The sequence below is a fragment of the Emys orbicularis genome, chromosome 1 (assembly GCF_028017835.1).
Source record: "Emys orbicularis isolate rEmyOrb1 chromosome 1, rEmyOrb1.hap1, whole genome shotgun sequence".
NCBI classification, from domain to species: Eukaryota; Metazoa; Chordata; order Testudines; family Emydidae; genus Emys; species Emys orbicularis.
This window is the reverse complement of record NC_088683.1, coordinates 159,539,968-159,605,537: the sequence shown is the minus strand read 5'-3', so window position 1 is coordinate 159,605,537 and position 65,570 is coordinate 159,539,968. Positions and strand designations below refer to the sequence as shown.

At 46.3% G+C, this 65,570-nt stretch overlaps 1 protein-coding gene across 1 annotated transcript; it reads left to right on the top strand.

The window, feature by feature from the left end:
* The first annotated feature begins 23,218 nt into the window (after window positions 1-23,218).
* On the top strand, window positions 23,219-63,419 carry VANGL1 (VANGL planar cell polarity protein 1). The gene is made up of 7 exons (XM_065422520.1): window positions 23,219-23,297; window positions 24,788-24,921; window positions 28,926-29,533; window positions 55,094-55,227; window positions 59,159-59,291; window positions 61,371-61,605; window positions 63,159-63,419. The coding sequence occupies exons 1-7, from the start codon at window positions 23,228-23,230 to the stop codon at window positions 63,417-63,419; spliced, it is 1,575 nt and encodes a 524-aa protein (XP_065278592.1). The 5' UTR covers window positions 23,219-23,227.
* The last annotated feature ends 2,151 nt before the right edge of the window (window positions 63,420-65,570 follow it).

Sequence of the window (65,570 nt, the reverse complement as noted above, 5' to 3'; positions counted from 1 at the left end):
AGGAGCACAGACCGCCGCTGCAGTCCCTGTGTAACCAACCACCCTCCTCGCCCAAGTTCCGTAGCCTCCTCACCCAGACGCCCAAGAACGGGGGGGGGGGGGGGGAGCTCTGGGCACCCAACCATTCCACCCCAGAGGACTGCCCAAGCAACAGAAGGCTGGCATTCAATAAGTTTTGAAGTGCAGTGTGGCCTTGTACTTCCCTCCTCCCCTCCTCCATCACCCCACCCGGTGCTTCCCTCCTCCACCACCCCTCCTGGGCTACCTTAGTTATCCCCCTATTTCTGTGACTAATTAATAAAGAATGCATGAATTTGAAACAACAATGACTTTATTGCCAGAACTTTCACACTGTAGCCTGGCCAGTCATGAAACTGGTTTTCAAAGCTTCTCTGATGTGCAGCGCACCCTGCTGTGCTCTTGTAACCGCCCTGGTGTCAGGCTGCGTGTAATCAGCGGCCAGGCGATTTGCCTCAACCTCCCACCCCACCATAAACGTCTCCCCCTTACTCTCACAGATACTGTGGCGCACACAGCAAGCAGTAATAACAATGGGAATATTGGTTTTGCTGAGGTCTAACCGAGTCAGTAAACTGCGCCAGCGCACTTTTAAATGTCCAAATGCATATTCTACCACCATTCTGCACTTGCTCAGCCTATAGTTGAACAATTCCTGACTACTGTCCAGGGTGCCTGTGTATGGCTTCATGAGCCATGGCATTAAGGTGTAGGCTGGGTCCCCAAGGATAACTATAGGCATTTCTGAAAAGTAAGTCCCTTGCTGCAGCCGTTCAGACAGACCAGAGTTTCTGAAGATGCGAGCGTTGTGTACCTTTCCTGGCCATCCCACACTGATGTTGGTGAAATGTCCCTTGTGATCCACCAGTGCTTGCAGCACCATTGAAAAGTACCCCTTGCAGTTTATGTACTGGCTGCCTTGGTGCTCTGGTCCCACGATAGGGATATGGTCTATTGCCCCACCACAGTTAGGGAATCCCATTGCAGCAAAGCCATCCACTATGACCTGCACATTTCCCAGAATCACTGCCCTTGATAGCAGCAGCTCAGTGATTGTGCTGGCTATTTGGATCACAGCAGCCCCCACAGTAGATTTGCCCACTCCAAATTGATTCCCAACTGACCGGTAGCTGTCTGGCGTTGCAAGCTTCCAGAGGGCTATTGCCACTCACTTGTAAACTGAGGGCTGCTCTCATCTTGGTATTCTTGTGCTTCAGGGCAGGGGAAAGCAAGTCACGAGGTTCCATGAAAGTGCCCTTACGCATGCGAAAGTTTCGCAGCCACTGGGAATCATCCCAGACCTGCAACACTATGCGGTCCCACCAGTCTCTGCTTGTTTCCCGGGCCCAGAATCGGCGTTCCATGGCATGAACCTGCCCCGTTACCACCATGATGTCCGAATTGCCTGGGCCCGTGCTTTGAGAGAAGTCTGTGTCCATGTCCTCATCACTCTCATCACCACACTGCCATCGCCTCCTCGCCTGCTTTTGCAGGTTCTGGTGCTGCATATACTGCAGGATAATGTGCGAGGTGTTTACAGTGCTCATAACTGCCGCGGTGATCTGAGCGGGCTCCATTCTTGCCGTGGTATGGTGTCTGCAGGAGAGCAGAGTGGCAGCGGAAGCGGGGGGCTCCAGGGGCTATTTAAAGGCCCAGGGCTCCAGCTGCCTCTGCCGCCCCAGTCCTTTAAATAGCCGCTGGAGCCCCGCCACTTCCCCACGGCTCCGACGGCTATTTAAAGGACCGGGGCAGTAGAAGCAGGGGAGCCCCGGGCCCTTTAAATAGCCACCAGAGCCCTGGGGTAGCGGGGGGTTCCAGCTGCCTCTGCTACCCCGGTCCTTTAAATAGCTGCTGGAGCCCCGCCGTTTCCCCCAGGGCTCCGGCGGCTCTGCGAGGATGGGGGAGAAGCAGGGGAGGGGCCGGGGGGGCCTTGGCCTCCCCAGCTGGGAGCTCAGGCGGGCCAGACAGGACGGTCCCCGCGGACCAGAGTTTGCCCATCCACCCGCCCCTTTAGGAACCGGTTCTATACCGGCTTCTAAATTTAGCAACCGGTTTTTGCGAACCGGTGCGAACCGGCTCCAGCTCACCACTGATTTCACGGGACCAGGCCCCTTTATTTTGTTCCTTTCTGTTCTATCTCAGGAGAAGCACTACATACCCTGCTAATTTTGGCCCAGCCACCTCTGACTCTTAAGCATAATCCACCCAAAGCAATCAAGTGTTAGTCCATGTAAATGTATGACTAATAAGAAAGTTATTCATTGTCATGCAGTCGTCTTCTTTTGTATGGCATTTGAGAAGCAACAGGCTGGGATTATAATTGAATCTTAAGCTTCAAAAGCCATTCTAATGCTTCTGGGGTAGGTAGGTGGATCCCCCTTGTGCCACCACTGTAAGTGTGAGTGCGCAGTTGCCCATCATATGTCACATGGTTTGTACCTCACCATGGTCACAATTTGGTGATTATTTGATTTTTCCATTTGTGGAGCAGATATCCACACCTTCCATGTGTTGTCTGAACACAGTTGAGTGCAGTCCACTGCTTATGGGGAAGGCAGAATCCCCGAGACTTCTTTCATTGGATCTTCAATCAGGTCTTTGTTTGGGACATCACAAGCGGCCCACAATTCAAGTCAGCCAGTGCTGGCATTCTTTCTGTTGGCCTGTCACATTGACACATGGATCCAGAAAGGCTTCCTGGATTTGAGTTGGGAGCGTGGCAGTGAATGAGATCTTGGTGTATCGGCAGGTCCAGAGCGGCCAGGCTCTTATTGTACTCTCGGACCACAGCAGCATCTCACCTGATGTTGGCTGATGCTGTGCCTGCCAAAACTGGGAGCCCCAGTATTGGTGTTGATTTGAGAGCGTCTCTAACAGTCCTGAGTGCGGCATTGATTTCAGTGTCAATGAGATTGGTGTGGGAGCTGTTGCACCAAACTAGCGCGCAATACTTCGCTGGTGACAAAACCAGGGCTCATTCTGACGTTCAAAGTGTGCATGCGTCACATCCCCAGGATGTGCCAGCGAGCTTCTGAATGATGTTGACTCTTGTTTTAATCTTCTTTTTGCGGTTGTCAAGATATTGGCGATAGCTCATGTCCAATCATGGGTAACTCCAATGTACTGTGGATTGTGATCATGGGATAAAGGCAGACCACAAAATTCCACTTTCAGAGGCACTTTGGCATTGTGGTTGTTCAAGCTGATGGCATCGAAAAGTGTTTTCAGTCTTCAAGCTTTGAAATATGCCTCAAGCATCCAGAGATTTTTGTTCATGACCTTTTCTGTGGCCTTCAGAGAGGATGCTTGCACTGTTCGTGCAGTAATCATCTGCATAGATGAATTTCCAGGATGATGTGAGTGACCGGAATGTCGCTGGTATAGAGACTGAACAGTGCTGATGCTAAAATGGATCCCTGTGGGAGGCCATTGTTCAGTCTCCATGATTTGCTAGCAGATTCACCAAGGTGTAGGGTAAATCTTCTATTACTCAACATCTCAGTGATGAGTCTGATAGCTGATTGGCATGGGAAAGCTAATGATAATTTCAACAGGGGACCATTGTGCCATAGAGTATCATATGCGGAAGAAATGTCAATTAACACTGACACTGTTTTTAATTTTTGCTGGTAGCCGGATTCTGTGTAGTTGGTGAACGCCAGCACCTGGTCACAGCAGTTGCGACTGGTCCCAAATCCAGCCTGCTCTTTGGGAACCAGTTGCTCTAGTATCATTTGTAAACTTTGAAGTAGGAGCCACTCCAACAGTTTATAGCAATAGCTCAGGAGGCAGATGGGCCGGTAGCTTTTTGGGTCAGTGGTCTCTTTTCTGGGTTTCAAAATGCTATGATCTTAACTACCTTCCACTCTTGGTGTTATTCCAGACAAGGGGATATTATATTGATAAAGATGTCTGCCAGTCACCTTCTTTTCTTCGGGCCAAGGTTCTTCAGGAATTCTGGATATATTCTGTCCATTCCTGCCACTTTCCTGGACTTAGTGTTGGAGAGATCCTTGTCCACTTTACGTACTGTGTAGAGGGCAGAAAGGCGTGAAGACAACTGGTACTGGTTAGTGTGTAGTAAAGTTGATTGTGGACTTACTGCCTTATGTTTTATCCACCGGCACATGGGAGTTGGCAATTAACTGTCACAGAGATGGCATCTGCACTTACTTGAAGTGTTTGTAGGCTGCTGGAGTCACACTATCTAAAAGACAGAGGAGAACTGAGGCTTTGTGGCTTGACCTTGGGAAGTCAAGAGCCATGAGAGTTTCATACCACCTTTTTCATCTTGCTGAGTTCAGAGGCTCAGCCAATACTGTTGTGGTTTTGGGGCGTTTGTTGGCTTGATATTGCTGGAAGGAGTGCCTCAATCTCTTCCGTCCAGCAAGGAGTGAAGAATGCTTTGCTGAGGCCCCTCGCAGGGCTCAATTTGGTGGCCAATAGTAGGCCTACAATGCAGTGGTAATGAGCTGGTTATGGTGGGATCTGGCTTATTGTGTTCTCTATGTTCGCCACATAGCAGGGCCAGTCAGCAGACTGTAAATTCCAGCACAGTTTCAGAAGGGATCAAATGGGTGGAACTTCTAGGCCTACACAAATTGCGACCGGGCAGAGATGGCTGTTGGGAATGTCATTAAGAACTGACCTTGTAGATGGTATTGGATGGCTGCTAATATTGCACAACACCAAGCAAAGGTCAAGAGTGTAGCATTTCCTCCATTGGGCCAACCTGAATGTGCCAGGCTATTTGGCATTGTAAAGCAGGTGCTGGTCTTTGGTGAAAGACCAGGATGTCAGATGTTCTATAGCATGGTCATTCTTGTTATAGCCCCATAGGCTATGGTGGCTATTGAAATCGCCAATGTGGATGGTAGGATGGCATGGCGTTGGTAACACTGGACACGGCCATTCTGTTGATGGTGGCTTATACATGTTTATGACTGTTAGATTGCTGATCTTGATGGCAATTTAGTAAAGGCTGAGGATCGGCATGACCTGAACGGAATCCTTAAGGTCATGTTTTACATATGTCATGAGTCCATATTTTGGGTGATGGCTTGCAGATACGAGGACACATCCATTGATCTTTGATCAGTAGCCTTCACTCTCCAGGTGTGTTTCTTGTAGCACAGAGACATTGATGTTTTGAGTCCCCAGAATCATTGTGATATAATTGCACTTTGCATTGCATAGGCCCTCAATGTTGAGCTGCTTAATCGGAACGATGGGCTTATTGGAAGGAAGGTTTGGCCCTGACATTGCTTTTCTGATCGGGAGGTCTTTTAAGGTTATTTGGCACTCTGCGACCAATTGTCCTGCAGTATAATAAGCAAAAGGAAAATGGGAAATCAATCTTGCTTACAGGCCCAGAAAGACCTTTGATTTAGTCAGCTGGGAATGCTCTTCCATGGTGCTGGGAGAGATGGAGCCTGGGGTCAACTTTATTAACTGAATGAAAATCCCAGAAAGATTTTTGGGAGAGGGAAAGCAGGACCAACATACACCAGCTCCCAACTCAGTATCTGACAAAAGTGACCCAGGGATTCCCACAAATGTCTCTTACTTTACCAGGATGGCAGAGAATCCAAAATCTGACATGAAAATATAACAGAAAAAAAAATAAACAGAAAAAGTTGGGCTTCTTTAAAACAAATTAATAGCTTAGATGCTGCTGGGAAAATGAGAGCAAACTTCAAAGCAAAGAGACTACTTAGAAGGAAGTTTAAATCTCTAGAGTTCATGAGAAATCTTAGCCACCACTAAACAATCAATGTCCTAGAGGAGAACATTTAAAAAGTCGACTTAGCAAGCTTAATAAGCTGGCAAGTGTGTCACCTGCCATGAGCAGCTGATCAAAGTGCTGGCACAATGACTGAAAACACGAGTTCAGTACAGGAAGAAGAAATGTGCATGCTTCTCACATGCCCCTCATTCTAGGTCCAGATTATCTAAATTCCACACGCATTTTTCACATTGCAAAATATTTACAACAGAAATGCAGAATCATTTTAGACAGTTGTTTACACCAAAGGTATGTATCCCCACAGCATTTCCAGTTGCCTGCATGAATCATTCTTGGTGTCCCTCATTCTGGGACTTTGTCACATATTATGTCCCATATTTGGGCCTTGGCACATTGCGAGGCATGGGGATGTGTACAAACACTGATCTACTGAACCTGTGGAAAGACACCTAGAGCAACCCTCACAAAAGTTGGGTGCAACTCCATTGCCCTTCACATTGATAACCCCTTGATCTCCCTTTCTTGCAGGCATCAGTGGGGCTTTTTTTTTTTTTTTTTTTTTGGCTGACCCTTCTGCTTGAAATGCCCTCCCTGAATAAAGTCTCCCAAGCCAGCTACTTCACCACAATCAATCCCTGCTTAAAACTCACTTCTGCCATCTTGTTTATGAGAAGTGAAAGGGAAGATAGGTTAAAACGGAAAGGAACTGGCCTATTGAGATGTTTTCTCATGTGCCATTGAGCATGCACACTCCTTGGGGCACAGACTGCCCTCACTAGTTTGGGGAAGCACAATTAGGGGGTCAAATTAAGAAATAATGATTTTATCTCATTATTCAGTGCTATAAATATGCACAGCACTTTACAAACATCCAAGCCATGCTCCTAACCAAAGAGCTCAACTAGTGCCAAACATTTCATCATGCCCCTGTGCAGGACCAGATTAACGCAGGGGCTTTAGGGGCTGCAGCCCAGGGTCCCGGGCTAAGGGGTCCCTGGTGCAACAGGGCTTAGGCAGGCTGCCTGCATGCCGTGGCCCCACGCCACTCCCGGAAGTGACCGGCTGCTGGCACGCCTCCGCGGCCCTGGGGGGGGGGGGGGAGAGGAGGAGATGGCTCCATGCGCTGCCCCTGCCCCCAGCACAATCCCTGCAGCTCCCATTGGCCGGAAACCGGCCAAAGGGAGCTGCGGTGGCGGTGCTTGCAGGGGCAGGCAGCGCACAGAGACATGCTGTCCCCCTCCCCCCAGGGGCGCGCAGAGACGTGTCAGCAGCTGGCTGCTTCTGGGAGCAGTGTGGGGCCACAGCATGCAGGCAGGCAGCTTGCCTGAGCCCTGCTGCGCCACCAGCCGAGAGCCACCTATGGTAAGTGCCTCCCAGACGGAGCCTGCACCTCACACTCCCTCCTGCATCCCTGCCCCAGGTCAGAATCCCCTTCTGCACCCAAACTCCCTCCCAGACCCCACACTCCCTCCTGCACTCCAACCCCCTACCCAGGTCAGAATCTCCTCCTGCACCAAACTCCCTCCCAGAACTCGCACCCGTCACTGTCTCCTGCACCCCACAACACTCTGCCCCAGCCTGGAGCCCCCTCCTGCACCCAAACTCCCTCCCAGAAAGAAACTAATATATCAGCTGTTCTAAGGTAAGAAGAAGGCTATTTTAATTTAACTTAACTATATTCTACATGTTTTAAGACTAAAATGTAATAACAGAACAGCTTTATGTTAATTAAAAGGCAAGTTTAGTATAGCGTTAATAGCCTCGATTCCATAATTGTGATCATTTTGTTTTAAATTAGGAAAAAGACTTGTATACGGGGACCCCAGGGCAGCCCTCTCTAATAGCCCCAGGCCCACAGGAGAGTGAATCAGGCCCTGCCCCTGTGCTTTAAACAGACAGTGAATGGTAAGTATATAACCAATCCTAGGTCAGCATGTAACTATGAACACATCACACATTCCATCTACTAGAGTCTGCCTGGGAAGAGTGGACTCAAATTACCATTGCCCTGTGTTACAAGTCACCAATCTGTTGTGAGTCCACCCAGTTGCTGGGTCCCACAGGCTGCCAAGTCAACTGAATCTGGGTAGAGCCTGGTCACTGTTTCTAGTTCTGGGACTTTAGGACACAGTCCCAGGTTCAGAGCTCATAAGCCATCCTTCCTTGATGGGACACTGCCATCCAGCTGTCCTAGACCCCCAACCAGTGTCAGACCTCCCAAGACCCCCACTTGCTTACTTACACTCCCCCAGAGTTCCACCTGGGCTATGGGTACTCTGGGCTTCTCGTTTAACCCCTCTGGGGGAACGTGGCAGGAAAGCAAGGAACATGGGCTTAACAAAGGAATTAGCCACAGATACCTTGCTGTTAGAGCACTGAGAGTTACAGGTCTTTGAAAGCAATAATAAATAAAAATAAATAGATGTAGCTATCTTATCTCTTAGAACGGACCTTGAAAGGTCATTGAGTCTAGCCCCCTGCCTTCACTAGCAGGATCAAGTACTGATTTTGCCCCAGATCCCTAAGTGGCCCCCTCAAAGATTCAACTCACAACCCTGGATTTAGCAGGCCAATGCTCAAACCACTGAGCTATCCTGAAGTCCTAAGACCTATTGTCAAAAGTTCTGTGTACAGACTTGTTTGGGTGGGCCACTTCTGCCAAACTGGCTTTCCTCTATTTAATTCAGATTAGGCCAGTCTATCAACCTGACATAAAATAAATCAAGCAGCCCTTAAACTCTCAGGCTTGCAGTCTATCGGTCCCCTGAAGGCAGTTTGGTGTAAGGCTGTTGTCCCTTTGCCTTCCCTTTCTCTGTCTGCTCTCCTTCCTTTATAGCTCGGCTTGTTTTCCTTATTGGTCCCAGCTGTGGGTGCTTGTCTCCATGGTTGGCAGTTCTGGTAGCTGTGCTGGGGTAGGGTCAACTTGGTTCTGTGAGCGGGGGAAGGCTCTCTTCTGTCTATGTTATGTATGGGGTTTGTAAACCTTTTTACATCTTCCCTACCCTAGTCTGAGCTCACTCCTTCTGTAAGGCCATGGCTCATCAGCATTTCAGGCTGGGCGGAGTCCTCCCGGTCCTCTCTTTCCTGTAAGTCCTTTGAGAGATTCCAAGGCCAGAAGGGATCGTTGTGATCATCTAGTCTGACCCCCTGTATAACACAGGCCATAGAATGTCCCCCAAATAATTCCTAGAGCAGATCTTTTAGAAAAACATCCAATCTTGATTTAAAAGTAGTCAGTGATAGAGAATCCAACAGGACCCTTGGTAAATTGTTCCAACCATTAATTACCCTCATTGTCATAAATTTACACCTTATTTCCAGTTTGAATTTGTCTAGCTTCAGCTTCCTTTCCCTGTTAGACTGAAGAGCCCATTATTAAATATTTGTTCCCTATGTAGCCACAGACTAGTCAGTCACCTCTTAACTTTCTCATTGTTAAGCTAAATAGATTGAGCCCTTTGAGTCTGTGACATTACCCAGGGTACAATCTGGGCTTTCCCCCTCAATTCTCCAGCCTGAGGTGCCTTTTACATTGCTTCACTGTGAGAGTTACCATTCCTGGTCTGCTCTCACACAACCTACAGCATGTAAGTTACTACCAGTTATATGAGTGCTATAGCTAGCCACTCCTGAACTACACTGCAGAGCAACTCAGCAAATTCCCAGTCCCAGACTTTCCCCCAAAAATGTGTATCTTGTACTGCCCTGCTTTCTCCTGGACAACACAAGCTCATATAAAGTCTTTAATTTATTAATAGAAAATGATACGCACAAATCCTGTTATCCCAAATGGAGTTCCCCCAAACACTTCAATCTAAACACGCTGGTTTAGATAAAAAATAAAAGAAATGTATTCGCTACAGAAGATAGATTTTTTGCGTGATTACAAGTAATGAGGAATAAAAGTCAGAATTGGTTACAAGAAAATAAAAGTAAAATGCAACTAATGCCTAACTGAACAAGCTAAATGAATTCAAAGCAAAGTCTCTCTCACCACATATTTCAGTAGTTTTACTGGCTGAATGCCTTTCAGTCAGGATTTCTCCCCAGTCCAATGCTGCTTCCTTTGTTATTCAGGTATTGTTTATGCTGTGGGAGATTTGGGGTGTCTGCTGTCACCTCTTATAATTTTTCCTCTTTTTTGAGAATCATCTCCAGCTGAGGTTCAGGAAACAAAGTCTGAGTGGATGGAAATCACAAGCTGTTTCTTTGTCAAGATGTAGCTTTTTGCCAAAGAACAATCATTTAACTAAGTGATGGTTCCTTTGATTGTGTTGACACCTGGCAGAAGCATTGGCGGCTTCTCTATTGTCTCTGAGGAACTGATTTGTGCTTGTTCCCCAAACTTTGAACATGTTGTCGTAATATCATACAGTAGACTCTTATAACTTTACATACAATGTTGCCACATACATTTTACCAGGACAATGATGATCAGCAAATTATGGATTTTCAAATGATACCTCACAAGGCATACTTTGTATGAAATTTATCATAGTCCTATAAAAGGGATGAACATAAGAATACAGACTGTCATAGAGTCTATCATTATAAGATGTTTTCTAATCATTTAATAATTCTTGTGGCTCTTCTCTGAACCCTCTCCAATTTATCAACATCCTTCTTAAATTGTGGGTACCAGAACTGGACACAGTATTTCAGCTGCTATCACACTAGTGCCAAATACAGAGGTATAATAACCTCTCTACTCCTACTCAAGATTTCACTGTTCATGAATTCCAGGATCGCATTAGCTCTTTTGGCCACAGCATTGCACTGAGGCTCATGTTCAGCTGATAATCCACCATGACCCACAAATCTTTTTCAGACTCACTGCTTCCCAGGATGGAGTGCCCCATCCTGTGAGTATGGCCTACATTTTTGGTTCCTAGACGAGTACATTTACATTTAGCGGTATTAGAAACACATATTGTTTGCTTGTGCCCAGTTTACCAGGCAATCCAGATTGGTCAATCAGTGACCTCTCCTCTTCATTGTTACCACCCCCCTCAATTTCTGTGTCATCTGCAGATTTTAACAGTGATGATTTTATGTTTTCTTCCAGGTCATTAATAAAAATATTAAATAGCGTAGGGACAAGAACCAATTCCTGGGGGACCCCACTGGAAACAGACCCACCCTATGATGATTCTTCATTTATAATTATATTAAGACCTATCAGTTAGCCAGTTTTTAATCTATTTAATGTGTGCTATGTTAATCTGATATTGTTCTAACTTTTTAATCAAAACTTATGGTACCAAGACAAACATTTTACAGAAGTCTAAGTATATTACATCAACACTATTAACTTTATCAGCCAAACTTGTAATCTCATCAAAAAATGATTCAAGTTAGGTTGACAGGATCTATTTTCCATAAGCCCATGTTGATTTGGATTAATTGCGTTACCCTCCTTTAATTCTTTATTAAACAAGTCCTGAATCAGACACTCAATTACAGGGGTAGGCAACCTTTCTTCATTTATACACTTTAATTTAAGGTTTTGTGTGCCAGTAATACATTTTAACGTTTTTTAAAAGGTCTCTCTCTATAAGTCTATATTATATAACTAAACTATTGTTGTATGTAAAGTAAACAAGGTTTTCAAAATGTTTAAGAAGCTTCATTTAAAATTAAATTAAAATGCTGATCTTACGCCGCCAGCCTGCTCAGCCCGCTGCCAGCCTGGGGTTCTGTTCACCTAGGCCGGCAGCGGGCTGAGCGGGGCCTGCGGCCGGGACGCCGGCTTGCAAGGGGCCGGCAGCCGGGACCCCAGACCTGGGGGGGGGGTTCAGGGGTCAGGGCAGAGGGCTTGGTGTGTGGGGGGGTTGAGGGGTCAGGGCAGAGGGCTGGGGTTGTGTGTGGGGGGTGCAGGGCAGAAGGCTGGGTGTGTGGGGAGGATTCAGGGGTCAGGGCAGAGGGCTGGGGTGCTCAGCTCGTGGGGGTGCTCCCAGCCCCCTGCCCTGAGCGGCTCATGGCAGGGGGCTGGAAGGGATATGCCCCATCCCACCCCCTTCCCCAAGGCCCCGTCCCCACCTCTTCTCTGCCTCCTCTACGGAGCAGCGAGCACGCTGCCACTCCTCCCCCTCCCCCTCCCCCTCGCAAGGGCCATCAGCTGATCGGCGCAGGGAAGGAGAGGAGGAGGGGCAGGAAAGCACCATGCTGGGGGAAGAAGCGGGGGAGGGGGGAAGCTTGGCTGCTGCAGGACCAAGCTTCTGCCTCCTGCCCCCACAGGGGAGAGCGGTGGGCGGGGAGGCGGAGTGGGGCTGGGGGCCGGGACTGTGGCAGGCAGCAGCGTGCCACTCAAAATCAGCTTGCGTGCCATGTTTGGCACACATGATGTAGGTTGCCGACCCCTGCTCTATTATCTTGCCCAGAATCAATGTCAGGCTGACAGACGTATAATTGCCTAGGTCATCCTGTTTTAAATATTGGTACAACATTAGCTTTCTTCCAGTGCTCCAAAACTTATTAAAAATCAACATTAACAGTCCAGTGAGCCCCCTCAGCCAGTTCTGTTAAAACTCTTGGAAGCAAGCTATCTGGATTTGCTGATTTAAAAATGTCTAACTATTAGTAGCTTCTGTTTAAAATCCTCCAGAGATACTAGTGACTGGAAAGAGTGTTATCATCACCATCTTTTTTCCTCCAGATATAGAACAAATATTTATTGAACACTTCTGTCTTTTCTGCATTACTATTAATAATTCTACTACACCTCTACCCCGATATAACGCGACCCGAAATAACACGAATTTGGATATAATGTGGTAAAGCAGTGCTCGGGGGGGGGGGGGGGGGGGCTGCGCACTCCAGCTGATCAAAGCAAGTTTGATATAACGTGGTTTCACCTATAACACGGTAAGATTTTTTGGCTCCCGAGGACAGTGTTATATCGGGGTAGAGGTGTATTTCCATCTAGTAATGGACCAATATCATTCTCAGGATTGTTTTTGTTCCTAGTATATTTTAAAAAAACCCTGTTTATTATCCTTAACTCTGCTAACCATAGATTTCTCCTTGTGTCCCTTTGCTTCCCTTATCAATTTTCTATAATTCCTAACTTATGATTTATATCAATTACTATCAACTTCCCCATTCTTCCATGTGTTATATCTGCCTTCACTTCCCCTCTAAACCATGTCAGTTTTTTTAACCAGCACAACTTTCTTCCTTCTTACAAGTGTTGGTGGTCAGGCATACACAGAGCAGAACCCTGCTCTTAAGCAGGGTCTCTCCTCTGTGCCATGTGCTCAAACTGGGAAGCTCCAACCCCCTCACCACTTTGTTAAGCTTGCCCCATGCCCCAAGCAAACCCTGGCATAGAAAAATCATTGTTCCATGGGAGTGGGCCAGTACTTGAGTTCTTCACTCAATATTGCTGTGTCTTGGTCCTTCAGCAAAGTGTTATTCCAGGGCAGAGCAACTGTCTGGAATGCAATTCAATATGCTGCCCTCAGGCAAGTTTAGATGTGTGTACACATGATATAAAATGGAGTTAATAAATTGATACTCCATTCATGTTATACCCTGCATACACCACTGCAAAGTAGGTATAACAAGCTACCCAATCCGAGTGAAATGAAAGTTTCATCTAATTTGTAATCAGCTTTGTGCTTTTGTTCTATTATAACCCAGCATATGATATAGATCAAATATCATTAATCAAATATACAGATATTGCAAATACAATTGTGACAGTGCTCAGGGAAGGGAGGGGAAGAGGGTGCAGGAAAAAACACATAACCCAAAATCCCTCAACTAACACTACAATAACCTAGTACCCTGTATTAACATATAACATGAACAAACATCTTAACTATCTGCTTCCTTTAAAGGACAGAACATTTTCTAGTAGTTAAAGGACAGGACAGGGAGCCAGGAGATCTAGATTCTATAGCTTGCTCTGCCACTGAAAACTTTACAGTCTAAATAGGACAAGACAAACAAAAGGTGTGTGTGTGTGTGGGGGGGGGGGGAAACTGAGGCACAGAGAGGTGAAGTGACTTGCCTAAGGTCACACAGGATGTCAGTGGCAAAACCAAGGACCCTACTCAAGCCTCCTGACTCTGTCTAGTGTCATATCAACTAGCCCACAATGGGTATCCAGTCACTAGCATCTCTGGAGGATTTTAAACAGAAGCTTAATGGGGCAAGCAGGGGTCATGCTCTGCAATGGCAGGGCCTATTTTTGGTCCTTTGGCTCTTCCTGCACCCAGGCAGAGTTCCTCTGGGTGTCATCTACTGGTTCCTTGGATTCCTTTGAAGAGCAGTGGGCGCTGTCCGGGGTTCTCTCTGCAGCCTCTTGCGTTGGAGCATACTGCCTCATACTGTAGAGTGAGGGTTCCAGTACATGGTGATATTTAGTGACCCCAGAGTGTAGGCACGTGTGTACCTAGTGATTAATTGAGCCCTGGGTGGAGATGGCTGGTCCTGCAGGAGTGAAGGTTGCAAGAATCCTGGAGGTGGATGCAGCACTGTGGGGGTTCAAGGGGCTGGGCTCGGCTCAGGGGGGAGGTTACAGTGTTGGAAGGGCTGATCCTAAAGAGGGTTGCAGTGGGAGTGAGGGGCAGAGGCTGCTCTTATGTGTGGGTGTCTGTAAGAGTTTGGTCCTGGGGGGGGGGTATAGTTAGGGATGCTGGGGGTCCTGAGGGAAGCTTGCAGTAGGGCAGGTCACGGGTGCTTGAACTAGGGGTGCTGTCGCACCTCCTGGCTTCAAGTGGTTTCCATTAAATTCAGAGTTTACAGTTGGATTCAATGGCTCTCACCACCCCCACTATACAAATTGTTCCAGCACTCCTGGGGCAGGTCCCAGTGGGAACTGGGGAGCAGCAAGGGGTGATCCCACCAGGCGGGGGGCGGGGGCTGGCGGAGGTTGGGGGGCAGGGGGTGGTCCCAGCAGGCGGTGGGTCCCGGAGGGGCTATGGGGCAGGCGGGGGGCGGTCCCGGCAGGCGGACTGTCGGGCGGCTAGTCCTGGGGGGCTGGTCCCTGCGTTGGGGCGGGGCGGCGCCGCGCCGGGCACAGGAAGCGGAAAGCGGCGGCGCTAGCAACTGCAGCAGCGGGGCTGGTACCGGGAGCAGCATGGAGCGGCCGCGAGAGGTGGGTGCGGGCGGCCCGGCTCCCCCTGTCTGGGGCTCCCCTTGCCCGCCGCGGGGCGCGGGCTCCTGCTCTGCAGCGCTGCCCGCCGCGGGACTGGGGCTTTCCCGGGGCTCTCCTTGCTCGCGCCCAGCACCCCCGGGGCTGCTCCTGCCTCCCCGGGCTGGCCCCAGATCCCCTCTCCCGGGGGGCTGGGGTCCTGCTGCGGCTTGCGCCCCTCTGCCCTTCTCCGCGGGGCAGGCAGCCCCAGGGGGTTGAGGCCGTGCCACCCCTTCCCCGTCCCCCCTCCAGCAGTCCCCGCACCACCCTGCCGGGCCTGTTCAGCCCTCGGCCCCAGCAGGGGACTAACCCGGGATGGGGTTTGCGCCTGGCGTGCTCTGTGCCTGGGGACTGGCTGCCCAGAGCCCCTCTCCCGTCGGGTGCCGCCCTTAGCTGCTGGGCTGCATCTGTGCTCAAGGCTGGGTGGCCCCTCGGCTCACGCTGGCAGGCATCTCGCTACCTCTGTTAAACAAGGGAGTGGGGAGCAGTAACCGGGCTTCTGTAAGTCTCAGCTACAAGCGAGCGTGTACTTCAGTTGCAGCTCCTGGCTAGGAGGTGCCTGATCCATTTGGGCACGCCACGCTCCTGGTGGAAGGGAGAAAGAGCTTTTTGTCACTTCTCCTGCCCACACCTTAAGCCTCCTGGCTGCTGCATGGGTTGCCGGAGCCTCTGTTTTCTAGGTCTTCTGCCTTTGCTGCTCAGAGCTTTCCCGTTCAGCAGCATGAACTGGACCAGAGTCTTGTCATTTAGCATTGCTGCTCACAGAGCCCTGAATAACAGCAGTGCACATAACTGGAATCTTGCTAATTTCAGGCAGAGCTATGAGCAGCAGCTTAGGCACACTGAGGCTTGCCTGCAGACCTGGGAAGGAAATGCTGCCCTGTGCAGGGTTGCCAGGGAAAGCTTCCCACTCACCAATGGCAAGTGAATTTTTAAAGCCCTGTGTTTGGAGCAAATTAGTAATTGATTAGTAAACCAATAAGTGAATTAAAACTGAGTTCAGTGCTCTGTAAATATATCTAATTCCCTGGATGATGTAAATCAAGTTGTTTAAATTCCAAGTCTGTTTGGGCAACTGGGGGTAGGTGTATAAGACAAAAAAGCTAGCAAAGCATAATGTGATCTAGTTATACAGAAGTTAGTTTGATCAGTTGGACTAATATGACAATTCATGGCTACACAGGTCTGCATGGCTGTCTGTTAAGTTTAGACCATGGCAATTTACAACCTTTCGGTGATGGAGATAAACCTGAGATCCTTCTGCTCCAAAAGCACAGGCCTGCACTTGGCCTGCAGGGGCCACTCCTTTTAGTTTTTAGCAATATAGGTGGTGATCGTGTCCCCACAGAAGACCAAGTTATTACTTTTGCCAGTTTGTTATAACAATTGCAAACTTTGAATGGCCACTTAAAAAAAAAAAAAAAAAAAAAAAAAGACTTAATTGCCTTGTTTAGAATGTTACTTAATGGTTCAAAATAACATTCCTGCATCAAAAGCTGGGCTCTTTAGCTACATGTTACCGGAAGGTGCAAGTGACAGGGCATCAGTTTTCTTAGTCTAGGGAGGCAGAACTAACAATTGTACATAGCGTTAGAATATCCGTTGGGGAAATAATTTTGATTAGTGGGAGAAGAATTGTATTCTGCTGTTCGGGTTAGTAATTCTTGCCTCATAGTTGCCGAGTATTTAACCTCCTAAGAATTTGATTTTAAACAGGCTTGGCTTTTTACTCCTTTTGGGGTTTGAATATATAATTGGCTGCAAAGCTCAGACCAATATTGGTCCTATAGTAATTTAACTTGTTAATGTTAAAAATAAATGGTGAATAGAGTTACAGAAAACCTCCCATTTAAAAAAAACTCCTTGCAAGTCAAAATTCTGGAAGGATTTCCAGCCCACGTTCAGCCACACAGAGAGGTAGCTAACGGCTGATGGCTATCGGCCAGGAGCATGAAAGCTAAGCAGATATACAGACTGTGTCTCAGTTAGGATACTGCTTTTAAATTCCCATGTTTGCTACTGTCCTTTCAACTCCAACACTGGAGGGAAGGGTAGTGCAGTTAGGGCTCCAGATAGCCACTGGCAATCTAAGCACCATAACATCTGACCCTCATCAGAGCAGTGTTTGCATGAAAGAGTGGTTAAAATGTTAGTGGCTGCTGGTACCATGGGTATCTAGTGCTCCCAGCAGAAAAGGAAAGATCCGACAGGGTGCTACCGTCAAGGTGGTAATGTTTTGGAAATAAATTGCTTACCATCACTTCAGGTTTACTGTCCTATTGAGATAAATAGAGGGAGTTCACTCTTCTCTTTGGAGCAAATCCTGCCCCTTCCCCCGTGGTTATTGAGGGCGTTGCAAAGCCAGTGCAATTCTTCCCAAAGGATGTGGAGCCCCTGCAAGAGATGCATGTTGTGAAGCCCAACTGGATTGCCCAGTCGGGATTTGGGTTTGGGACTGTAGATCCACTGGCCATTCCACCCCCCTGTAGTTGAAATGCAAGTGGCACAAAGGGTCCTGAAGGGAGGGGCAGCCCCTCTGGGGGGTACAAACAGACCTCTGTTGTTCTCCAGAGTCTCCACTTTCATTTAGAAGAACCCACAAAAGTCTAGCTGTTATGGTTTCAGAGAGAACCTTGAAAATGTGACCTTAGTATAACCAATGCAGATTAGTATGCCTGAGTTTGCCGAGGGCCTGAAACAATGGCTCCAAGGTTGAGCTGCCATGTTCATTTCAACAAATGCTAACTCAGGCCAAGACACTTTAAATGTCAACGATGTTCACTATGTCACTGCTCATGAAAGCATATATCATATAATGAAGACCAATGTTTTCTAATGTGTCAGTTGTGCCCCCCCCCCATGGGTCCCACAAAAGATTAGGTTCGTGGGAGGTATAGAAGGTGTACAAACTAAGAGGTACAGACTTGGCTTCCAGAAATTTGGGGAAGGCTGCTGTAGCCTTGGGGCTGGAGAAGGAGTCACAATGAAGCTCTGCTGCTGCTGAGTAGCTTGTGGGGGCCCTAAAGAAAGCCCTGTAGGAGGGTTTCAGGACGCAGACTAGCGGCTGCACATGGTGTGGGCTGTAACTCAAATTTTTTGCTTGACAAACACTTCTGTTTGTTACAAAGCAAACAGCCCTGCTGCGTTTTTGGACCTGTAATACATGTTCAAATGATTCACCCGTATGTTTGTATTACCTATTTAAAACAAATTAAAACAATCCTCCTGTAGAAATATCCATGCCATATAATGTGAAGACCTTAACTTATATATTTAAAATAAAAAAGTAACTGCCAGAGTGAAAACTGAAACGTGCCACAAACTCAAGTGCAAAAAAAGGATGTAATGTAGGTTGTGCACTTAAAATGAAAGTCCCCAGTCCTACAATTGGATTCATGTAGACAGATCATTCTGCCCTCGTGGATCTGATTTCTGGATTGGGGCTTGAGTCAGGAAATGCTGAAGTTAATGTTCTTGCAACATGAATTTGGTGACGTTGCTCATACGTGGCTCTTTCTATTTGTTCTTAGGTGTGTAATTTAATATATTAAACTACAATGGCTTTTACACTTTAGGAAAATACCACAGATATATTGTGCAGCCAAGTTAATGCTGCTGTAGGAACTTTTAACTTGTAAATTTCCTGACTCTCGGTCTTTGACTGTGCAATCCTAACATTGCCTTAACACAGCTTTTAGGTTTTTGTATTTAATTTCCAAGTCTTTACTAAATTAAATTGGGAGAAATTTCCCTTGTTTGCCAGCTTGTGGGCCTCCATTGGCCAATAGACAGTTGGTGCCATTTAAATATCGAGGCCAACTGCACACTTAACTGAACATGTGTGTACTTGTGGATGCTTTCTGCTGCTTATGCTCCAAATGGCATTTTCAAATGCACGTAACTTCACAAACTAACTGCCAAATTCTAATTCAGTAGAAGTTCTAAACCTGCATAAAGATTAATTCCTTACTAAATTTGAAACTTCAAGACTGAGCTGATCTAGAGTTATCTTCCCAAGCACTGCATAAGCAAACCTTGAAACTGTGAGGAAACTGATGGGGTAGCACAGAAGGCTGGGTATTTTTGTTCACATTTGTAAATCAAAGGGCTGAATGCAACCAACTCAACTCAACTCAACCTTTTTTTTTTTTTTTTTTTTTTTTTTTTGTAATTGCCTTGAGCCGGGGCCTTGCTCTCTTGAAATCAATGACCAGACTGACTTCACTGGCAGCAGGCTTGGGCTGTAAGCAAGGAAAATGGCCATTCCAAAGAAGAAATTTTTATATGAGGTTTACGAGCATTTGAGACTAGGGAGTTACAATAAGTTACTTAGCAACCTTAATTACAGAGAGTCTCCACAGAGTACAGCAGAAATATCTTATTTGATATGCAGTGATTTATCTTGTTGTGAAGGGCTAGTGCTCTTCTTGCCAGCATAGCCACTTTCCCTTTGGGAGCATAGCAGGGCTCTGTATCCCCACGTACTCAGCAGCTGGATGAAGTTTGCAACTCCCTTATGGGCTGCGAAAAGGACTAACACAGTCCAAGTCCTACCCAAGCCCTGCCCCACCACACACTGGTGCCCAAAAGGACTTCCTTCAGTGCCAGTCCAAAGTGTCCAAATCAGGGCATCCTTGAGTAGTCACACAAGATGATGGCCTTATCTAAACAAAGTTGAACCAGTTTAACTTAAATTGGGGTTTAAACTGGTGCAAGCTTGTGACTAGATAAGGCTTCTGTACAGTACAGTTGCCCATGTCCTAGGGCCATGAGGAGATTTATTGTTACTTTTATTGTGATAGCATCTATAGGCCACAACCAGGTTCGGTCCCATTGTGCTAGGCACTGCACTCATGTCCGCTCTGTGCAGAATGTTAATTGTAGGAGCCTTCCCATTACTTTCTGGGCCTGCCAGTCGAGGACTACCTAATGAGCCCTCCCTGAGGACTCTTCTTTTTTCCTTTCTCTCACCCCCACTGGCAGTTCTTGGGAGTTTCTCCCAGCTGGGCTTAGCCATTTCCTACAGTGGGCTACGTACCACACACCCTTCCGTGCCTGACCTGGGTGTGGGGTGTGTACACTCCATGTCAATGCAGCATTGTAGGATTGTGGTCGCTGCAGTCTTCCAAAGGAGGTTGCCTGTGGTGTTGCTCAAATTGGGTATGGTCTTCAGGCTTCTGGAAAGTTGCCAGTGCAGCCCTTGGTTGCCCAAAGTTTGGGTGCCCTTAGCTGGCTGATTGGCAAAACCAGTGGTGTCTCTTTCCCAACTGAATTCAAACAGATATAGTGCCCATTCATAGCAGTCCTGCTGCAGCCTTGGCAGAGCGCTCTGTTTAACCGTCAGTGTCCTGTGGCCAAGGCTGTGAGGTGTTGCAGAACTCTCGCGTTAAGGGTATTGCTGTTGGTGGTGATTGATCCAAGAGGGTTGGCTTTTTGGGGGCCTCTCGTTGACTTTTTGTGGAGCTGCATCAAAACCATTGCTTTTGTTTACACACACCCACACACCAGGATCCTGCCTGCCCTGGGTGCATGTTCTCCGCTTGATCCCTTGTCACCTCTCCCTACCTCAGAATGAGAACTGCCTGCTCTTGATTCATGCGGGGAAAGCCTGGATACTTTCTCTGTAGTGTCGGTCTGCTGAAATGCTATGTTGACTCTCAACAAAGATGCTCGTGCCTGTAAAGCAGTATGCCATGTGTTGTCTCTCTGCCGCCATCCCCTCAATAAAAAGCTCCACCGCTAACACACAAGGAATTTCTACGTCCTAGCACTGGTTACTCCCTTAGGGTTGTAGTTAGAGGAGAGGGTGGGGAATTATACTCCTATTCTTGGCTCTGCCACTGAGTTGCTGTATGATCTTTGGGCAAGCCACTTGCCCTCTATGCCTAAGTTTCTCCATCTGTAAAATGGGGATAATACCAACCATCCAGGGAGGCTGAGAGACTTAAGTAATGTATGTTTGCAAAGTGCATGGAGAACCTCTGAGAGGTAAGAGTGTTAGTCTCTATAGTAGAAACTAGTGTAATTTCTATACTAGGGGTGGTTACCTCTCCTCGGATATACACACAGCCCTCTTCTCCTCCCCACTTTGCTGTTCCCATCATAGGGGTACATGTGTTAGTGGAGAGGATAGCTGTCCTCAAAGAATAGATTTGAGTAAGGCCACAAACAATTTGTGATTGGAAATAATGACTTTGAGCCCATGCTTCTTACTTGCAACTTCTGTCTAATTCAGGATGTTCCTCCTCTATTGCATGCAAGTCTTGCTGATTTACGGGAATTGCAGATTATGGCTCTAGGTGGTTTCTATTGATCATGTTCTGCTAAGGGTGCTTTCTTCTCACGGCCATCCTTGCACACAAATCTGCACTAGCTTCTGATCTCCTGGCTACACTTCAAGCCTCTCCTACTTGCTTTCAGATCTCTGCATGGTTCTGCTTTTGCCTGGGTCTCTACCCTCCTGCATCCCACCCAGCTTAATGCCTCCTTTCATTAGGAGACCTTCCTGCCTTATAGCTGCAACAGTCTCCCGATTAACATGCACACAGCCAATGCCCTCTCCATTCAAATAACTCCTGCAAGCGCCCACCTATTTGACAAGGCCTTGCAGCTCCCACCATCTATGTAACATTTTGTAATATTGTCCCCATTTGTTCCATCAGACTGTGAACTCCATGGGGCTGGCATTTTGTTCTTTGTTCTGTACACTTTATACACTGTAATGAGTGTGCTATACACTTACATCATTAATTAGCACATGAGGTGTTAAAAAGATTAGCCCAGATGAGTTAAAAAGCCAACTCTTGCTCTTTTTGAAGGAGGTTGAGTATTTCTTGCAAGAGGTTTGAAAATTGCTGTGAGCAGAAAATAATTGGAGGATTTAATGAAAGCAAACTCTCTCGTTTTAGAACTTGTAAATAAATATAACACCAATGAAAGTAAATGCCACGACACTGATGAGAGGCAGGAATAGCCTGGGCAGGAAATGTATAAGATTGCTCCCTCCTTCCTCATGCCAAGCACCAAGCTCTGCCAAGGGCCCGCTGTCTTGAGCTGCAGTCCAGCCACCTACTGTTCTAGAGTCTGGGGATCTGTGTAGTGACAGCCCTGTTTGTGTGCATCGCGAAAACTGGCAAATCGCTCCTCTATCCGCTAATCAATTTAACTTGTAACCTAATCCAAAGTGTGAATTTGGGTTCCTCAAAATGAAAGGGATTAGTGTCCACCAGTCCTTCGCTACTGGACATGTTTGATTGTTATTCCAATATCTTGTTCTTTCCAAAACATGTTCCCTTTCCTCTTCATTACAAAGATGTCACACACCAGAATGCCCTACAAAATATACTCCAGGAAACAAATGCTGCACAAATCCAGGATGTGTGTAAAGTAAATGTGATCTAATAATCTCTACCCTGACTCCTATGACTTTTAAAAAGCTGCACTTCTGAGCCCAAGTAGCATGTAGATGGTAAGTGAGAGGGGACCTTGTAATCTATGGTATTTTATAGTTAGTAATGCTAATAAAATGGACACACCTTGTAGTTATGAAAACAATACAGGTTCAGGCACGGTGGGTCTGATTCTCTTTTGCCTTGCCCCTTATGCGCTGACATATACCTGTGCAATGTGAGTGTAAAATGTTATCATTCTGATTTGGTAACATTTTTATATCTACTTTGCACAGGTGTAAGTGACAGACAGGGCAAGATGGTGGTGGAGACTCAAACCCAATGCATCTTTATGCATTTTCCAGTAGTGAGTTACAGAAATCTACTGTGCTGCCGGCATGGGCTGTGTTGCCTTTCCCTCACCAGACCCCTCTGTTTATCCAAAGATTCTGCTGTCCTCTGGAGACTTTGAGATAAATGGGGCTGCATTGTGTATAGCAGGAGCTGCTTATTTTATAATTTATTACTCCACAAATATATGGACAGAACAAAAAAGATGTGGTATCTGTCCCCAAGAGCTTACATGCTTAGACCAGGTGTGACAAATGTTGATAGATGCTACAGGGGAAGGAGGACGAGGCCTACCACGGTAAGCATGTGGCTGCTTTGCTTAGTAGAGTATCGGTATTGTACACCCATCTGTTTCTTTTTTCCTAGGTTGGTATTGAAGATTAAGGCACCTGCTCTTCCCTCCTTAGAGTTTCTTTAGGTGGAAAGTCATTGGCTGCCTGATGTTTTGGAGCTACTCATGATTGGGACGCTGAGAGTATCCAGGAAAGTACTTTCTCTGAGGACCCCACCTCAGTAGCAACAGCTGCTCACCCTCTAAGGAAGGCAATCAGTGCCCCTCCCAGCGGGGGGCAGGCGTCTGCTGCCATGGATACCGAATCGACATACTCGGGATATTCCCACTACTCAGGTCACTCCAAAAAAGCCCACAGACAAGGGTATGGAAACCGTTATTAACAAATTAGTCCTTTAGGCTGGGCAGTGTCACAGTGTCATGACCTCTTCCATAGATCATGCTGAAGCCCCTTGCAGACCAAAACACTGTGGCTCTAAAGGAGGCAAAGTGTGGGATGACCTTTTCTCTCTCTCAGGACACTAGAAATAGGGCCACAGAAGGTGGAGATGGAAAAAGATTGGTTAGTTCAGTCATTAACTGAGAGGGCTGGATAGAGTCCCCAGATGGAGGACTGACCAGCTTTTTAAACGGATGCTTGCTATTCCTCCTCCTTTTTTTCCACTCCTGTTTGTCTTCCTCAGCTAGGGGCAAAGTTTCTCTTCCCCTCAGCTGCCATGTTAATACCTTTTGTGGGTAAAGGAGGCAAAGTGTGGGATGACCTTTTCTCTCTCTCAGGACACTAGAAATAGGGCCACAGAAGGTGGAGATGGAAAAAGATTGGTTAGTTCAGTCATTAACTGAGAGGGCTGGATAGAGTCCCCAGATGGAGGACTGACCAGCTTTTTAAACGGATGCTTGCTATTCCTCCTCCTTTTTTTCCACTCCTGTTTGTCTTCCTCAGCTAGGGGCAAAGTTTCTCTTCCCCTCAGCTGCCATGTTAATACCTTTTGTGGGTAATTCAGGTGTTTAGAAAAACAGCTAAAAATAGGCAAAGTTTGCCTGTGGCTTTCATATTATTTATATATATGTATGTATGTATATATGTATGTATGTATGTATGTATATGCTCCATCTGAGATCAGGGTCCCACTGTGGTAGGTGCTGTATGAACCCAGACATTCCCTGTCCTGAAGATCTTAGTCTAAATATTGCTGTCAGTGCTCCCTTGAGTACTACCTCAGCCCCCTTGAGACAGCTTGATTACTGACTCCCCATCTCCCTCTGAAATCCTTTGGGGAGAGGGAGTACTCCCTGAGTTTACACTGAGGATACATGTGGGAGAGTGTCCCCTTCTCCAGGCCTCTTCTGATGTTGCTGGGGTAGGAGGTGTTTGTGACCAGGGATTGAGAAGGGAAGAAATAGGTACAAAGTTTCTAATTTAAGTCTTCTAGGCCAGGGACTGTCCTATACAGCTCTGAGCTCTCTGTGAGCACCGAACTAATGTGCCATGCCCTGGGGGACTGGCATGTGAGATGGCACCTGGAATCAGGCTGTCCTTTAAAGTTTGGAAAGAGGGTCATGTTGTACGGGCAGGTGCAGGCTCCTCGGTGGAGTGAGTCCTCTACAATCCTCTTGCCAGAAACCATCTGCAGACGTGGGATCTACGTTGGCTCCCAACCTCCTTGGGGGCATAGCAGGTGGAGTTTATGTTGTGGAAGGTTGTATCGCAAAGGTAACTGGCAAGAGGCTAGGGCACTTCTTGATTTACAGGAGGTTAATGAAAGTGGATAGATCTCACTGGGAGGGCTGAGTCTGTGATGCCTTCTGGTGAATGGGTCCTGTAATCTTCTTCTCCCCTTGCCTTTATTTATGGGAAAGGAGTCGGGACAGGCACAAATCGCCACGGAGTAAAGATGGCAGTAGGTCAGAGAAATCTGTCACCATCCAGACGCCTCCCGCGGAACCGCTGCTGGGGAATGATGCCTCTCGGACAGAAGAGGGTCAGGTAAGGAATGGGAAGCAAATGGAGATGCGGATGGGCAAAGCGCGGGTTGTGGGACAGCATTCTGCTTTGGTGACTGTCTTTGCCTACACGCTCATGGAAATGTGTACATTGGACTCTTGGTAGCAGGCAGGAATGGCTCTCGGGTCCCTTTGGATCATAGTTAATGCTGTTTTGGGTTTTTTTCAGGCCTTAAACTGCTTTGCAAAACTCTCTACCTATAGGGACTGCATCACTTCACCTACCACTAAAATGTAGCCACTTCTGTGGTGGGATGTGGTAGCAATTTAACAAAGCATAACACATGATTAAAGATAAAATATGAAGAATTGAAATGGTCACAGGCTTTTAGGGAGGCAGAATGCAAGGATCCAATTATACCTCCACTCTTGTATTAAAAGGCATGGGACCTTTGAGCTTACAAGTGGTCAGGACTTTTGTTTTGTCTCTTCTGAAAGCATCACTTTCAGTAGTACAATGCCCTGTCTGACCACACTGAGGGCTTTAGTTCACTATTGCTTTCGAAGAGCGCTTACTACTGAATCACCAATGCTTTGTGTCATGCCAAACGTACCAAGCCAGCTGTTTTTACCATCTGATCAAGGATAGTTACCCAACCCAGCCCCCCTCACTTTTTGCCTGAGCGACATGCCATTTAAAAAAAAAAAAATCTAGACCTTTAAAAAAAACCTCTTTCTAAAGGTAACAGAACAGGCGACCAAGATGCTGAGTGGAGAGAGGAAAGCAAGAGACAATCTACAACAAATATAAGAAAAAGGAGTGACAGCAAAAAATTGAGTCCATGCAGTAGGTATATGGACACTAGGTCAGGCAAAGAATGGAAAGCTACTGTTTCTATATTGTATCTGGATCAGAACAGCGGCCCTTCTATACCGGGAGCTCCACGGGTTGAAGCAGTCATACTGTGTGAATAGTAGCCTTAAAGAGCAGTGACACTTCAAGACAAACTTGGAATAGTTTCCAAATAGCGTTTCAGTGCATCCTATGTTTCACTCTTTTTCTGCATGTACTTTTTAGGTTAGTACTGATGTCTTACACAAAACCAAGAACTCTCTCAGGGAATCAGGGCCTGTCTACACATAAAAGGTTGCATCGGTGCAACTGCACCACTGTAGCGCTTTAATGAAGATGCTCCTACACCAAGCTTTCCCGCTGATGTAGCCCGGTCTACATTGGAGGGTTGGGGGTGGTTGTTAGGATGGTATTACTACTTTGCTCAGGGAGTGTGGATTTTTCACACCCCGTGAGCGCCGTAGTTTCACCAATGTAAGCCTCCAATGTAGACCAGACCTCAGTCTGCTGCCTCTTACCCGCCAGCAATGTATGCGTTAATAGTTGTTAGAGCACCCAGATGCCACTGCAGAGGGTGCCAAATGGAGGTACATAAATAAACCTTCTTTGGTTTTTGGACAATAGCTTTCACAAACTGCCAGTTAAACAGTTGTGAATGGGTGAGTTTGTGTCAGGTGGGGCAAAATATGCTGATGAGTTCTTAAGAAACAGGTCTTTATCTTCATGCAAATCTCTCTAGTAATGTAAACTAAAAAGCGAAGAAAAATACAAAAACAATATGAGAAGGATTGTCTCTTAGCAACTCAAAGACATTATGCTCCGGCAGCTTTTCAGCACAAATTTAGCTCAGTAGCTCCACTTGACTGCATGAACTCTTGATAATGCCATTTTAAATGGGAAGAACTGTTAGAACAGTGAGGCTGGGAACCAGGACTTGTGTGTTCTGTTTTAGGCTTTGGCCCCGACTTGCTGTGATCTTGGCAAGTCACTTCCCCTCTCTGTCACTGTTTCTCCATTTGTAAAATGGGGGTAATTATATTGGTCCACCTCATCGAGTGGGTGAGGGGTTAAGAGTCTAATGTGTCGAAAATGCTTAGATGATCATATGGAAGGTGCTAGCAAAAGGCAGAGTACTCTAGTACTGCACTCCATTGGAGAACTCGTTAGGCCTTTCCAGGGCCTGTTTTTACAAAAAGTGTTAACGTTGCTGAGACCATTTCAAGATGCTGGCTGTGGTTGGTCTCTCTCTCTTTTTAAAACCTCAGTGCTTTAGGCCTGAGATATTAATGTCCCAAATTGCACCAGAAGTGAAATTCTTGGAGCTATTCCAAATAATTATGCTGCCTCAGTCTGCTCCTGTCACAAGGATACTTTTAGACTTAATCTTTTTTATAACTCTTTTGAGAAGTGATTGTAATGATTTTATTAGATATTGGGCTGATGGCCCTGATTAGATGGAGGCCCTGAAACCACAGAACGAGAACAACACAACATCACTACCTCTGTCAATTAAGTTAAGCCTGTTTCTGTTAAAACACTTCTGTCAGCATATTTCCATGCAGAAGCCAAAAAGGTTTTCTCCTGTCAGTCACTGACACACTTGCACTGGGATATCTTTTTCTCTTCCAGAAAACACGTTGGGGTGCTAATGACTGATTTGGTGACTACAAAGGCTTAAGGTGCCACTATGTGGAATGAAGGAATCTACCTACTGTCTAGAAGTTTTAATGCAGTTTGGAATGCACTGGTGTAAATTTGTCAAGTCTTTAGAAGTCTGAGTCGCTCCCTGAACAGCAGTTCCAAGTCAGATCCATACATGTCAGATTAACTCTTTATCCTTGCCTTGTGTAGGTGTGTCCAAGCAGATGCATCATGGAGTAGGAAGAACAGTGTGCAGGATCTCTGTGGCAGAAGTTCTCTGAAGTCGGAATCCTTTTATTGCTGACTTTCAGAAAACTTTAATGTAGACTGAAATTTGACTCTTTGGCAATTGTCCCTACTTTTCAAATATGCTGGCTTCAGGTTGAACAGCTTTTGGACACATCCAGTACTTTAATATAGGAGCTAACAGGTGTTGTAGAGACCCACAAATTCACATGGCCCAGCACCTATAAATATCTATCTCAAACTGCTGGAGAGCTGGTTGTTAGCTTGACAAACATTGGCTAAAACAGTTCAGCAGAGGGTGTGTGTAATGTTTCCTCCACTAGTGAGGGAGACTGAGAAAATATGCAGTGGAACCCTTTGAAAGTGAAACCACTTATGTCACAACTTTACTATGGATGAGGTTTCACTATAACCATAATTGCACTCGACTCATTGCTGACCATTGAAACCGAATTTCTCTTGCAGGTGGATTCTGTAGTGCACTTATAAGTACTTGTGGACTGGAAGAGCGCTAGTTCCTGCATTTACAGAATGTTCTGTATCTGCAGGAGGTGGGCTCCTCTATTTTTAACTTCTGGGTTTCTTTATCAGGGCTGGCTCTCCAGATCTCTAAGTAGCAGGAGCAAATGCTCCCAGTCTCTCTCCCTTCATGAATCCCCTTCTTCTACTCACGCTCACACCGTAACATGTAATCTTTGTTGTCCCTACAGATTGGCAGGGTATTTGATTTTCTTTCAGGGAACTGAAAGGAAAGACCCATGCACAATAATCAGCATGTAAAGTTATTGTGAAGGTCAAGACTATAACAGGGTTCAAAAAAGAACTAGATAAATTCATGGAAGTTAGGTTCAGCTATTAGCCTGGATGGACAGGGATAGAAAACCATGTTCTGAGTGTCCATAGCCTCTGTTAGCCAGAAACTGGCAATGGGCACAGGGGATGGATCATTTGATGATTGCCTGTTCTGCTCATTCCCTCTGAAGCACCTGGTATTGGCCACTGTTGGAAGACAGGATATTGGGCTAGATGGACCATTGGTCTGACCAGTACGGCCATTCTTATGTTGAGTCACCTCTCCTGGGGCTGTAGATGCAGGAAAAAATTCCAAACTTGGTTAGACCATTTACCCCTGCTTCCCACCCTCCCACATTATTGTTGAATACATTTTGGGGATTCTAAACCTGCTGTTCAGCTGTGTTGTGGCAGTGTGCAGTCTTCTTTGGCGACCATGTGGCTCTTTGGCTGCTAAACACAGAATGTCAGGAATTGAGATAAACTGATGTTTCCTTATTCTCTTTCCCTTTCAGGATGACAACTGGGGTGAGACCACAACAGCTATCACAGGCACCTCGGAGCACAGCATCTCCCAGGAGGACATTGCCAGGATCAGTAAGGATCTGGAGGACAGTGTTGGCTTGGATTGCAAACGCTACCTTGGTTTAACAGTGGCTGCTGTCCTTGGACTCCTCGTCTTCCTTACCCCCATTGCCTTCATTCTCTTACCCCAGATCCTGTGGCGGGATGAACTGGAGCCATGTGGCACCGTCTGCGAGGGACTGTTCATCTCTGTGGCTTTTAAACTCCTGATTCTTCTGATTGGGACCTGGGCTCTGTTCTTCCGTCAGCCGAAGGCGGATATACCGAGAGTGTTCGTGTTCCGGGCCCTCCTGTTGGTCCTTATATTCCTGTTTGTTTTTTCCTACTGGCTCTTCTATGGCGTCCGCATCTTGGACTCCAAGGATACCAATTACCAGGGGATAGTGCAGTATGCGGTGTCTCTCGTAGATGCTCTCCTCTTCATTCACTATCTAGCCATTGTGCTGCTGGAGCTGAGGCAACTGCAGCCCATGTTCACGGTCAAGGTGGTGCGGTCGACAGATGGAGAGTCGCGATATTATAGCTTGGGGCACCTGAGGTAGGTTGAAATTTCTTGGGGGCAGGGGAATGTCTGGAAATCTGTGTAAAGATCCAAGTGCAATAGCTGAGAATGCAATCCATTGAGCATGGTTTTGTTAACATGATATCCATTGGGTTTCTCTATCCTTCCCCATCTGAGGCTCTCCAAGTCCTTCATAAAGAAAAGATTAACAAATTAAACCTATTGGCTCCCCAGTGGGGTAGGAAAGGAATGTTTCAATTTCACAGATAGTGAAACAGGAACAAAGGCTGTGATTTGCCCACGGTAAGAGCCAGTAGAGCTGGGGATTGAATGCAGATCTCCTCAGTCCCAGGCCTGTATTTTAACCTCTAGTCCAGGGGTGGGCAAACTTTTTGGCCTGAGGGCCACATCGGGGTTGTGCAACTGTATGGAGGGCTGGGTAGGGAAGGCTGTGCCTCCCCAAACAGCCTGGCCCCTGCCCCCTATCTGCCCCCTCCCACTTCCCGCCCCCTGACTGCCCTCCTCAGAACCCCCAACCCATCTAACCTCCCCGCTCCTTGTCCCCTGACTGCCCCGACCCCTATCCACACGCCTGCCACCTGACAGCCCCCCCGGGACTCCCACCCCCTATCCAACCGCCCTCTACTCCTCGTCCCCGACCACTCCCTCCCGGGACACCCCCCCGGCCCCTTATCTGCCCCCCGGGATCCCACCCCCTTATCCAACCCCCCCTGCTCCCTGTCCCCTGACTGCCCTCCCGACCCCATCCACATCCCTGCCCCCTGACAGGCCCCCTGGGACTCCCACTCCCAACCTTCCCTATTCCTCATCCCCTGACCGCCCTGCCAGAACCTCCACCCCAACCTCCCCGCTCCCCACCCGCTTACCAGCAGCAGGAGCTCGCAGCTGTGACACCCGGCCAGAGCCAGCTGCACCCTCCCAGCAGGAACGGCGGGCCAGAGCGTGGCTGCAGAGGAGGAGGGACAGCGGGGGAGGGGCCAGGGACTAGGCTCCCCGGCCGGGAGCTCAGGGGCCAGGCAGGACGGTCCTGCGGGCCATAGTTTGCCCACATCTGCTCTAGTCCTTGCTTTCCTCTCTTCTCTTCCTATGAAGAGCCAGCATTGGGACTGCCTGAAGAATCCCTAAATGCTCCTGCAAAGGGGTCCTTTATGCTAAGTGATCAGCAGCTATGAGATTGGAATTTTTTTCAAACTGATGATTTGGTTTCTCAAGCCTCAGATGAAGATGGGGGCAGGGTGGGGGCTATGTTCAAGGCTTGTCATGTTGTGTGTCTGGACCCTGACGCTACTTGATGTGAAGGGGTTCTGTCTGCATGCCCTAGGTATACAGATAAGCAAGCTTTTGCTGTGGCAGCTCCCAGGATGTGGCACTAGCTCCTCTTGAAAGAGCTACCCCAGTTTCTCCCTCCCCTCTTAGGATAACTGAAGACCCCACACTCTGGAGTATTTGTTTCAGCTGCTGTCAGTCCCATATGTAAGCTTTGGCTGCCTTTTCAGTTGCTCTATATTGTTACTACTTAGTTTGGTTTCTAGATTATTTGCTTATTCAGTTGGTGGTGGGTGGTACGCTCTACTTTGTAGGTGTCTAGGTGGGGCCAGGGTGCCTAAAAGTTATTAGACCTTCTTAGCACTCCGGCACCTCCTAGATGTCATTTGATACTCTTAGTTGTATGACTCAGGCCTGACAACCCACCCCTCGTGCTGAGGTTCTTGCCTCTCTCAGGTGTGGGAAAGGCCAGGTCACGCTGGCTAGAACTTTTTTGGGGGGAGAAGGCTTATTTCTGGTTCCCTCACCCCATGAAACTGATGGCTTCTCAGGCTGGGGGAGGGAATGACCTCAAGCATGAAAGGGAAGATCCTGTCAACTAGTGTCTGGATTAAACATCTGTCAAACTTATCCTGTCCAGATCCCTGTGGCGCGCACATATCTGCTGCAGATGGAGAGATTAGTGTCTGCTGGTTTAAGTGGATATATGAACACAGTCTCATGCAGCCTGTTAGCATAGCAGTGGAATTGCTTTGAAGTAGGGCTTAGTGGTTAGAGCAAGAGCCAGGGAGTTGGGATTCTTGGTCCTTGTTCCTGGCTGTGCTGGTGACTCATGTGACTCTGAGTAAGTTAGCTCAACTCTTTGCCCCTGTAAAATGGGAGAAGATACCTATCTTCATAGAGAGTGGCAGAGTAGCGGGGCTTAACTTATTGTTTGTAAAGCACTTAAATCTGTAGGTCCACACTGTTGTTATCAGCATAATTAATCTATTGCCTATATGAGAGTTTAGATCACATAACGTTAAGATTCTTCAGTGATCGGTTCTAGTGTTTATCAGGCAAGGACCAAGACCTTTCAGCCCAGAGAGACTGAAGGGTAGCCACCAAAGTAAGAATTCATCTATACACTAATACTTCACACATTGGGGTGTGAAGATGCCATTGTTACAAGAAGAAGAGTTCTGCATTTTTAAAACTTAACTTTGGGTATCTGTTTTTTCCTAAAGAAAAAAAAAATTGAATTCTTGCTTTTGAGTGTTTTAGTACAAAATGGTGGGAAATCCTAGGTTTGTATTCATAGATAGTAGGGCCTCTGTTGCAAACATGCTTGAAACTAAGCTCGTAGATGTGAATAGTCCATTGACTTCATGCTTAAGGTTAAGCACCTGCATAAATCTCAGGAGGATGAGGCCTAAAGTTGTAACAGGTCTTCTGTTAGAGCCTGATATATCTGGCTATTTTGGAAAACCCCTAGCTGCACCTAACTATTCGGTCAGTGATATTTAACTGGCATGGTAACTGAAATAAATGGACTGACTTCTCATCCTAAGGCCAAGCAGTTTGTTCCTGTCTTCACTTTGTCTGTCTCTCTCCATCTCCGCAGTTTTGAGCGCCGCTTCTCCGCCTCCACCCCCTTCCGTTGAGTGTCTAGCATGCTTTTTTGGGATGGGCTGGGAGAGCTTTCAACATATCTGGGGGGAGGGATAGCTCAGTGGTTTGAGCATTGGCCTGCTAAACCCAGGGTTGTGAGTTCAATCGTTGAGGGGGCCATTTGGGGATTTAGTTGGGGATTGGTCCTGCTTTGAGCAGGGGGTTGGACTAGATGACCTCCTGAGGTTGCTTCCAACCCTGATATTCTATGCTTCCTCCTAATGTTGTTTCTCAGAGAGGTTCGGATGGAAAACTTTCCACCAGTGCTGGCTCCAAATGAGTGAAGGAATGGGGTGGAGCTGAACTTGCCAGTAAGGACTTCTTCTCAGCTCTGGCAGGCTCAGGTCACTTCTCTTCCAAGAGTGGTTCCTATTAGCAGGCTGGCTAAAGTGCTGAGAGAGGGACCACACCAGTTCCAAAGATTTCAAGTTTAGCTGCCCAGTTTAAGGACCTCCTGGCCTGTGATTTTTGTTTGGGAGCAGGGAATGGGGCATTGCAATGCAGGTGGAAGGTGGAGTTGTACCCAGGATTGTGCAGCCAAGCCGAAGCCCTGCTTTATTTGGTAAGTTTATGATGTTTGCTGCACTGCTGGTAATGGTGAAATCGCTTGAGAGGCAGAGGAACACAACATGAGGGCTGTTTGCAACCCTGTTCAGCAAATGCACATGGATACAGAGAGTGAGAAAGAAAGAGGAGAGATGAACAAAACTCAGAGAAAGAAAGGAAAACAGAGGAACATGCAAGCGAGACTGGGTCGGGAAGCAGATGGTAGGAGTGAAAGCAGGGGAAAGGGGTGTGAACAGAAAGGGGAAGGGAGAGAGAAGGAAAAATAAAGCATTCTCTATCAGCAGGACTGATATTCTGGGGACTTAATTTTTTAATGTCCCTGTTTGTATCACAAAACCCGGGCATCTGTTGCTCTTTCAGGCCAGTTCCTCCCAAAATTTTCTGGATGCCTCATAGGTTGTTAGCAAAGGCCCCTTTAAAAACTCCTCCCATTCTTAATCAGGCCGCTAAATTTATTCTCTTCCTTTCAAATGAATATGCATTCTTCGCCCCCAACCCCGACTCACCCTAAAGCAGTGCTAGTCTAGACAGCTCAGGAAAATGAATGGTTTCAGAAGCACATGGTAATTATTTGTCTGTAAACATTGATAGAATTAGTGTCAGGCGCCTGCATTATCTTGGAATCATTTGGGTTAAACAGGGCCATTAGTGGGTCATAGAGTCTATTTCCACCCTGTTACATGGATGGGACAAGACGTCCCAGAACAAGGAGCAGTGGAGGAGGGACAGGTGACACTGTTCACAGTTGTCCATTTATAATTATATGGGTCTGTACAATGCCAGGTCTGTGGTGGAGAGCACAGATCTGCCCTAGCCTTTCACCTCTTCAAACAAGCTGCCTGTGAGATTAGTTTGTGAGTCTCAATCTAGCTTCTACTGGACATCCGGCCACAACATTTGCAGTGCGATCCACACAAGTGGACATACTTGGCTGTCTTTAATCCAGAAAGGCTGTGTACTTGGAAAGGACTATAGCAGGGGTGGCCAAACTTACTGACCCTCTGAGCCACATATGACAATCTTCAGAAGTTCGAGAGCCGCGGCTGAAGCCCCGACACCCCCTTCCCCGCTCGGCAGAAGCCCCTATCCCACAACCCTGCTACAAGGCAGAGGTCCCAAGCTCCCCTCCCCCGGGTGTAGGGGAGGTGTGTGTGGGGGGGGGGGAGGGACATGGAGGGCTCCGTGAGCCGCACTTTAACTGTAAAAGAGCCGCATGCGGCTTGCGATCCACAGTTTGGCAACCACTGGGCTACAGTGTCAACTAGATCCTTGCCCATCCCTTTGCAAAGGTAGGATATAATCCTTGCTGAAAGCTATATGGGATATTTAACCTGACCTTAATTGTAGTCAAGAGGCCAAGAAAGAAACTGGTTGTAGCTACACCCCCATCTGCTACTACTCTGCCCATCCCTTCTAGACCCATCTCCATCTAGAAGTCATTAATGCCTCCAGGTTAGAGGTGCTGTTGCATGCACAGTGATCAACAACAGAGCAGATGCAGTCACCACATCTAGGCCTATATGAAAGACCTCAGAGAAAGCTCGCCTCCCACTATAGCAGAAGATAATATAGCTGTCCATAGAGGCATACGTTGTGAATGTCCACCCACACCTGTGGACTGTAATGCAAAGCAGGAGTAAGCTGTGCTGGCAGAGTTGTGTAGGGCAAATTTATGCCACCTCTTTTCTGATTGTATCCAGTACAATCAGCTTCTTTCCTCAATACTCAAACTTAAACAAACAGCAGGCCTGGCACTTGTGAAATTGCTCTCTGGGTTTTCAGCACTTAATGATCTCATTTGATAAGCTGCCTCTTGTATCCAGGCTCCTCCAGTTGGTGCAGCGGGCATAGTTGGAGTGTGTGGGGAGGGGAATGGACTGAAAAGGAACAAAGGGTAGGGGGAAGTAGGTTCCTCAAACCAAAGTCTGCATGTTCAAGCCTTTCCTGAAGTGTGGCTCACTAACTCCAGGCAATGCTTAAAGAGTGACATGCCCTTAGTCAGCGAGAATACTTGTGCATCATCTGAATGGAATAGAAAGCTCTTGCTTTCTGTCCAGAGTCCTGTTGAAACTTTTTTTCTTGGAGGCTACGGACACTCTGTCTCAGCCCCCCCAAATGCAAGCTCTTCATGGAGTACCTACCTCTTACCCCCATTCTCCATCACAGGGTTTACTGGACCAGATCAGAGCAATGGCCCATTCAGTCATCTCTTGCTTCAGGTAGGGCATGATCCTGCAAATGATGGTGAAGAAACTCCCTAATGTATCTGGCCAATTTGTTCTTCACTGAGATTCATAGATTATAAGGCCAGACAGGATTGGTGTGATCTAGTCTGACCTGCATAATATAGACCACATAGGACTTCCCTGAATTAATTCCTGTTTGAATTAGAGCATATCTGTTAGAAAAATATACAATCTTGACTTAAAAATTTCCAGGGATGGAGAATCCAACCCCTTGATAAAGAGGTTAGGAAAGTGTGGTCTTCCAAACCTCCTGCAGTGATCAGCCTTTTCTCTGAAGCATGAGATCTGATTACTCTGAGCTTGGCCTATAACTACCAATTTTATTAGTAATTTGAAATGTATTCAGCTATTGTATCAGAGACTCTGACCTCCTGTAGCAGTAAGTTCCACAGGCTGAGTATGTGCTCAGTGGAGTAGCACAGCCAACTCCGCAGTCAAACCCAGTAGCCTAAGTGGAATTGGACACCCACTTGCTCATTCCCTGCTAAATTGCACCATCTCTAAAATGTTCATGTTGGTAGAATTGTAGGGTGTTCTCAAATCGAAGCTAGCCCTACCCACTTCTGTATGATACAACTCTTCATTCCCCACAGCTTCCCCGCTTCGTCACGCTAGCCAGCCCAGAACTTCCTAGGAAGCTGAGTGTCATTCTGCTAAAGTGGCTAATTGCCACTGAGGATGTAAAGCTCTCTCGGAATCTATGCAGTCAGCCCCAATGTAGCCTTTTAGTGCTGGTGAAAGGTGCCAGCCTGATGCCCTGGAGACTGAAGTCCTCCCGACTACAGAACTGGCCCAACACAGACAATGACAGTGCAAGCTTCCCCACGCCTCTGTTTGCCACTAGACTGCAACAGTGACTTGCTTGGGCCCTCTCCAGGGGTGAGAGGCTAGCTCTTCTGCCTCCAGACCCATTCAGTTCTTTACTGCTCTGGGCATGTCAGCAGTAGTTTCTGATATAGGCAGTTGATCACTGGGAGTTGCACTGAGAGTCCAATGCATTTCAACCACCAAATAACATCTGATCCAACTGAGTTCTGGTTGCTGTCTAGTGCTGGGTTTCCCAGACACTTGACCTACCTGGTCCTCCCCTACCCCCACTTCCTTGTACACACAAGGAGCAACAGCTGCCTGCTGCATCATCCAGCTGCGGGGGAGGAGGGGGGCACAGAGATAGAGGTATCATACAAGTGACTGTGCCAGTGTTTTCTGAAATCCTTTTTGCTGGTGTTGTGGGCTCCTTCGCACCTGGAAATGAATGCTGGTAGGAACATTTTATTTTTTAATTCCCTTTTTTGAGGGTTTGTCTGTCTGGCAGCTTGCTCTGACACAGTCTGTATTGTGCACCGGCAAAGGGAGCATCAGGATTTCTTATGGCAGTTGAAGCAGTGCCACTGTCTACTGGAGCATTTCTTGGTGACTGAATCTAACAGCAAAGTCTGGTACTACTAGCCCCCTCCTGTTACAAATGAGCATTCTCAGAGATCTGATGGAGGGTGATCTGCCTGTGTGCTACAGTTTTCCCTAGGTTACCACACTTAGAAATTCAACCCCCAAAGTCTATTTGGTTGACTGGTTGGTTTTGTGCGTGTGTTTGAAGAGAATGGGTATAACCAGTGTACTCCCTTATTGCACAGATTTGCCCAGCAGGCTTTTAAATATTGATTTAAATCTAGAACTGGACTCCTGCCTCCAAAAACTGATTAGGCAGTGGGTCAGAATAAAAGAATGGGAGCTGAGATGGCCTGGGTTCTATTCCTGCCTCTGCCCGATCCATTGTGTGACCCTATTCCTGTCATTTTACCTCTACGCCTCAGTTTCCCCATCTACCTCACAGGTTTGGAGGCAAGGCTAGTGTAATGAAAGTTAGTGCGGTGGGATCCTCTCCTGAGATGTGCTGTGGTAGTAGAAAGCTATTCTTGACACTCTGTTGAAATAGGATATGTTAATGAGATAATGATGCAGCCCTGGGGCCTTGCAAGCTACTGGGCTGCAGCCTCCGCCTTCCATGGGAGCCTGAGCTTGGTTTTTTTCAATTGCTTTGCGTCCCAAAAACATGAGTGTGGAGTGTCGTATGATGCACACCAGCCAGTGTAACAGTTGCTCTCTGCTACTACAGGAGCTCCAACCAGCAGAGACTGGGGAGTGACCTTTATTCCCTGGAGTGATGGTTTCACATTTTTGGAATACTTGTAACTTAATATTTTAACAGTCCCGACCGAATGTGTACTTGCAGGTGAAGGGCCTAGAGTCAATTATTAATCTCTGGCTTTCTCTTCCTCTTACTATGTGATCTCCTGAAGGGCAGCCTGAGGGGCCATGGCTTAGTCTGCAGGGATTTTTCTCCTTGTTTTAGTTCTGCAAACTGACAGCACACAGCAGAAGATGTACAAGCACGTCAGCATTCCCTGTACTTATGGGTTTGTCATCTGATTTCCTCTTCCATTGTTGTCCTGCCACCCAAAAGGCCAGCTGGCCTTCTCTGAAGTGCCTACTGTGAATTTTGTGGCCACTACAGAAAAGGCCCAGGCATCTACAAACACTGAAAAAAGAAAACCCCAAAACTTTTAACACAGACTCCCTGTGACAAATCATGGGGTACTAGGATTGCATCAAAGTAATACAGGTCCAGACCTGGTGTACAAGAAATTGTTTTCAATAAATATGTAATTCATTCCCTATATATACATAATATAAAAAATATCAAGTAAAATGGCAGCTAATCCTAACCTGAGTCCCCTCCAGTGTTGATTGATTTAAATCAAGGCAATTTAAATCAGTGATTTAAATCACCAAGTGGAAAGCCTAGATTTAAATTATCAATTTTAATCACTTTTCCATTTGTACTTCAGTTATTTTTCTAAAGAAACGTGCATTCTCCAAGGCTGATGTAAATCAACATGTTTTCTTTAACACAGTTTTTATAGAGGCTAATGGATTCAGCATATTTTTTTTATTTAAATGTCTTAAGAGATAATAAGTTTAGGCTGTAACACATTCTGTATTAAACTCACATTTCATTTTAAACAGATTTATTTTTAAAATGAAAACTTATAATAGAAAACCTGAATTAAATTTAAAAAAAAAAATGTTTTCCCTACCATGGTCCCCTCCACACATACAACCCTTAATTCAAGTGTACTAGTGTTTTTAACTCAAGTTGGCTGTCCTGTTTAGGGGCAGGGTATAAGCTAAAACTTTTTAGCTACTGACACAACTACTCTAGTACTGGATGCAGGCGAGTATCACTCAAGAGCCACTTGTCCCTCAATTCTCCTGTGTGCTCAAGTTCTCCCGCAATTCCCTGGGAAAGAATTTATAGAGCAGTTCATCTTATTGCAGCACTGGGATGTGGTCCCAGAAGTCCCAGTGACACACAAGGATGAATACAGCGCTCCTGTGGACACTGAGGCTATATCTACGCTACGGATGCTACAGCAGCATAGGTAGCGTGCTGGAGCTACACTGCTTTAATCCCACCGCATAAATGCTTCCTACAGCAATGAAAGAGGTTTTTCCGTTGCTACAGGAACTCCACCTCCCCCAGTGATGGTAGCTTGGTCAATGGAAACATTCTTCCATCAGCTGCCTAGCTGCAAACACAACATGGGTTAGATTGGCTTGACTGTGGCTCTTAGCAGTGTGGATTGTTCACACCCTTGAGTTCTCTAGCTATGTCGACCTAAATTTTAAGTATGGACCGGACCTGAGTCTTGCTTCACAGTGGGGTGCTCTCATTTGAGCTGGGCTAACTTGAGAGGAGTAACTCAAGTTAACTTTGCAGTCAAGCCGTGCCCTGCATGGGAGATTGAGCTCTGGCTTAGAAATGGAGTGTGTGAGATGGGGTCCCTCTCACACACGGCCCTATACGGCATAGTCTCAAAACAGCCCCTAAGGGCTGGTCTTTTGTTCACAGAAATAACAAAAGGTGTGAATTTAACCGGTTTAGTTACTTCCATGCAAGTTTGTGTGGACTTCCAGTTTGGAAGAAAGTGGCTAATGTTGGTTTAGTGGAAGTCTAGCTACTGACTTTAGCTGGTTCCCATCTGAAATGAATGTCCTCACCCTGACTGACACTGAAATAACTCCTCTGTTTTGGGAAACCGAGTAGATACATCTCTGCAAGTCTGTGTGCAGACCAAGCCTAAAATGTAGTTCAGCTTATTGCCCCTGTACGTCTGTATTCAACCCCATCGTTCAGCTATGAGTAGCTTTGTGGCAAAATTTGGGAGTTTGAGAGAGAATCATGAGAAATATCCCCCAAAGAGATTAAAGCTGTTCTTATTCAGAGTAATGGCAAACTGCCTTTGAATGCTTTATCTGTTAATCCTGAGCCCTGCCAGGAATCAAGTAATGGATGATCCTTTCCCTGGGATAGCACTCAGTCAGGTTGCTGGCCAGGACCTGGAATGAGACCGGAGTGCTTTTGCCTTGTTGCAACAAATGAGACCCTTTTAAACAAAAAGAATCTCTTACTACACTGATGTATGAATTTAAAACTGTTCTAATGGTTACTTAGAACATTTTCTCCTGCTTATTTACTTCAAGTTAAAACTGGGCAAATACATTAAATATAATTTCCTTCTTTAACTTTTAAAGCTATTAATGTATGTGCATGGGGGCGAATTTCCTAGTAGTGCTCACAAAGGCTCTTCAACCATCTCACCTAGCATAAGAGAGAGAATTGATTTAGCCTTATGCCCTTTTTAAAACATGGACTCTTATTACTCAGAGAGCTGATTCAATTTTGCATATGTACAAGAAATAGGTTTTTCCATATTTAAAAAGAAAAGGGAAATTGGAGGAAGCTAGAGTTTTTATATTAGGGTTTCTGCATTTGTTTTTATTTTTACTGTGTTGTTTTTTCAGGTCTGAATCCACTGCAGGTATAAATCGGGACAAATCCACTGATGTAAATGGAGATATTTGCTTAGGCTAGTGGTGAATTTGCTGTAGAAGGATGAGTCTCTATACCACCCCTACCACCACCCCGCCTCAGGAGCCATAGATGTAGGGCCAGTGACCGAAAGCAGCAAGGTTAGAGGGCTTCTGTTTCCTGGGTGCTACGAGGCGCCCAGGCCCCTATCCCCTTCTGTTCCTGTGCTCAGCTACACACTGGCACTTAAGTCCTGGGTTCCTAGGCAGAGCACTCCCTGTAGACAGCTTTCATTGTTAGGAAGCAAGAAAAGGGGAAGGGGGGGGTGTTTACTCAGTCAAGCACCAACAATATGCTGTGTGCTCTTTTGGTGTCTACCTTTGTTTTCGAACTCTTTATCCAAAGTGCTTTGGTGGGAGTTTAATCCAAAACTAGAAATTCTGTTTTACACTAAAATGCTTTTTGGAAGTGAAATGTTTCTGTGCCTCTTAAAAAAACAAACAAAAACGCACACTAAATTCTTGTTGATGTTCTTTATGAGCTGGTGTCTTACGTTAGTAAGAAGCCTGAGAGAAACAGGTTGTGTCTGCCGCTTCGGTGGATTACTGATGAATATTGAAATGAACATGTTCGTTTTCTAGGTGTCTCTGCAGTTGCCTTTTTAAGTGCTAGTGGACAGTGTGGAGGGACAGCATTGGACACTGCAGTCTATTTGTCTGCGGAACAAGAACAGCACTTGATAGCACATGCCTCCTGCAGTATGGTGCCAGTTATGTGCCTCATCCCCTGTCCTAAAGAACCCACCTCCAGAGCGAAAGTGACATTGACTCTCCATGTCCTGGTCAGTCTTTGGCACCCCTGTCAGCAATGGGGACCATTTGTGATTTGGACATCAGGAACCGAGACCATCAACTTGCTTTTCTCATAAGCTCCCAGATATTGTGTGATAACTTCTGTTCGCTACAGACTTAGTCTGGATTGGAATCGCTGACCTAGAAATGAGACTCAAACTTGCATCCAAGCTCCGGAGCCCTCCAGATCTCTTCCTCCAGCACTTCTTGTCACCTGCTGTTCCACTCTTTCCTGCTGCTGAGATCTTTCTCATAAGACCAACTTCTGTAGCAAGCATTGATAGTCCCCAGTAGTAATTAGCCTGCAAATTGTTCACCTGGATTGATGTAATTCAAGCCTTCAAAGAGCTAAGGGCGGATGGGTTCACTTTACTGTAAGGAAGCTGGAATGACCAGCTGGCTTGTGATGCTACTTACTGCACCTGTGTGTACTAAGCTGGGTGATGCTGTGCAGGTTCAGAGTGCCTGCTGAGCCGTTCATTTTGAGATGTTGTGGATCGACTTCCTGAAACCGTCCCTTCGTGTAAATTGCCATCTCTGTGCTTCGGTCAGCCTTTCCCCCTAGCCTGGTCGATCAATTGATAATGGAGGCCTTTCACTGCTTAGGCCTGTTTCAGTGCTAGCAGTTGGTAGGTTTGTTTTTTTTAAAAAATGAACAAGTTAGTCTTCTCTCTCACTCCCACAGGGATACTCAGCCACTTCACAAAAGCATGGTGTGGAGACAGTCGGTAGGGCATACTGGCAGCATGCTTGGCAGAATCCTAAATCTGAGCTAGCTTCTGAGATCCAGTCCCCGCCTCCTCCTAGGATTTGATCCAGCTACCGTTCGCTTCAATGAGTACTGGCTCAAGCCTGTAATGAGGGTTTGGGGCATCTGGCCAGGCCTTGGTTTGTTTCTCATTGGGTGTTCTTGGTTTGTGGTGGTGGTGTGGCTAGGGAGAGGCAGTGACTTATTTCTTCTTTCAGTTCCTTGCGCCAGCCTCAAATGTGAACTGGCAACAATAAGATGGGCTGGCGCTCTGCTCTGTGAGCGTTAGCGGCTTATATGTATATATTTTAAAATCTGTTCTAGGGGAATTAATGCTTTAGGGCTTCTAGGTGTTACTGTAATACAAATAAATACTAACTGGACACAGAGCCATTAGCTTCTAAGGTTGTCAATACGGCAGCTGGGAGCACGTCTTCCAGCCTGGGTAGACAGATGTGCACTAACTCTGCTTAAACTAGCTTGCCAAAAGTAGCCGTCTGGACCTTGTGGCACAGGCGAGCCACAGAGTGGGACAGGCTTGTACCTGTGCCACTACGTCCCTGCTGCTGTTTTTAGTATGCTAGCTCGAGCAGAGCTAGCATGTGTCTGTCTCCCCGGGCTGGCTATACTCTGATGATACTCTGTATTGTCGATGCCTTCCAACTTTGTATCAGCAGCACATTGCTACTCTTTTGTGCCATGGTTATTAATAAAAATATTGAGTAAGATTGATCCCAAGACCGGACCCTGAGGACTCCACTAGTAACCTCCCTTCAGCATGATAGTTCAACTTTTAGTGTAACCCGTTGCCTTCTCCCCTTTAGCTAGTTCCTTATCTATCTTACAAGTTTCATACTAATCCCCGTCTTCTCTAATTAAACAATTTCCCATGTGGTACTGTGTCAAATGCTTTACTTGAAGTCCAAGTATATTAAATCTGCTGCATTTCCCTTATTTTAAAAGAATCAGATATTTTCTCAAAGGAGGAAATCAAATTAGTCTGACATGTTCTGCCTTTGGTAAACCTTTGTTGCATTACATTCCCTTTACCTCCAGGAACTTAATGATTCTTTCCTTCACAATTTGTTTTTAAGTTTTGCGTACTACTGAGGTCAGACTAACCGGTCTAATTGCCCAGATCTTTTTTTTGTTTTGTTTTGTTTTCCTTTCTTAAATATAGGTACGACATTAGCTATTCTCCAGACATATGGTACTACCCCCCAAATAGCTAGACTTATTACAATCCATGTTCCGGACAAGCAATCTCATGTGCCAGTTCTTTCAATATTCTGGGATGGAAATTATCAGGTTCCCATGACTTGAGCACCTTAAGCTCTTTAAGTTTTTTTCCTTCCACCTCAGATGTGGTACCTTCCATTTCTATACCCTCACTTCCATCAGCCATCCTGTCTTTCATACCCATGTTCCATTTTATCGCCCTTATTGAAAACAGAGGCAAAGTATTCATTTAGTTTTGGGGCCATCCCTAGTTCATTTTTAAACTCCTTCCCATCCACACTGTATAGCAGCCTAATCCATCCTTCTTTATTCTTATTATTTATATAACTTAAAAAAAAAACCCCTCTTACGTATTTTAACTTCCTTGGCGAGAGTTAATTCAGCTTGACTTTTAGCAATTCTCACTTTATTCCTCCATTTTCTAACCTCCATGATGTAGCTTTCTTTGTGGATCAGTCCCTTTTTCCATTCCCTATAGGCTCTCTGCTTACACCTACTAACCTTTTTGAGGAGGCTATTCATCCAGCTGGGCCTGGAGCCTTTTCCTACAAGTTTTGCCCCTTGCATGGGATGCAAATGGCAGATGGACTTTCTTCAAATCAGCGATTCAAAAGCTAAGTTTCCCCCACATTTAAGTCCTTGAGCTCTTCAGGCCAGTTAACTTTAACTTTAACTTCCCTTAAAACCATAGTTGTTACCTGATTTTGGTGGTTCTTCCATTTAATTTAAACTAAAGCAGCTCTTGATCACTCAATCCAAGATTATTTCCCAAGACCAACGCTTCTATGATGTCCTCACTACTTATCAAAAAGTCCACCTCTTGTTGGTTTGGTGGTCTGATAAAGAAAACTCTTGTATCATATCCAGGAAAAACTAGACCCCATCTGTATTAGTAGCATTTATTCTCCAATCTCTATCTGGGAAGTAAGTCTCCCATCATGACACAATTCCCAAATGTATTTATCTCTCTAATGTTATTGAAAAGATCTCTATCCATATCTGAGTCTGACTGTTGGAGGTCTGGAGGAGACCCAAACACTTGCCTAATACAGCCTCTCTTGCAGTCCTTCCCCAAAGTGATTTTGATCCAAACAGGTTTTTTTGTTCATGCTGTCGCTTCTTATCTCTTTACAATTTACTGCTTCCTTGGTGCACAGTACTACCCTACCACCTTGGCCTTTTTTCCTCTCTCTCCTAAATAGCTCTTTGCCCACCCCTGGACTAGAGGTATTCAAGGGTAACTATGGCACCCGGGATTGCTGCCTCCTGTGGCACTGCGGGGCTAAGGCAGGCTCGCACCACTCCTGGAAGCGGCCAGCACCACGTCCCTGCGGCCCCTGAGGGAGTGGGGGGCAGAGGGCTCTGTGCCCTGCCCTTGCCTTCAGGCACCGCCCTCTGCAGCTCCCATTGGCTGGGAATGGGGAACCGTGTCCAATGGGAGCTTTGGGGGTGGTGCCTGCAGGCAAGGGCAGTGCGTGGAGCCCTCTGCCCCCACCCCCAGGGGCCGTAGGGGCATGGTGCCGGCCGCTTCCAGGAGTGGCGCAGGGCCAAGGCAGGCAGGGAGCCTGCCTTAGCCCCGCTGCATGCCGCTGCCATCCCAGAGCTGCTCAAGGTAAGCGGTGCTGAGCAGAGCCCGCACCCCAACACCCTGCCCTGAGCCCCCTGCGCACTCCGCCTGCACCTCAACCCCCTGCACTGAGTCCCCAACCCCCTACCCTGAGCCCCCTCGTATGCTCTGCATCCCTCCTGCACCCCAACCTGTTGCCCTGAGCCCCTTCCTGCACACCGCACCCCCTCCCACACCTCAACCCCCTGCCCCAGCCCTATGTTCATGGCCCTGCATGCAATTTCCCCACCTAGATGTGGCCCTCAGGCCAAAAAGTTTGCCCACCCCTGCTCTAGTCCATTCATAAATGATATTCCACCATGTTTCTGTCATTCCTGTAATATCTGGTTTGACCTCCTGCATCAGTAGTTCAAGTTCTTCCATTTTATTGCCCAGACTCCTTGCATTCATGTACAAGCTCTTCAGTTGTTTTTCTCAGCTCTCATCCAGTTTTCTACCTGGATTAGGTATAGTCCTTTACTAATGGTAACATCTACCTGACTGCTACTCAAATCAGTATTTGTACTTTTTCACCTTGCTGTCCATACTCTCACCTTCTGATATTAGTATATCTTCATTTAGCTGAATTTTACTGCTGTGTATTGAAGCCAAATGTGGAGATTTGTCAAGGTCTCTCCCAACTTTCTCCCCTTGTCTCCTTATCAATCATGCCAGCTTTGATCCCAGAAGGTTAATACTCCATGTACTCAAGTGAAGTCCATCAACTGAGGAATGTCTTTCTGTGAATGTCTCCCAGTGGTCGATCATCCCAAAACCTTCCTCGCAGCACCAATCCTTGAATCACCTGTTCATCTTCATTAACGTGTCCCTTCTTCTCTAGGGACCAAAAGTATTCTGCTGAAAATCATCTGAGCTTTCACTTTAAGTGTCTTACCCAGCTTAGCAAAGTCACTCTTTATCCATTCCAGTGAGAATCTAGCAGTGTCATTTGTTCCAACCTGCAGCACAGCTCAATGGATTTTTTCCCCCTGTTCTCCTCGGGATCCTTTTCAGCCTCATGTCCACATCTCATAGCTTTGCTCCTCTCAGACAGCACGCTCTTCTGTTCTCTGGATGTGTTCTGGTATGACAAGCCTGTTGATTCTGTTGACTATGGAATCCCTGATCACATAAGCCTGTCTTCTTTTCCCCTCCTTGTGTTGGTATGAATCTCTTATGTTCTCTTTCACAGTCCCCAGTACCTCATCCCCATTTTCCCCCCTAGGCTCCAGTCCTTGATATCTCCATCTCTTCCTCTCTCCTGCAGGGACTGGCGTCACCCTATCTTCTGCCTGCTTCTCCTTCTTGTTCCTCAGTGCAGCAGAGAATTAATAGACTTTTAAGGCTGGAAGAGACCTTTATGATCATAGTCTGACCTCCTGCATGACATAAGTCCATAGAACTTCACCCATTAACTCTTGCATCAAGCTCATAACTTTTGGCTGAGCATATCTGTTAGACATCGAATCTTGATTTAGACTGAAAATGATGGAGAATCTACCACATCCCTTGGTATGTTCCACTAGTTAATTATCCTCGCTGTTAAATGTGCACCTTATTTCTAGTCTAAATGTATCTGACTTCAGCTTCCACGCATTTGATCTTGGTATGTCTTTGTCTGCTAGATTAGAGAACCCTTTGCTCTCATATCTTCTCCATGTGTAGGTCCTTCCGTATACTGGGGAGTAAAATGTTTGGCTATTTGGGTGTGGAGGGACATAGTGAAGTGTGACATATCTTACTAGTCATTTTCTGTCCCTGACAAGCCAGTGTCTTATTGGACCTTTTAAATCATATCCCCCTTCACACCCATCAACAGTATCTTTGAATTTTGCCATGACTTATTGTACTAGCTGCATTCTCAAACTTCTAGAGCTAAAACCAATGCCTCTTACCATCTGAAAGTAGCTTGTACTCCATCTTACAAATGGCAGGAAAACATTAGTCTTGAACTCCGTCAATTGAAATCTCCACTACTAAAACTGCCTGGTGAAAGACTGTTGCAGAATTGCTTAGTGGGCAGTCCAGTACAAATGTTCTAAAGATAATAAACTTCACCAAGCTCCTGGCCTGGTCAGTTTCTCAGAATAAGAGTTTCAATCAGTGTGGCTGTAATATAGAGTTTTACAGGATTTATAGAACTGCTATGAAAGCGTTCTGGATTAAATTGTGGACTTTAACCATTGGCCTGGGAATATTTGTAGAGTTACTTTTTAAAAATAGCTTGTTCTGGACACTTCATTTAAAGTATTCCTTTAAAAAAAAAAAAAAAAAAAAAGTTTGCTGATGTCATGCTGCAATGAAACTTCCTTTTTAAAATGTAACTTTTCATGCTATTTTATCTCCAATGTGGACTAAGTGTTTTTTTGTTTTTTTGTCTTTTTTTTAAAGACGCTAACCGCATTTGTGGTAGACTTATGAAAACTTTTTTTAAAAGTATCAGATGAAAAAAAACCTTCAATATTTCCTGAACTTTTTAATGAAGGTTGTACAAAATCCCTACTGAACTGTTACCATGGACATTTTGCACACAGTATTTTTTTTTAGTTTTTATCTTGTTAAATGTGTAACTTGATGTTCTGTGTGATGTGTGCCAAAAAATATTTGGGATGTTCAAAGCAGCTGAGATAACCCTGCTGTTGGAAACTTAACTAATGCATTTCCTGACTAATGTTGCAGTGTGTTTAGCTAGATTTTTTTTTTTTTTTAATGTTGCCTTAATATAGATGTCTTGCACTTAATTTCCTAAACTGTCTTTAAAGGGAGAGAAGAAACTGACATAGGAAGTGATTCCTGGAGCCAGTCCAACAAATCCTTCATACTTGTATGAAGTACATGTTCCTTTAACTGAACCGTTAGTACGCATTCAATTAATAGAGCCAAGTGTTTACAAGAACTGTTCTGTTGTTGCCATACAGTCAGCTGGGGAGCAGGCTGGGGACTCCTTCCCTCCCAGGACACAGGAAATTAAGGATTGGCCATGTGGATCCCCTCCCCAGCTGAGAAGATTGTCCAACAATTGCCTGGGGTCCTGCTCCTTGGTCATGTATTTAAAACATACTTGCCAAATTCTGTCCATCCCAGTGCATTTCCTGAGCAGGCTTGTGAAGTGAGGAATTCTGAGCACTTATTCTTAGTTGCCTGTAGACTTCAAATGTGGTTGTCTGACAAGAAAATGTGGTTTTCCTGTCATTTGAGAGAATGAGACCACAGCCCAAGGAAACTAAAATGGAATATTGTTGCTGTTGCAATAGTCTGAAGATCTTGTTCTGACACAATAGTTGAACAGGTTTCTTAAGTCGTTTTAAGTGTGTGTTCTCAGATATAAAACTGAAATGCTGCTGCTCCTTCCAGTTTGAGACAACCTTAATCCTGCGCCCTGACAGCCACCTTAGCGCAAGGGCCAATGGAAGAGCACAATATTGTTCCCCTCCTTTAACCTCTTCCATCCAGTAGCAAGTACTTCCTGGATCAGTGGTGCTGCCCAGAGCACAGTGAGGGGGCATATGAATGATGCTGACTTGGGATTGTGGTAGGCACAGGGAACACAGCATGTTTGAGAGGGATACGGTACTGATCTTCCTCTTCCCTACTGCCATCCCTACAGGGGCAGATTCCAGTTTGTGTGGGAAGTGTCATCTTCATCCTGGGTTTCCAGGTTTTGCAACACTTAGTTTTGGGAGCTACACTGTAATACCCTTGCAGGACATGGCAAGCACAGGGCAGTGCTGAGTGGCTTTGACCTCTGTGCTTCCAAAGGGGTTTTGTTTGTGAATTTCCCTTGGTTTTTGAGAAAGTGGGAGTAACTAGGGGGGCAAAGTTGAGGGACAATTTTGGGAAGGTGGGGGAAGCTTCCTGGGCATTGCTCACAGCCCCTCAGCTACCAGCGGGAGGCAGCGCCAGGGGATAAGAGTAGTCCATAACTGGCTTACCCCTATGTGTGCCCAGCAAATCCGTATGTTTTAGACTTGCTGTTGATCGCCTACACTAGATGAGCTCAGGGCATCCCAGTGCTTTGACATCTCTGTAGATACTGGCCATAGTTTTAGGCTGGGTACACAGCCCATGTGCACAAAACTACTCTCCGGAATCTGCCTAGACGGGGACTTGAACTCATGGTCATTGGGACTGCATTTTGGTGCCACCCTCCCTAAGCCACCAGCTGAGTGGAGGTGTCTCATTGAGCCTCTTCCTTGAGGACCCAGAGCTCAGTTTCCACAGTTTCTGCCTGGTCTCAGTATCATGTGACTGAGAATGGAGCATGTTTCTTCTCTGCTACCCCCCCCCCCCCCCAGTTTCAGTGCATTGTGCCAGAGTCTAGAGCACTAGAAAATTTAAAAGTAGGTCATTGGGGGGAGAAACTTCTCTCAGGAGCACTTTGACCAAACAGACCCCAATGTGCACCACTCACACAATCCAGGTCTATCAGCTGGCACAGGAATTGTAGGCCCGTCTGAGTGCACCTGCGGATTTTAGGCACTTTGTTTAGAGCCACCTCTTCAGAAACCTCCGCTCAACCTTACCCCTGGTGCGGGAAGGACTCCCAGTAACATACCGGGGAGGACAGGGACTCCAGTGGTTAAAAGTCTAGCTCTGCATGTCTGTGCACTGTTCCTTGTTGCAGATTTGATTTGGACATAACGGCTGGGATTGCCTTTCTCTGCTCTAAGCTTTGTCCTAGCATTTCCGGTCTTCTGCAAAGCCTCCAAGAAGAATCTTCTCCTTGGAAAAAAGACTCCAGTCACAGCGTGATTAAGTCCATCACTGCAGCCAAGGTTAAGGCCATTTTGGTCTGCAAGTTGCAAAGTGTTTCGTGATCTCCTAAAACTGAAATCACATTTAGCGACAAGTTTCCAAGTGCGGCTGTTCCTGAGTTACCTATGGCAGGAGGGGGAAGTGTTTCACACGAAGAAAAAACAAATCCCTCCTTGGGGGCATTGTAAAACTTAATTCATTACTGTTTGTAAATGGCTTTGCAATCCTCAGATGCAACATACTACTGAAGTTATATCTGCTTATTGGCTTCCCTTAGTCGCAGCATGCTCTGACATGACCCTTTTACTGATTTCACATCACAGTATCCAGGAACTTATCTACATTAGGAATATCCTGATTTCTGCAGCCTAGACAAAGGGCAATTGTCTTCTGCCTTGCCCCAACAGTGATTTGAGACTGAACTCATGTTGTAAAACACTTTGGCTAGGTCTACACTGCAGCGGGGGTCCGACCTAAGATACGCAACTTCAGCTACGTGAATACCGTAGCTGAAGTTGCGTATTTTAGGTCGGCTTACCTGGCGGTGAGGACGCGGGAAAGTCGACCGCTGCCGCGCCGCCGCCGACTCCGCTGCCGCCTCCTGCCGAGGTGGATTTCCGGAGTCGACGGCAGAGCGATCAGGGATCGATTTTACCGCGTCTTCACTAGACGCGGTAAGTCGATCCCCGATAAACCGATTGCTACCCGCCGGATCGGCGGGTAGTGAAGACAAAGCCTTTGAAATTCCTTTTGAAGGTTGCTTTTCGCAGTTGTAGGTTAGCATAATGTTAGAGCATGCTTTATCTCGTAGCCTATTCTACTGGACGCTGTCATATGTAGGATACAGGTGAGACTTCCAGCTACAACCATCTGAGTGGGTCATTGCAGTTACAGTGCACTGAAATCTTCCTAACCCATCCCTTATTTTAATTGTAAATGGAAGGAGAGTTCACTTGCAGGGGTGCGGAGTGAAGTGTTACCAGCTAACACAGGGCTGAACTCCTTGTAGAGATGCTGTGCCAGGAAAGTCTCTGAACGTCGGCCTGGGAACCTAGCCAGTTTCCATTCGATCTGGAGTCCGTGGAGTGTGGGTGGAGAGGAGAGGGCTTTCTGCAGCAGCCACTTTACTTCTCTGTGCATTACTAAAGAAGCAGCGCAACTAGCCTGCAGCAGAAAGTCCCAGAGAATATAAAATCAGAGCTGAATTTTGTGTGTGTATTTAGCATTCTACTATAGTCCGGTCACTTACCCATCCTAATACCTCCCTCTAAGGCAGGCGTTCTCAACCTTTTTCTCTCTTAATCCTTCCCTCCCCCCCCCCCCCCCCCCCGAACATACTATTAAAAACTCCATGGCCCATCTCTGCCACAACAACTGTTTTTCTGCATATAAAAGCCAGGGCCAGCGTTAGGGGATAGCAAGCAGGGCAACTGCCCAGGCCCCATGCCACATGGGGCCCCAGAAGCTAAGTTGCTCAGGCTTCAGCCCTGGGTGGCGGGGCTCAGGGCCCCGGGCTTTAGCCCTATGTGGTGGGGCTTAAGCTTTCTGCCCTGGGCCTCAGCAAATCTAAAGCTGTCTGTGCTTGGTGACCCCCCTGAAACTTGCTTGTGGCATCCCAGGGGGCCATGAACCCCTCGTTGAGAACCACTGCTCCAAGGAACGCATTTGTGCAAGTGAGAAGGCAGGTAAAGTGACCACCAAATACATCTGGTCACTTTACCTGCCTTCTCACTTGCACAAATGCGTTCCTTCTATGTGCCTTTTTCTCCCAGCTGTGGGAAGGGCTGGGTGTGTGTTTGGGGGTGGGGGATTCTTGTTGCTTTATAGCTTGTAACGCAGAGCAGAAATAGTTTTCCTACTGCACAGTTGAGGGCGGTGCTCCCCCTTGATGTGGGTATAGAGGTTGAGCAATACAGCCTGGAGGCTCTTATTCAACCATTTGCTCACTCGTCTAATTAGTGTGACCCTTCTAATTTTCTTATCCATACCATCGGTGTCTTTAAAAAAAATTAAGAGAATTTAGCTTTAAAACGAACACAAAGCCCTGCAAATGAAATTCTAGCTGTTTCCTAATTTGATGCCCATGTGACTGTAAGGGAGCCAGAGTTGGGCTGACAGGAGGATTTAGGAAACGATGAAACTTTACTAACATACTCTGTAGCAACTCTGGAGAGGGGAGGGACCTGTAGTTGAACAGGCCCTGCTGAAGGGGGATGTCTTAGGGGTGCCTATGTGGTAGTGGCATTTTTTTTGCAAGTTACATTCTTACTTTTTTTTTTTTTTTTTTTTGGTCACTGGGGTACAGGGGATGTCTAAATTTTAATGTTCTTTCTAGATTGCAGGAAAATTCTTACATTAAAGTTAACAAAATGCTTTCTCTGAGCTGTATTGCCCCTGCTCACTGAGGGGGGAATCACTCAACACACCACCTCCCTGGAGATGCTCTGCCCATTTTGCATGTAGGCTTATGCAGCCCAAACTGTCCACAAGTAGAACATGAGCATGACGGTCTCTGTTCTAACTTTGTTCTCAGGAGCTCATCACTTTCCAAACCCTTCGCCTTTCCAGGCATGTGGGTGAAACTTTGGGAAGCTTGAGCAAAAAAAGTTGTCATATGTATGTGACGGGTTGGATCACAGAAACCCCCTTGGGAGCTGCCACCCGATGTGCAAAGACTACCCCAATGGGGTCTAAACCCAGATAAATCCATTTTACCCTGCATAAAGCTTATGCAGAGCAAACTCATAAATTGTTCGCCCTCTATAACACTGATAGAGAGATATGCACAGCTGTTTGCTCCCCCAGGTATTAATACATACTCTGAGTAAATTACTAAATAGAAAGTGATTTTATTAAATACAGACAGTAGGATTTAAGTGGTTCCAAGTAGTAACAGACAGAACAAAGTAAGTCACCAAGTAAAATAAAATAAAATGCGCAAATCTATGTCTAATCAAACTAAATACAGATAATCTCACCCTCAGAGATGCTTCAGTAAGTTTTTCTCAGACTGGACACCTTCCAGGCCTGGGCACAATTCTTTCCCCTGGTACAGCTCTTGTTCCAGCTCACGTGATAGCTAGGGGATTCTTCATGATGGCTCCTCTCTCTCCTTTGTTCTGTTCCACCCCTTTATATATCTTTTGCATAAGGCGGGAACCCTTTGTCCCTCTGGGTTTCCACCCCCCCTCACTGGAAAAGCACCAGGTTAAAGATGGATTCCAGTTCAGGTGACATGATCACATTTCACTGCAAGACTTCATTGCCCACTTGCCAGCACACACATATACAGGAAGACTCACAGGTAAATACAGCCATCTGCGGATAATGGTCCTTGTTAATGGGAGTTATCAAGATTCCAAACCATCATTAATGGCCTACACTTTACATAATTACAATAGGCCCTCAGAGTTATATTTTATATTTCTAGTTTTAGATACATGAGTGGTACATTTATACAAATCGGATGATCATACTCAGATTATAAACTTTGTAATGATACCTTACAAGAGACCTTTTTTATGAAGCATATCCCAGTTACGTTATATTCACTTATTATCATGTTTTTATAAAACCATATAGACTGCACAACGTCACAGTGTAAGTATGATGGGAGGGGGGGAGATAATAGGCACTCATTTAACAGCCCCCCGGTTAGAATGACTGGAGTTGGCCAACAGAAACTTGGCAGGGAAATCACCCTTGTTGAGGAGAGATGCAGTTGAAACTTCAGATGAAAATTTGGTTTTGACTTGACGTTGTGTGAACCTTTGAGAACTGTGTTCTGTGTGCGTGTGGTTCATTTTATGCAACTTTCTCACCAAGACTTAAATTTTCAACAGTGAATGGAGAGGGGAGAAATCTCTCAAAGATTGAGATGCTTTTAAGGGACCATTCAGAAAGTGCCAAGCACTCACCTTCTGAAAATCAAACACCTTTCAGGTGTTTCAAGTTGGATCCTCAAGAATCAAGTCTAAAATCACTATTCACTTTTGAAAATCTAAACCTGAGCTTTTAATGTACACAGCTAAGGAAAGTAACTTAGCTGTACAGTGAAACTTAATGAGGAAGGTGTCCAACAAAAGAGCTACAGCTTGCTCCTCCTTACTCCGCTAGCCCTAGGTAATCGAACAAACATCTGGATTTTGGCATTTTTTTGGAAGGCTCTTTATGTATTATGTGGGCTCAGAGTAGCGTGGTATGAAGGCTTTTATCAACATTAGACACACAGGTTAAGTAACTTGTCCAAATTCATACAGTGAGTCAGTGGCAGAGCTGAGAATAGACTCCAGATTCCATTTCTTGGTTCGTACCTTTCCCGCAACACTGTCCTTCCTATGCTTGCGTATCCTGCAACCTGCTTCTTATAACTCGTGTGAGAATCATCTGCTGTTGTTTTCATGGGGGAGTTTGCTTGTTCGTGACAAATGTAACTTAATTAAAACAGGTTAGGTTGGTTCTAGGAGCTAAAGTGCTAGTTGTTGAGTTCAAATCCTTGTGGGTTAAAAGTGAAACCAGCATGGTGTTCTTGGCTGGTTCCTCTGGTTAGTGACATGAAGAAATCTCTACTGATGGTCTGCTGAAGGGGACGCTCAGGACAGCGGTGCATTGGCAGAGCTGTGTGATGGGAGCTAAGGATTTGTCTACACTACGCAGCTTTTAGCGACAAGGCTGTGTCAACACAGCCTTGTCGCTAGAAGTCAGCGTGTGTAAACGCTCTGTCGGTATTTTGTCGGCACTTTTGCCAACGCAATACTTCCAGCCCCGCGAGCGGCGTTAGCTTTGTCGGCAGGAGAGCGCTCCTGCCGACAAAGCCGTATTCACATTGCCGCTTGCGTCGGCAAAACTTTTGTCTTTCGCGGGGGGGCTTTTTTAAGTACCCGTGAAAAACAAAAGTTTTGTTGACCACGTTGTATTGTAGACAAACCCTAATTTGTAGAGCATCTCCCTGCACCGTGCCTGATTTAGCCCTGGGCCTTGGCTCATTGTGAAACACTTCAGCTTGTAATGTCTTTAAACAATGCCTATCTTTATATTTTGCTTGACAAGCTGATTATGAGGAAAGGAAACCTTGCAGCTGAGCACCTTTTGGTGTTTGCTTTGCTTGTGTTGGCTGTTATATTAGGAATAGAAGCCAACTCAAAGGGAGGAGGTGACACTGTTTTATGTCCCAGCCCTAGTGTGGGATGTAATCAGAAATTGTGAATGTTGCTATAACGCAGCCATACTACCTCAGGCTGTGATCTTATCTGAGCTCACAAGTTGTAAAGACTGTGCCATGTCAGTACTTGGGGTGAGACACATCTCAAGAACCACTAGGTGCTGCAAGAAGAGGTATATAAGATTTGGAGGGGAAAGCATCAATCAGTACCGAACGAGTGCCTCAACCTGAGGCAGGCTGGCTGGCTAATATGTGCTAGAACTGCATCTTAGCTTCTGGTCTAGATAAGGCCAAAGTGAGATGAGATGAGCTATTGTTCCAGGCTGTCTGCAGATTTGAAGATGATACTATGTCAGTTTACACCCTTTTTGCATTTAAGAAGCTTTTCTTAGCAACTGTAAAGGCAAACGCTTTGCTCAAAAATGAAAGCTAGAAGATCCTGGAACCCAATTCCACAAGTAGTGTAGTCTGACAGATTTGTCAATTGCAGAATTGCATAGTACACAGAGCCATGACACTAATAACCGGTTTCCAATTAATGTGATTATCTGTGTTTCTCTATATAATGTTAAGTTGTCTTTTTTTAAAATGTTTTGTTGCATTTTATTTCTAGCATCCAGCGAGCTGCATTGGTGGTTTTGGAAAACTACTACAGAGATTTCACCATCTATAACCCGAGCTTGTTAATGGCCTCCAAGTCTCGCGCAGCCAAACACATGGCTGGCCTGAAAGTCTACAATGTGGATGGTAGGTGAGGGTGGAATAGTAGCTGAGAATTGATGTGTGGGGTGGAGAAGAGCAGGACTTGTTATCCTTTGTTCCAGGCACATGCCTACCTTCTCACCATCCAAAATTCTTATCAGAAATCCTCCTACCACTACTGAGTCCATTGGTCCCAAATCACTTCAGACTTACAAAGCACAATAGAACTTTGTCTTGACTAGGAAAAGTGGCCAAGTTTAGGTCAGGTTTAGCTAGTATGTATTAGCTAAGCCCAATTTAAATTTGATTACTTGTGGCACCTTAGAGACTAACAAATTTATTAGAGCATAAGCTTTCGTGGGCTACAACCCACTTCTTCGGATGCATGGATTCGAAGAAGTGGGTTGTAGCCCACGAAAGCTTATGCTCTAATAAATTTGTTAGTCTCTAAGGTGCCACAAGTACTCCTGTTATTTTTGCGGATACAGACTAACACGGCTGCTACTCTGAAACCTATCTTAAATTTGATTGTACTTCCTACTCAACACAAAGCCTAGATGGGTATGGCACTTTATAGATAAATATAAGGACAGGGGCTTAGTGTCCTGCAAACCTTTGCAAGCTTAGGGCTTGTCTTCACAAGTTGTACCAATTTAAAGGGGTGTTTTTTCAATAGATGTAGTTAAACCATTGTGAGGCCCTGTGTGGCCCCTCTGAACCTGAGTTAAACCAAACTTGAATCAATTCTTTGCTGATTGAATCTAAATAAGACAGGTTTAAACAAACCAAGGTTGTGTCAGGACACCCACAGCCTTGATAAAATCAGGTGTTCCAGTAATTGGGTAGCTTCAGTTCTATGGGGAAGCTTTTAAACTCAACAGGCTGAAGCTAAAATACAAAGGAGAGGGGCTGTCCCAGGAAACACGGCCAACTTTAATTTCACAGGAGTTGGAAAAATCAGGGCTGTATTGTACATGTGTGAATTAGCACTGAAAGGTTTTGCAGCAGGGTGTGTTCAGAGGGGATTTGACTTTGCAGAGAGCGACTGTTTTTCACGTGCAACAGGAATGTGGGAGATGAATCTAAGACTTCTGCCCTGTCTTTCGCACATAGCTTATATCTTGCTTTGCGTTGCTCGGTGCCCCCAAAGGGTTCAGAGGCTGTGTGGATGCTTCTCCAAACCTCCTCTGAACCTTTAGAGACAACAAAAATTGGACCTGGAAATGTTGCCAGAGCAGCTTCCTCTAGTGAGACCTGCTGCTGATTGGGGGGGGCAGAAACCCGGAGAGGGGCAGCTTTGTTTTGTAGCACTTCTGGTCCTGGCTAGTGCAGGAAGTGCGGGGGGTGTGAAATAGTAAGTAACATCAGTAATAAGGGATGTAAGCTAGCATATTCTGTTGTAGAAATGGGCAATGTTTGTGTGTATGTGGGAGGGGGTCTTGGGAAAAAAATAAACCATTTTGACCAGGTGGAAACCTTCTCTTTCATTCTGGTCATGGGTTAGTGTCAGGGGGAACTTACTGGTCTGGAAGGTTTTTCCAAATTTGATCCCGACAAAGTGTTCCCAGCCTTTTCAGGTTGTAAGGCATTAGGCTTATTTAATGTCACGTTGTTCCAATTACCATCTCTTCTAGTGCAGTTGCAGCATAACTGAGAGTTGGCAGGGCACAGCTGCTGCAGGAAGAGGCTAATGATACAGACCATTGGAAAGTTGGGACTCCAAACTTTCAGAGGAAAAATCAGTGATTTTTCTAGCACTAGCAGTCTGTGAGCTAGCATAGTTTAAAATCCTGTCAGAACTCAAGTAGACAAAAGCAAGCTAGGGATCTGGATGGGATGCTTTTTCAGTTCCAAAATCTTTGACTGGCAGGGCTAGAAACAAGTGCTTCATGACACTGGATAGGAGGAACTCCCAACTTTCCAGTAGCATAAAGCATTTATATGTGGCACTAGTGGCTTCTAACACAGGATCTTACAATAATTGTCAATTCCTTGGTCTCTCGGTACTTCTTGGCTTTATTGCCATAATGAATATAGCAGGACTTTAGCCATTGTAATATACTGTGCAATCCCAGAGTTTGCAGAGCTTTTGGATAGCTTCTCTTGCTGTGCAGCAGGGTTTTTTTAATGCACGCTGAACTCAGTGGCATAGAAGCATATCCTTTAGAAGAATTCCTGTGGATTTACTAAGTGGACTGTGTAGCTCTAGCCAGGACCCTCTTGGCAGTGGAACAATCTGTCTTGCATGCTCTCCGCGTGAGAGGACAGTAATGCTGTTAAAACCTCTAATTTGTTGGCAGCCTTTGAGTTTGGTGTTACAGCAGCCGGGGGGGGGGAAGGAGGAGGTCTTGCTTAAGTCCCTATTGTGCTGGCAAAATGGGAGCTTGCCCAAAGGCTGTATTTTCATCACCATGCGTGATGAATCAGACAATTAATAATTCTAAACCAAACTGGAACTGCGCCTCTCCTAAGCCGTACCACTACACATCGAGGCTGTCAAATAAAATCTGCAGTGTTTACTCTGGAGAAGCTGTTTGTTTGAATTCCTAGACTATCCATCATTAAACATCAAACTTATTTCTTGGAAACCATGTTCTTTTTAAGAAAAAAGCAGCCCTTATTGTGTGAGCAGAGCATTCTTGGGCCTGTCTACCCTACAGAATTGATAATGCTTAAACACAGCCAGTTTAATGGCGTAGACTGGCTCTTAAAGCATAGTTACAGTCAGAAAAGTGGCTCTTAAAAATGTATACATTTTGGGGGTTGTTTTCTATGTCTTTCTGTGACTCTGATGTGCTCTGTTCATCAAATGACAACACTTTTCCCTAACTCCTAGCGCTGCAGGCTGCATGTGGGATCACAGAACCTAGCTGGGCTGTTCCTGCCTTTTAAAGCATCACTAGTAAACAAATGATAGATACTTACTTGATATCGATGTGCGATGTAGAGCAGACTCCAGCTCCCTTTCCTAGAGCTGAGTGGGCTCTGCTAATAGGCATAAAAACTCTTGAGACAGATGTAACTTTCAGACCCACAGAGAACCAGTACGGAGCCCAGAGTTACATTCTGCAGAGTCACTTCTCTCTAACAGTAACTGCATTTTTTAAAGTGTCTGTCTTTTGTCTAAAGATGATGCCACTGCCCAGACATCCCAGCATAGCTCTGTGTTTTCCTGTGTGTGGCTGTTGTCTCCATGTCTCTTGATGTTCTTCTTTTCTGTCTGTCTTTCTCCCCCTCCCAACTCCTCTTGTGCTCTCTCATTGTCTTGTTGCTGAAATGTGATGTGTTCCAGCTGCCCTTGTAGCCAAACTGAAAATGTATATAGCGGATGGTAAGTAACATCCTTAGCACTCTGTCTCCTAGTTTGTGTAGTCCAGGGGTTGGCAACCTTTCAGAAGTGGTGAGCCGAGTCTTCATTTATTCACTCTAATTTAAGGTTTTGCTTGCCAGTAATATATTTTAACGTTTTTAGAAGGTCTCTTTCTATAAGTCTATAATATATAACTAAACTGTATGTAAAGTAAATAAGGTTTTTAAAATGTTTAAGAAGCTTCATTTAAAATTAAATTAAAATGCAGAGGCCCCCGGACCGGTGGCCAGGACCCGGGCAGTGAGAGTGCCACTGAAAATCAGCTCACGTGCCGCCTTCGGCACACGTGCCATAGGTTGCCTATCCCTGGTGTAGTCAGTCACTGTAACTGTTTGGCTACTTCATCCCCTCTGAATTCTCTCTCCCATCTCCACTGACTGCAGCAGTTGAAGTGGACAGGAAATACTCCCTCCATATGCACGCTTCCCCAGGGGGAGTATCTGCAGGGAGGGTTTTTGACACACCCCCCCTCCCCCAGAGCATTGGGCAGGTACAGCCCCACTTGGCCCACCAATTGCCTGTGACAGGCACTCTTGGATTTTAAGCCTTTTCAACTCCCATTCTGCAACAGTAAACTCTTTCTCTTACTTCTGCTTCCCCTTGAAGGCCCAGGTAACAATGCTGCCGGCCAGTCCCGGGCCATGATCGCTGCTGCCGCCCGGCGCAGAGACTCCAGTCACAATGAGCTTTACTATGAAGAAGCAGACCACGATCGCAGAGTTAAAAAACGTCGAGCAAGGTAATGCTGTCTCCTTCACGTTGCAGCGACTGTTTGCCCGCCACAGTCAGTTTGCTGGCGAGCTGGATTCTCTTAACTGTATCTGAACAGCTCGGTGGGCCCAATAAAAAAGAGGGGAATTGGGTTGAGAGGGTTTTGTTTAAGGGACTGAGTGTTTGGTATAAATAAAGTCCTTTATATTAAAAAGGTATAGGAAAAAAGAGACACCCAGGGGTGGCAATGGCTTGGGACAGGGAGTGCTTAGAGAAATACATAAGCAAAGAACATGTGTAAATGTTCCAGATCAGCTAACAGAATGTTATGGATTAGGGAAGGGTCCAGTGCTTGAGAAATCCATAATAGCTCAGTGCATGAAATCCCATTATTTCCCCAAGTAATCCAAGGGCTGAATCCATAGCACTGCCAGTGCCACCTGGTCTCTACAGGGAGGAATTCTCCCTCCTTCAGAAGTAGGTGAATGCAGCATTTGATATGGCAGTACAACACTTCTGCTTAAACGCTGTAGTCTTACTGTCCATCTGAACAGGTCTGGTAGAGGCAGGGATATGAGTAGCTGGATGTTTCTGCTGGAATGGTCCTCTGTGCGGACGAGTTCAGCATGTTGATTACAGGGTGTTATTCGCCTTCAGAATTAACACCCGACTGAAGCTAACCTGGGTAGGCAGCTCCTCCGAGCTATTGTTTCAGGCAGGCCACCTGCAGCAGACTGACGTCCCTGAGCTGAGTCGCAGTTGGAAGGTTTCCGTTGTAACCAGAGGGACTAAACAAGTTGCCCTAACTGAGGGTTTAGAGTCAGCAGTGAAGTGCTGATATGATGTCTGTCTCATGCTAGCTCAGCCTGACCCCTTGCTGCTGGTCAGGCTTTCTCCAGTCTCTCAGCAAAAAGGGAAGCATGTGTCTCTGGGCTTCCACGGGCTTCCACAGGCTTCCTTCTGTGCAATCTAGCAACTTGGGTCCTTTTCACCTACTCACTGAGCTCAGCTAGAGCAGCTCCTGGCTTAAAGACAAACCATCATTTAGTAGGAGATGCAGCCTGCTGGCATATACATGGGGAATCTTTCTAAAAACATCAAAACCTAACTAAAAAGAGCTCTGAGGACCTCCTACTGTTTCCTGCACGTATCTATCTGAAGCGTTCTGTGTCTCTGGCTCGTCTCTGATATTTCTGTCTTCCTACACATGATCAGGCTGACAGTACAGCTTCTCTTTGCGTTAATATCTAAAGGTTTTATATGCAGGGCATTGTAGAAAAGTCATTATTAGTGACTTAGTTCCATTAATTTAATCCAATGTGAAACATGAGTATTTTACAATCTAACAGCTTTCCTTTAACTGCAGTGCTGTCTTTTACTCGTTAAACTCAGCTAGGGTAGCTTTTGAACATCCTCTGGCATCTGTTGCTTTGCTCCAGTGTGGTCTGAGTTTGTTTGCACAGCTGTGCTGAAAGAGGGATGGTTCGCATAGGATGCGTTCTTGGCTGCAAGTGCTCTGTGCTAGGACAGGGAACCCAACCCTTGCCGCATGCAGGGCCACTTGGGCAACCTGCCAGGAGCCTGAGGACTGCACCCCAGCTTGTATAAAATGGAATAGAGTGCAGGTCATGAACATGGAGAGGTGTGTGGAGACTATGGGTCCCAGTGTATTCAGTGCTCTATCTTGAGCCAAGCACCTTCCCCCAGATCAAACTTGGAGCAATGCATGCTGGGTCCACTACTCTCGTACCTCTGTACTCAATATGAGAGTAGCTGTGGGCCAAAGTTGCAACTGGAGGCAGGACTGTCTAGTGACCTGAACGCAAGGCTGGGGCCAGGAACTCTTGGGTTTTAATCCTGGCTGTGTCACTGATGTGCTGGGTGACTTTTTGTGCAAGAAAAAGAAAACTCCAATTCACCTCCCCAGGCCTCTGTTTCCCTCTCTGCGGAAGGGGTTAAGTGACTTGCCTGACGTGTCACAGTGGGCCAGTGGCAGAGCCAGGAATAGAGTCCAGATCTCCTGACTCCCAAGCAATCTGTGCCCTAACTACAGGACCTTCCCGTCCTCCCTGGTGGTGAATCTGGCTTCCTCGTGTCTTTTTTGCAGGCTTGTGGTTGCAGTGGAAGAGGCTTTCACTCACATTAAACGTCTCCAGGCGGAGGAACAGCAGAAAGCCCCAGGTGAAGTGATGGATCCCCGTGAGGCAGCCCAGGCGATTTTCCCATCCATGGCGAGGGCTCTGCAGAAATACCTTCGCACCACCCGGCAGCAGCACTACCACAGCATGGAGAGCATCCTGCAGCACCTGTCCTTCTGCATCACCAACAACATGACGCCCAAGGTAATGCTGCCTTCAGCTTAGAGCCAGAGAGCTGCAGGGGGTGTGTATGTGAGGGAGAATGGGGGTCAGGCAGAGAGTAATGAGACTTGAGGGCTGCTATTGATGATACAGTTGGTACATTTCAGTCCCTTGCTTGTAACTTGGCTTTAGGTCTTGGAGTGAACTCAGATCCCACTGCCCCTTCTCCCGTCTGCCTTTTTAAGCTGTGAGCATCAATGAGCTGCGATCTCCGCAATTCTAACCAATCGAGTGGGGTCAGGCCTGGCTGATCCTTGGTTTGGAGACCTCCAAGGAAAGCACAGGTTGCTGCAGGAAGTGGTGTTAGCAATTCAGTAGGGAGCTCTCTAGCTCTGTGCCCTAGGGTGGTGGAAGGGGTAGAGTGGGTGATTCAGGAAGGAGCAATTTTCCCACTGCCAGCGCTGACCTCCGAGGCGCAGCGTCGGGGGTGCTATTCTTTGGATTGGATTTCTCCCCAAGGAGCTGCGGTTGCTAATGACTCCGTGGCTGTGTGTGTGTGTGTGTGTATGAAAAGGAGTGCTAGTCTTCATGTCCTGGCCAAACCCCCAGTTCGTACGACTGCATTCTGCCTCCCTACATTTCCCTGCAGATGCAGCTGAATGATTATGCTTCGCTTCCTGCCCTCAGTTGCTGTGCAACTGTTAAATGGCTGCCACCGTCCTTTCCAGAGGGGGCTGCATTTGAGTGCTGGGTGAAGTGAGGCTTGGTGCTTTACATATAGTCCCCTTTGGGATGAAGGCCACTGCGGGAGTGCGAAAGCACTTACTATCTTACCCAGTATTAGTAACCATATGTGATAGTAGCAGAGACACTGTGGGCAGGACGGGCATTTAGGCTGGCTTTAAACACGGGGTCTGTTATGACCTAATACCAGCGTTGGAATCCCAGGGGGCACTTGGCATGATGTGTGTTGACAGCAGAACTTGCCCCCTGAGTTTGCAGTGGAAACTTTAAAATACAACAATATCAAGTAAACTGCTTGAAGTGATGCTTGTTCTTCCAGGTGTCTGAGCTAAAGTACTTTCCTGCCAAGGACTGAGTGGGTCACAGAGACTGAAATCTCCTCCCACCGGGACAGGGGATTTCTCCAGGTCAAGGATGGGGCTTTTTTGGCAGTGAGTTGTATACATAGTGGAGGGGAAGTTGTGCCTTGCCCAGGCTCCTCCTTTCTGGAGAGAGAGGCCTCCGCTCTCCAGCGCTGTCGGACCTTTCCCCAGTGCTAAATTTATATTTAAAAGGCAATTTGAAACTGGAAGTTGGAGCCATAATTTTGTGAACTGTCTGGGATGAGATAAAGCAAATCTCTAGCTGTCACCTACTTGATCAGGTCCTAGGGGTAGGAAATGGCAGGAGGAGAGGAAGTTTTACCAAGTGTGCTAGCTGAAACAATTCGCTACAGGGAATATCTCTGTCTGCGGGGCTAAATCATGAGATTGAAAGAAAGTGTCAAGGCAGACCTGAGTCATGAGGGGGTGGAGTTACCCTGGCACCAATTCATTCTTTCTCTCTCTGTGTGTGTTTCTCTCTGTGTCTAGGCATTCCTGGAGCGTTACATCAATCCAGGCCCAACCCTCCAATATGACAGGGATCGCTGGTTCTCCAAGCAGTGGACACTCGTCAGTGAAGAAGCAGTCACAAGTGCATTAAGGGATGGTGTCATTTTTGTTCTCAAGTGCTTGGACTTCAGCCTTGTAATTAATGTGAAGAAAATCCCCTTCATCAAACTCTCGGAAGAGTTCATAGATCCCAAATCTCACAAATTTGTCCTTCGCTTGCAGTCTGAGACTTCGGTTTAGGGTGCGGGGCGGTGTTCTCTTCTTCTGCTTTTGGGTTTTGTGTCCCCAATGCTGACTGAAACTGGCAGATGACAGACCAGTAATATTTGACCATCTGCACTTTATTTGGAAGGAGGGCCGGGGGTAATGGGTTGGGATATCTATCTAGAAAGTAATATCTTAAAAGCTCACGAGGCAACTTGGTTGAGTTAGCTCAGCCTTTAAGACAAAATGGTCCTCCTTGTTTTCCAGGCATATTGTAGACTGTGTGAACAAACACGGCCTTTATGTTTCCTTTGGAGCCCTGCCTTGCAGTGATCAGTAGTGTGTGTACATCTCCCTTACTCAGGCCTGACCTGGTCTCTGCGTCCTGCACGTGTAGATTTCTATGGGAAAGCAGCTTTTTCTCATGTATAGAAGTCTGCGTATGAGGGAGAATTTGCAGTTCCCCTCTGCTCAGGAAGGAGAGCGTGGTGGGTGGGGAGAGAATTGATAGTTGTTTGTAAACCAGGCTGTCTTGTGGTTGAAGAGCCCTTCCCCCTCCAGGGCTGCTCTTCTCCAGTAGCACTGGACCCCTGTGAACCAGGAGGTAGCAGGGGTGGGTTTTGCCATCTGTTTCCTTCAGTCTCTTCAGTTGCTTGTATTGCGGATCAGTGTACGGGCACTGCTCATTTTGCAGCTGTTTGAATTATTACCAGTTGTCTTAATGAGACGTCAGGGGATTTGTGCATGGTGCAACTCTCCCCCTCGGCCCCTTGATCTCTAATCCCTGCCCCACTAATTTGAATGTCCCATGCTCGCTCTCCTCTCTGCCCCCCTTGCAGCTTTCTGAATGTGTTTCTCTAGCAACAGCTCCTGGGGTCAGTTGTGTTATCACCTCCTCCCCACCCCCCTCTCACTATGTATTTGCACAGTTACAGCCTGGCTGAGTAAACGTTCTCCTAGGAGGTGTGTGGAGTTTACCTAACCCTGACAGCCTGGTCCCAAACAAAGGGAGCATGCGCAGGAATGTCGGTATCATACTCTAGAAGGGCTTCAAGTGCATCTCGAAGGAAGGGGGAACACTTAACCCCTGTCCTCACAGGGCCCAGAGAGAGTGTGTGCAGGGGAAGGGCAGACCTTGGCTGACACATGTGGTTGAGTGCCATAGTTCTTTAAGACAGTATATATAAATGCACTATAGTATGTTCATCCCACCCAACCCCGCTGTAGCTAAGAGAGACCAAACTGCGTCTGAATGTTGCAATTGCTTTTTTAAAAAAAAGTCTTGACCGTTTACCCCTGTGTGACTGTTCTCCTAGGTATTCGTCACCAAGCTAGCCTGGAATTTGTCTATTCTTGGGTGAGGGGCACTTAGCTCTCCAGAGAACGTACTTTTTAAGGCTTTTTTTCTGTCAGTGCAGCTCTGTTCTCAAGGTTTTTTAAATAGGTTTGTTTTAAAGCTGGGCCTAAACAGAACCTCTGGATCTGAACCCTCTCCCTGCACTCTGAATTCAAGGAATGTTTGGGTCCAGGTCTCCACTCCAGAGCCAGCTCCTACTTCTCTCATGAGCTAAACCAAAACCCCAGGTCCAGATGACCTCCAGACTCTGGGCAAGTTCAGTTCCGGATCTGGCGGGGGATTTCCTGGCTTGGGACTATGTCTAACTTTATTTTGATTAAAAGGAAAGTCTGGGGGGAAGTCTCTTACAATGTGAATGTCTTTGTTTTGCTTGCCTGTCTTTGTTTCAGACAGATGTTTAACACACTAAGGCAAGATACTTAAGCAGGTCCCATTGAAGTTTATGGGACCAGTTCTGTGTTCAAGCAACTTGCTGAACCAGGGCCTAAAGTGGTGATTTTCAAGCCATGGTCTGGTCTATCTGTGGTCTGCCAGGCCCTTCCTGTTGGTCCTAGGTATCTCTTATGGTATTTATAAGGACCCTACCCCCTTTGTATTTATGCACCAGTAACAATTACAAAGAAGCCAAATTGCACTGGTGGTTGGAGGGTGTGGAGGGAGATCGGTCTATGGGAGAATCTCGTCTCACTGCCGCATGAGACGTTTATAGATTTCCCCAGCCCTAAAGCACACCCAGTTCTTTCAGGCAGGCTTTCTGGCAGTCTTTGTTGGTTTTTAGCAGTCATGGCCTTTGCTGTATATTAATTTTAAAACGCTGTTGGTTTTGTACC

Bases quoted from the DNA above. Each gene is read 5' to 3' on its own strand.
- VANGL1 (XM_065422520.1), top strand. From the start codon at position 23,228: ATGGATACCGAATCGACATACTCGGGATATTCCCACTACTCAGGTCAC. The intron at 23,298-24,787 runs GGTATGGAAACC...GCCTTTATTTAT, and splicing joins CAAAAAAGCCCACAGACAAG to GGGAAAGGAGTCGGGACAGG. The intron at 29,534-55,093 runs GTAGGTTGAAAT...TTTTATTTCTAG, and splicing joins TATAGCTTGGGGCACCTGAG to CATCCAGCGAGCTGCATTGG.